The sequence below is a fragment of the Triticum aestivum genome, chromosome 7A (genome assembly GCF_018294505.1).
Source record: "Triticum aestivum cultivar Chinese Spring chromosome 7A, IWGSC CS RefSeq v2.1, whole genome shotgun sequence".
NCBI classification, from domain to species: domain Eukaryota; kingdom Viridiplantae; phylum Streptophyta; class Magnoliopsida; order Poales; family Poaceae; genus Triticum; species Triticum aestivum.
In genome coordinates this window covers 727,344,412-727,416,500 of record NC_057812.1, presented here as the reverse complement: position 1 = coordinate 727,416,500, position 72,089 = coordinate 727,344,412, and the positions used below count along the sequence as shown (strand labels likewise).

The 72,089-nt window shown below is 44.8% G+C and overlaps 3 protein-coding genes and 1 long non-coding RNA gene across 6 annotated transcripts; all 4 read right to left on the bottom strand.

Annotated features, from left to right (window-relative positions):
• Positions 1-30,137: 30,137 nt before the first annotated feature.
• LOC123147121 (uncharacterized) lies at positions 30,138-32,996 on the bottom strand. Its single transcript, XR_006473056.1, has 3 exons — positions 32,925-32,996; positions 32,689-32,813; positions 30,138-31,182 (listed from the first exon to the last, which is right to left on the bottom strand). It is a non-coding gene; the product is annotated as an uncharacterized lncRNA (long non-coding RNA).
• A 9,146-nt stretch (positions 32,997-42,142) lies between these two features.
• On the bottom strand, positions 42,143-44,766 carry LOC123149747 (thiosulfate sulfurtransferase 16, chloroplastic). 3 transcript variants are annotated; one of them, XR_006474831.1, is made up of 7 exons: positions 44,487-44,766; positions 44,295-44,396; positions 44,098-44,209; positions 43,770-43,914; positions 43,625-43,678; positions 43,166-43,506; positions 42,143-42,383 (listed from the first exon to the last, which is right to left on the bottom strand). XR_006474831.1 is itself a non-coding variant. In XM_044569469.1 (6 exons), exons 1-6 carry the CDS (start codon positions 44,729-44,731, stop codon positions 43,429-43,431), a joined length of 747 nt encoding a protein of 248 aa, XP_044425404.1. In that variant the 5' UTR covers positions 44,732-44,766; the 3' UTR covers positions 42,143-43,428. The 3 variants fall into 3 exon arrangements, 2 of the variants coding, with proteins under 2 accessions (XP_044425404.1, XP_044425403.1); XM_044569469.1 differs by having other exon boundaries at positions 42,143-43,506; positions 44,284-44,396; XM_044569468.1 differs by having other exon boundaries at positions 42,143-43,506.
• A 1,178-nt stretch (positions 44,767-45,944) lies between these two features.
• Positions 45,945-46,541, bottom strand: LOC123149746 (uncharacterized). Its single transcript, XM_044569466.1, has one exon. It carries the CDS (start codon positions 46,539-46,541, stop codon positions 45,945-45,947), a length of 597 nt encoding a protein of 198 aa, XP_044425401.1.
• A 13,845-nt stretch (positions 46,542-60,386) lies between these two features.
• On the bottom strand, positions 60,387-62,335 carry LOC123147119 (thiosulfate sulfurtransferase 16, chloroplastic-like). The gene is made up of 7 exons (XM_044566357.1): positions 62,117-62,335; positions 61,971-62,039; positions 61,756-61,881; positions 61,540-61,613; positions 60,968-61,038; positions 60,823-60,876; positions 60,387-60,737 (listed from the first exon to the last, which is right to left on the bottom strand). Exons 1-7 carry the CDS (start codon positions 62,203-62,205, stop codon positions 60,663-60,665), a joined length of 558 nt encoding a protein of 185 aa, XP_044422292.1. The 5' UTR covers positions 62,206-62,335; the 3' UTR covers positions 60,387-60,662.
• Positions 62,336-72,089: the final 9,754 nt, after the last annotated feature.

Genomic DNA, 72,089 nt, shown 5'->3' with positions numbered 1-72,089 from the left:
ATATCTCATTTGTATGGACAAAGTAAAAAATTATCATGTTTTGCATGCTTGATTTGTATAGATGGTTCGTTTATGTCAATTGTGAGCGGGAGGAGGCCACAGAAGAGCCGGCCACACCAAGAGGGTGCTTGGATCCAAGGAACTTATTTTAGTCTGACTAAAAATAGTCTCTTTAAGAGGCTAAAAGTTCCAAGCACCCCTGACTAAAGAGGGGCTAAAACTAGTCTTGAGACTAAAAATATTTAGTGAGGGGTACCCATACTAAAATGTGGATTAGTCATCTCTCTCCTCATTTAACTCCTCTCCTTTAACACAGGCGAGTTCTGGATTGGAGGGTTTGGAGGATAATAAATGCTCATTAACTTGATTTTAGTCTCTTTAGTATTTGGATCCAAGCATGGGTGAGGCTAGCAAGTTTTAGTCTCACTACTTTTAGTCATGGAACTAAAACGTATCCAAGCACCCTCCAAATCCGGCAGGAAATAGAGTCCAAAGTAGTCAAATGATTGAGATAGAGCATTTATTGTCAATCTAACCCTGCCATCCATACACCTCTTTGGTTTAGAGTTAGTTCCGGGTTAGAATCTAACTCTAACCTCTAACTGAGTTAGAGTTCTCCTCGTCTCGGTCCATCGCCATCATACTTTCCCCATTCCTGTGTTTTCAGTATCCTGCGAATCAAAGAGGCCCTTTTTTGCCGGAAAAATCAAAGAGGCCCTTAGACTGGTTTCGGTCCGGTCATTTTTTATAAACGTGGTATGGCCAAAATTTAATGAACGTGCTCCGGTTTCCACGAAAATAATCCGGTTTCATGTAGTAATTCATTCATTTATTTATTCTTCTGCGGGGGGTTTGCATGAAATTCGTGAGGTCTGAAATGTAAAGTACCCCGGCATATGCTTCGAGTCGTGCATGCACTACGACCCAGATGCTCTATGCCCCACATGTCAGCGAATGGGAGCATGTCGAAATAGCCTAGGAGTACATATAGGAGGATAAATGCGTGAAATAATATGTACTATGAAGCGTAGCGGCGGTTCAAAAAGGAGACCTAAAGTGATGACAGCTATAGGTCGCACGCACCCAACTAGTGGTACTAGACATACGACTAATTTTTCCCTCAAAAAGGAAAAAATAAGAGGCACGAGTGCTCAGTACTCCTATTCTATAAACACGAGTCCCATCTGACAACAGCATCCGTGCTAAAGCTAGCTCTCCTCCCTCGTTTCTCTCTTCTAATTCTAAACGCGGCCGATGCCCGGTGGGCGGGGTGGGTTTGCTCAACTGCGGCCCCACCTCACAGTGAAAACGTTACGACTGGAATAAAAATGCCATATGCTACCTCCGTTCATAAATATAAGCCTTTTTAGATACTATTTCAAATGGAATACAGCATACAGATGTATGTAGACATAGTTTAGAGTGTAGATTCACTCATTTTGCTCCGTGTGTAGTAGTCAATTGCTCGAATCTTTAGAAAGACTTATATTTGGGAACGAAGGGAGTACTATACTAATAAAACATTAAGGCCACGAGGCAATGCAGTGCTGGTTACAGGAGGCAAGAAGAAGAGATGCATCCATCGACGACGTCCACCTCCTCGACTCAGGGCGCCGGCCCATCGAATGGCGCCTAAGTAGCAGCGGCTTTCATGGCCAGGTCGACGTGCTTCTGAACAATGGCGTCCAAAGATTCCAGCTGCCGGAAGAAGGCCAACGTCTTTCTATCCTCACTTGCCTTGTAGTGGCCTATGTAGACGATTTCCTCGTAGACGTGGATGTGCAGGTCGACGGTTTCTTGCATGGCGAGGCACTGCGCGGCGAGCGCGACCTCGAGGTGCACATTCTTTGTCGCGACCTCCGGCACCTACAAGGCCACCAGGGCTTGAAAGAGTTCGTCACCATGGAGGCCGATGAGGGTGGCAGGCAATGAGGAGCCTGGGCGCACGGGCTAGAGCAGTACGGCAAGGTCGTCCACGCGCTTCTTGACGGTGGTGAACTTGCGGATGGAGTTGACCATCATGTCGTCCATGCGAGAGGCGAAGCCGGTGTCGGCGAGGGCTACGATGCCTGTGGTCGCCAACACCGTCTGGAAACGCTGTGCGGTGCGGGGCCGCAGGCCGACGCCTTGGATAATTTGGCACAGCCGACTGCCGCTCGCGTCCATCGCCTCCATAGGTGCTTGTGGCTTTTGGTCACTTGGTCTTGGATTGGAGTGAGCAGTGTTGCGCAGAGACTTGGGAGTCGATGGATTGGAGTGGTGGGGCGCCTTTATTATATGAGAGTCCAAACTCTGTTGCATCACATTGTGCTGGCTCTATTCTGCTTCTCCAATTAATTCCCTCTGCATGTAATTGAGGATGCATCATTGACAGTTCAATGTCTCGGGAACCGCTACCCTCTCCCTCCTTGGCATTGAAGCACCTATGGACCCGTCGACGACGAGGTGCCTATGGTGACTTCGTAAATTTCAAGATGATAGTGTCGTGCATGTGTGCGTTCATAGATGTGAGTGTATGCGCGAGTATATGAGCACTTGCGTCTGTACTGTGTAAAAAAACATAAATGCGTGTCAAAAAGAGACTAGTCAGTATACTCAATATTGTGCACCTCGGGGAGGAAAACGATATAACTAGTACGTACTCCCTCTATCCATAATATAAGAACGTTTTTGACACTAGTGTAGTGTCAAAAATGCTCTTATATTATGGGACGGAGGGAGTATTTATTTACGGTGCAGATTCACTCATTTTGCTCCATATGTACTCCGTCTCGGTGTAGTCTAGTCACTTGTTGAAATCTCTAGAAGGGCAAATACTCCTTTCTGGTTTACAGGGCTATACTAGCAAGTAGTTGTATGTACTAGTACAATAGTGGGCTCACATAGCAATTTTGTCTCATGCAAGAGCCTGGCTATATGCGTGCTCCAATGTTCGCAACTGCAACGTTCGGTTTGCGCTTGGCTCTTCGCCTCTTCGAGAAGACGAATAATGATGTTACTACTACTGCTTATACAGTGTCGAATCCACTACTGCATGTCCGTCCATCGCGAGCGGGACGGATAGCTTGTTGTAGAAGTACTACTAAGTAAAAGCATGTCCTCGTTTGCGAGAAACCGCGCGCATGGGTGAGGGAGAAGGCGTGTAGTAAAATCAAGCTTCTCCTTGTTGTACGAGTTGACGCGACACATCATAGCACTGGCCCCACATGCTTGCCTCTAAACTTGGCTGAAAGACCCGCAGTGTACAATATATTTGCTGCAACCTCTAACATTTACCCACCACAAATTAAAATATATGTGGTCGTATGCATCGTTCTGATGCAGAGGCCGGGAAGTCCCCCCTTTTGGAAGAAAAAAACAAATTAAAATATATATTCCTGTCTTGACCAGATAAGCATGCAAACTACAATCACCAGGGTGTCAGGTAGGGCCAGAAGACTATTTTAATTTTTTTTAAACTTCGAGACGGCCACATATCATGGAGCCGACCCTAGCAATTTTAAGCTTACAGGCACGGTACACGCTATCCTCGACTACTCTACACATGAAACTGCCACACGAGCGTCCGGGCTGCACTTGGCTCTTCGCCTCTTCGGGAAGTCGAACAATGATGGAGTACTACTGCACTGGAGGAGTACTACAGTATGCTTCTGGCCATCTGACACTGATTGAACTGCTGCATGTCCACTGCGTGCGAGAGGGAGAGCGTGTAGCGAAAGCTTCTCCTAGTCTTGCCAGCCACCACGCTCATGGGCGAGGGAGGGACGCTATGACAGGTGGGCCCGACAGGTGTGTGGCCAACCTGTCATACAGCCAAAGGCAGGTGCAGTTAAGTCGGCGAGGGAGAGGATAATCAAACTTCTCGTTAATGTACGAGTTGACGCGACACATCAAAGCACTGCACTCGATATATTTCAATAATTTGTGTTTACCGATGCATTAATTACAACGCATCCATGCATGTCGTGACTCTCCTTTTGATACTTGCATGTGTTGATTTAATGCACCTTAAAGTAGTATAAAATATGTGACTGTAAAGCTTTGTAATACCCCGGCCCAAGTCGAGAGATGGTTGTGCACGAGGAGGGCGAGATCATGCAGACCGAATAGGACCCAACGATGGAGCTCTCTAAGGTCCCGATGGACCTCACCATGCTCCACTGCCCCTTGTGCCTCTGCCCCTTGACGCCTCCAGTGTATGAGGTTCGAATACACCTCGTCCGTTCGGCTGATTGAGCAAGGTGTAGGTTTCTTGATTGATGTGCTGTTCGATTGATTTCTGCAGTGCAAGGGAGGGCACCTGGCCTGCGCGGACTGCCGCGTCGAGCGCCCCAGGAACCAGCGGCAGTGCCAGAAGTGCGAGCGCGGCGGTGGCTTCGACGTGCGGAACACGGGGTGGACTCCGTCCTTTCGTCGGTAAGGGTGGAGTGCCCACACGAAGGCTGTGGGCTCTACGTCACTTACCACAAGCTCGCTGATCACCAGAGCATGTGTCCGCTCGCGCCTTGCAAATGCCCCGTGCCCGTCTGCGGCTATGAAGGCCCGCCGCCGGCGCTCTACCACCACATCAGCATCGCGCATCCCATGCCCGTGCATAGGATCCAGTACCGCAAGGTGCTCCAGCTGCAAGTGCCACTGTCGGAGCCACAGCTCTTGCTATTCGCGGAGGAGGACCGCCACGCATTTTTCTTAGTTGGCGGCGTGCTCGACATTGGCGCGCCTATCGTCGTGTCGGTCATCTGCATCAGAGCGGGGGCGTCCCCACTGCCGCACTACGTGGCCAAGCTGTGGGCGAATGGCCCGCCGGGGGAGCCCAAAGGCACAACCGACGCCGTCAAGGTGGAAATGGAGGTGACAAGCAGCAAGGATCCTGGCGACGTCGACGTGCAGGAGCTGACCTTCTTGACAGTTCCGCCCAAACTGCTGGCCGGGGCTAAGCTTGTGTCCCTCCACATTCAGATTGACAAGCTCACGTCCTAAATGTTTCTATAGTGCCTTCTGTTTATCTTAGTAATATGCTAATATAGGGATTACCTTGGTCTACTTTAGCTTAAGAAATGGTGGGTTTTGGTGGCGATAAAAAATTGTGTTTATCAATGGTGTGTTTTGGTGGTGATAATAAAGTACATGCATTGGTCAATTTTCTCTTAATACTTGCATGCAATGATTTAATGCACCTTGGAATGTGAACATGTGTTGGGGAACAACCAAATTGAGCCTTATAAAATGGAAAAACTAAAATTTTGAGATAAGCCGTATAAAACCCGAAAGGAGAGAGTAGAAAAAGAAGTACTCCATCCGGGAATAGTGCCGCACTTTGAAACTTGAACCGTCAATAAATTTTGAGCTTGCGTTTCGTCACATTCCAAATTACTCCACGCTATATTGAATTGCAAACCTGTTCACACCGATCACAACCTAAACGGTTTCCCACTTAGGAGTGTATTAGTACTCGGTTATAAATACTAGTATGCCAAGATGACTGCGCATTCCTCCTCAACTCCTCATCCACGAAAACAAACAAGCCATTCAACATCCTTCCCTTGCGTCTGCCATGGCCAGCGTGAGTTCTGGGTCGAGAGATTGCCACCAGGGAGAGGCGAGCATGGAAGCGGAAGCACGAGAGATGTCCCGCCTCACTGCGAGAGCAGCCGACATGTCCCGCCACGCGGAAGTAGCAGCACAGAGGTCCAGTCGCGCCGCTGAAGCAGCAAGGAGGACCCGCCGCGCCGTCGATGCAGCAGACTGGTCCGGCCGCGCCGTGGAAGCAGCAGAGATGTCCCGCCGCGCCACGAATGCGGCAGGGATGTCCCGCCGCACCGCGGCGGCCTGGGAAAATTTCTCACGTGCAGGCCGCGACTGTTACAGGCGCATGCATGTGATCGTCCATGGCCAGATGGATCAGATCTCCCGTTTTGTGAGGTTGCAAGAGGACATGAAAGCCTCATTTGAACAGGCTATCAACGCACTAAGGGAGGGCAATGAGAGGCTCCGGGCCGAGCGCGACCTGCTGAGGGAGGAGATTGTCCGAAGTGCAGACCAGGAGGAGGAGACCAGTGCCTTGTTGAAGAGGACAGGCGTCATCGTCAAGAAACTTATGGACGAGAATGACATGCTCCGCAACAAGCGCCAAAGGCTGGTGGAGGAATCCGTGGATGTTCTCAAGCAACGTCTTGAGGACACGAAAGAGCTCATCGCCGCTCGCCGCGGAGACTAGTTCCCGCGGCCTGCATCAACGCATCAAGAAAGTAGAGATCAGCGAGCCAGATCCTTGTCTTCCTTCTTCTTTTGCCCTTGTGTATTTCGGGCGTAGACGCATGTGGCTTTTCTAATTATCTTTCTAATTATGTAAGACAATTAGTCGTCCTTATCTTTCGTGGAAGATCAATGTTGCGAGGCTGGGATGAAGAAAACTCTTGCTGTGGCGACCCTGGCGTTGCTGTTCTTCTAGTTGCTGCTGGGCTTCCTTCAGTTTCCTGGTTTCTTTTGATGTAATAATCGGTTTAGGATGTGGATTGTGTCGTCGGTTGTAATGTTGGGTTCTAGCGCGGATGTTTGGCCTTTGTTGGCCTCTTGGGATGTTGCGATTTCAATCTGGTAGCTTTTAGTCCTTCGTGTTAGGCTGGAGTTGTGCTGAACTTCTTGTGAATTGTGGTGGTTTTCAGTAATAAAAATCGGAAGGGACAAGCCCTTCTTTGATCAAAAAAATTTAATCGCCCTTATATATTCATCAGTCTTGCTATAAGTCACAGTAGATGCTATATAGGTCCGTCGGATCTTACATCAAGATCCGTGCTTTCAGATTTTCTTTTTTCTCTCTTAAATCTCAGTCGAGTGAGACATAACCACGCCATTAAACAGAGGCTTGGGCGCCATTAAAGGAGACCTTGGGAGAGAGGTGAACGGCAGATGGAGGTCAAAGGGCTCACCTCCCGATAAGCACGCGCAGGGGTCTGATCGCACGCCTCTCGTACTACTCAAATAGCTACCCTGCACGGCACCTCCTAGCTAATAAAAATGGGGACGCATGGCGGCACGTAAATGGTACTAGTAAGTAGAATGCCCACAGTTTCAACAATACTTGTGTTTCCGATTGTAACGTGACAGCACTTGTTCCAAAATGACTTTGTTGATTGTTAATGTATGCGCCTTCGCAAATGGGACTACAAATTTACCACAGCATGTTGGTGCCATGTCATGGCACCAAGCCAAGTTTCATTATTTTCATGCGTGTTTTGAATTTACAGGAATTAAAAAACTAAATTTCTCAATGTTTCCAACCCAGCCACGACGTCCAGAATTTTGAATTTCATTCCCATTTCTTGCATGTAACCTAGAAATTTACCCGAGGACACACATGTGATTTTTCAACCAACTTTGCTGCACTGGAACATGTGCTAGTATTTCAAATTTGAATTATGCACACAAAGGTGACACGTTCCCTCCCAGAACCACGAGCCTTCTTGAGAGAAGCTCCGATTTGCAAGAAGCTTATACCAAAATTTGTTCCTATTCGGCCAATTTTTTTAAAACCAAGTTTCTCAATGTTCTTGACCGAGCCACGATGCCCAGATGTTTGAATTTGATTCTTATTTTTTGCATGGGACCTAGAAATTCACCCGAGGACACAAATGTGATTTTTCAACCAATTTTGGTGCACGGGAGCATGTGCTTGTAGTTCAAATTTGAATTATGCACATTAAATGACCAAAAACTCAATTAATGTGTAAATAAGGCCAAACGAAGCCGGAATAATTATTGTGTAACAGGGCACTCATGTAGTTCTATGTTGCCTTTGTAAATAAACTCAAGGGGGGCAATGTATATCGTTTCGCACTCAAAGGTGGCACGTTCCCTCTCAGAACCACGGCTTGGGTTTGCAAGAAGCTTATACCAAAATATGTTCCTATTCGGCCAATTTTTTTACCACAACATGGTAGTACCATGACATGACATCCACGCCAAGTTTCATGATTTTCAGACGTGTTTTGGATTTACACGAATTTTAAAACCAAGTTTCTCAATGTTCTCGGCCGAGCCATGATGCCCAGATGTTTGAATTTGATTCTCATTTCTTGCATGGGACCTAGAAATTCACCCGAGGACACAAATGTAATTTTTCAACCAACTTTGGTGCACGAGAGCATGTGCTTGTAGTTAAAATTTGACTTATGCACATTAAATGACCAGAAACTCAATTAATGTATAAAAACGACAAACGAACCCAGAATAATTCCAAAATTCCACAGGGCACTAATGTAGTTCTATGTTGCCTTTGTTAAACTCAAAGGGGGGCAGCGTATATCATTTCACACTCAAAGGTGGCACGTTCCCTCTTAGAACCACGAGCTTCCAAATCGGCCCAATTTTTTACTACAACATGTTAGTGCCATGACATGACACCATGCCAAGTTTCATGATTTCCAAGCGAATTTTGGATTTACATGAATTTAAAATCAAAGTTTCTCGATATTCTCGGCCGAGTCATGACGCCCAGATGTTTGAATTTCATTCTCATTTCTTCCATGGGACCTAGAAATTCAACCAAGGACACACTTGTGATTTTTCAACCCACTTTGGTGCACCGGAGCATGTGCATGCAATTCATATTTAGATTATGCACATTAAAAGTCCAGAAACTCAATTAATGTATAAAAAGGCCAAATGAACCCGAAATAATTCCAAAATTTAACAAGGCACTCATATAGTTCTATGTTGCCTTTGTAAATAAAATCAGGGAGGGGGCAGCGTATATCATTTCGCACACAAAGTTGACACGTTCCCTCTCAGAACCACGAGGCTTGTTGAGAGAATCTTTGGTTTTGCAAGAGGCTTATACGAAAACTTGTCCCAATTCAGCCAAAAATTATACGTATGAAAACAGGGTTTAGATTATTCCAAACATCTCGCTACCTAGACCAATAATGTACTATGATTTGAATTCAACATAAAATGGATACAAATATTTGAATTGGAGAGCGTATGGTACATGTAGTTCATAGTGAAATATGATTACTGCTATATGTATGTTTTTTGTTATCAAGATAATATTTAAATTATTGTGTAACTTGACAACAAACGTATTCAAATAAGGAAAATTGATTCAAATTTAGTCCATATGGTAGACGACAATATATATGTTCACATGGTGGAGTAAAATGTTCATATATGATGGAAGATCAAAATGTACGACTACATCAATTATAAACCGCAAGGTCACCTAACGATATATCCGAATTCAACATAACATGGATTCACAAATTGAAATTTGAGATCATGGCATCTGTAATCATATAAAAAGGGACATTACTCTTTCTTTGGTGGGAATTGATTTGTTTTTTGTTCTTATTGAGGGAAGTGCGAATCGATTTGGTACTGTGTAGGGCAATCTTGTTCTCCCAATTTTTTTTACATTTTTCTTGTAGTTTTTTCAATGGCATCTATAGCAATATAGTAAAAGGGGACATGACTCTCTTGTGTCTTGTATGAATTGTTTTTTTACACGTTAAGTTTGTTCTGCCGAACAAGGAATCTGCACCTTGTTATCCCGAAATTTTCAAGCTCGAGTATCTTTTGTCTCACCTGCTTTGAAAGTCCCGCTTCTTCAACCCGCACCGCGCCTTGTTATCCCGAAATTTGGACGCGCGCGAGAACTCCCTCCTCATCCGAAATCGCTCCCGCAGCCCAGACACGCGAAATCCCCCTTCTACCCCTCAGCCGGAAATGAAGCTCCACGTCGCGGTGTCAAAACCGGTGGGGGTACGCTGGTAACTTACCCTACATTTTGGACAAGCGCGTCCCTAAGCTTGGCTCCCCCCTCCCCCTTCGCCCCCCCCCCCCATTCGTACACCGAGGCCGCCAAAACCCGCGAAACCCCACGCTCCTCCGTCGGCCTCCCGACCGCCACCCAGCCGGAGACTCTTCCCCGACTACATCGTCCACCGCAATAGCTCTCCGTCCCTCATCCACCGCACCGGACGAGGATCCGTTGTTGATCTCGTCGTCCCGCCGGATCAGCCGCCCCATCCTCCACCTCCAAGGAGCTGCCCTGACGTTCGCCTCGTCTATCGCGCCACCTCAATCCCCACAGCACCGTCTTGACCTGCCCCACCGGAACCGCAGCACCCTCACCAATTCCTCCGATGAAGCCGAGGCCAACTCGGCGCAACCAAGGAGGTTCTGCACTCACCGCTGCATTTTATCTTTTATTCGATATCACGGGGCTGCCGGTGCTCGATACCGAGCAGACATGGCGTGTCTCCATCGACGGCGCCGTCGCCGACCACATCATCCACGGCATCTCTCCCCCATGTCGTTGCTTCCTCGGCGGCGACTTCCACAATGGCACTAGTTGCAGCTGCTCCGGCTCTCGCTCGTGTTGCGGCTCTATTCTTGCTGTCGGTCGCACTGCTGCACTGCTCCTGCTTTCGTTCGTGCCGCTGCTCTGCTCTTTCTCTCGCTTGCACTGCTGCTACTACTGCACGACCTCCCGCAGCTACAGGAGTTGCTGCTTTAGCACTCACTCGCGGTGCTACTGCACGACTTGCTCTCTGCTAGTGTGTTTCCTGCTCGAGCGTCTGCTGATTTAGATCACTGCTTCTCTGCTACTAGTGCTCGAACGCCCTAAACATCTATTGCAATGCTCTATTACTAGTTCAATCAGTTTTGATAGTAAAATTCAGTTTCGACCGTGAAGTTCATTTTCTTCAGTTAAGTTTAGAGTGAACAGTACTTACAACATCTGTCGGAGCGGCCGTGGCGCGGCTGATGCGTTTTACATCTAGCACTTTTTGGTGATGCATTTTACATCATCTATTGCAGATGATATTAGGGTCCCACTTCAGATTAACGTTGTCTGTCTTGTCATGCTTCAGCCTCGTCACCGTACACCTTAGCGGAGCTGCTCCAACAACGGAACCGTCCATCACAGCGGAGCAGTACCCTCGGCGCCGTTTCCAGAGGCCTCGGATCTTCTTCCCCGCCTCCGACAGTTACACCAGCATCATCACCATCCTCCACATCCAACCCAATGATGCTGAGATCCACAAGGCTATGCCAAAGAGGTTGTACACTCGTCGCATCACTTTGTTTCTCCATTTCTCTGTTCTTTCAATTCATGTGAGCCAAACACACATGTTGACTAAAATCCTATGTTTCCAAATGCTCTGTTTTGCAAGTGCATTCCTATCCTATTCCTGTGTTTTTCCTGTCCCTGCGTTTATAGAATCCTCCAATTCTTAGGAGCCCTTACAGATTTACTTCATTTTCAGATAGGCGTCAAAGAAAACTCTGTGTGTTATGTCCTGCTCCTGCCGTGCCGTCATCCACCCCACCTGAGGTGCACCATCGACAGAAGCGTTCACTGCACCAGAGATCCCCCCTGCAGATTTCCTTTCACCGCCTCAGATCATCTTCCCCGTTGCCGGCAGCCACGCCAACCGCATTACCATCACCGATTGAGCAGATGAACCTAAGGACTACACAGTTCCGGAAGAGAGGTCGCAGTCTTTCGTGTTTGCTTATGTTATACATCGGTTATTATTACCTGCTACTTTATCGTTCAATCTTGAGTTTTGAATTGCCCATGGGTCTCATATCGAGCCAGCAACAAATAGTATTTGTCTACTATCTGGTTCATCTGGGGTCTTCTATGTGGTTCATGTTGGGTGCGCAACAAACAATAGATGATCCATTGTCTATCCTTTTAAACTGAAGCTATAATCTACCTGGTATCATTAGTTTTGGATCCATCCACTCGTTTGCTACCATTAGTCTTGATTTTTGCATGCACCCCTTAGGCCTTACAAAATCTAACTATTTTTTTGATTATGCATGTCAGATATTGTACACAATCATACTGAACATGTAGAGAAAAAGAGAAGACCATTGCGTGTGAATATAATGTCATGCAGACGCCGCTCCATGGTGGGCGAAGTGCCCCCCTCCTGCATTTCCAGATTGTATTCCAGAGGAAGATAACTGTTCAGATGGAGATTCAGAAGGAGCCGACCACGCCTGTTTACCACCTGAGGTGTTTGCTCTAACCTGGCATGCTGATGTTGGTCATATCATGCATATGGCGCCTTGCATTGCTTACATTATACATCTTATATGTCATCAGCTTAGTTTAGATTTGCTTTGTTTGAATGCCACCTGTTTGGTTTCTAAATCATACTCCCACCATTCCTAAATATTTGTCTTTTTAGAGATTTCAACAAGTGACTACATACGGAACAAAATGAGTGAATCTACACTCTAAAATATGTCTTTATACATTCGTATATGGTAGTCCATTTGAAATCTCTAAAAAGACAATTATTTAGGAACGGAGGGAGTATATGGGAATTATGCAATGTCATCTTCTTTAGCTAGGCATCATATACGTGAATTATGCAATGCCATCCTGTTTAACCAGTCATCGTATATATGAATTGTATTGTGCCATATTTTTTCCATAATGTATTCCATTTGTCAACAATGTTTATACATTCATCTACTCTTCCTGTGCATCATCCATTTGAGTCAGTCATTGGAAAATCTGGAGTGAAAACAAGGTCTTCTGTGTAGTCAGTGCTACCTGTCGATGCAGATTTCTTGCTGGTTACAGGTAGCTGCTTAGAGGAGGATTCAGATAGAGATGACCAGTCGTATTCCCCTCCCCCCGAGGTGCATGCTCTAACTTGGTTGGGTTATATTGCTCATATCTTGCATTGCCATGCCATCTGCTTAGATTAGACATGCTTTGTGTGAATGCCTCTTATTTTCTTTCTATATCAGATATGTGAATTATGCAATGCCATGTTTTCTGCCAGTTATCATATATCTGAATTATGCACCGCCATGGAGCCAGGCATCATATATGTGAATTATCTCATGCCATCTTTTTTTTCATTACATATTCTATTTGTCGAAAATCTGTGTATATTGAACTACTCTTCATGTGTATCCGCCAGTTGAGTTGGTTATGGAAAAATCTGAAGTGAAAACAAGGTCTTCAGAGCAGGCAATGGTACCTGTTGAAGCATATATCTCGATGGTTACAGGGAGCTCCTCAGAGAAGGATTCAGAGACAGATGACCAGTCCTATATCCCACCTGAGGTCTATGCTCTAAGTTGCAATATTTATATTTCTCATATGATGCATATGGTGTCTTGCATTGCTTAGTTTAGACATCATATGCACACTATTGAATTCTATCTGCTTAGTTTAGAGATCATACATGCGAGTGCCAGTTGCTTAGTATATGAATCAATTATGTCAATTATATCATGCCATCTTGTATACTTAGACAACATGTATGTGAATTATTTCATCCCAACCTATGTTAGAAAGACATCATATAGTTTTGTCATGTCATCCTGTTTAGGTACTCATCATATGTTGAATTATGCCATTATATCCTGTTAAGTTATCCATCATATATCTGAAACTGTGTCATGCTATCCTGTTTAGTTAGGCATCATATATGTGAAATTGTGTCATCCTGTCCTGTTTGGTTAGACAACATACATGTGAATTACCACATCTCTCTATCATACAATGTCTGTACGTTCAATTTCTTTTCTTGTTTATCAGCCATTTGAATTGGAGGGGGTGATGGCAGTATCTAAGGGAGCAAAAACCCGTTCTTCATAAAAGACAGTGCTACCCGTGGATGCAGATAGAACCATGGTTGCACTTGCCCACAAACTAGCCCCACCACACATAATCGAGACTCTTCCAGATTGCACACTTACACCGTTGGGCAGAGAACCAGCTACAACCCATCTAACCGCAACCCCAGCGTATAGTAACCCACTTATAGTTGACAAAGCACCATGTCCACCACAGAGTACCCCCACACGAGCAGTTTGTAAAGCTACTGCAGTGCCCAAGGCACGAAGACCACCACAGCTAACCCAAACTCCACCTTTAAAGCAGAAGAGCAACTGTTCTTAAGTCAGATTCCGTAGCTATGGTCCATACTCCTTTGTTGTTGCATCACTGTATTTACTCATACCAACTACTTTCGAATTTGAAGGATCCAATTGAAACTCCAATGGCGCAACAGGTATGTTTTAAACCTATTTCTTTAACTGGATTGCTGTTCTAACTTCTTGCTCTATGTTTGTGACGCCCCCGATTCAATCGTACACTAATCATGCACGCAAATGTGTACGATCAAGATCAGGGACTCACGGGAAGATATCACAACACAACTCTAAAACATAAATAAGTCATACAAGCATCATAATACAAGCCAGGGGCCTCGAGGGCTCGAATACAAGTGCTCGATCATAGACGAGTCAGCGGAAGCAACAATATCTGAGTACAGACATAAGTTAAACAAGTTGCCTTAAGAAGGCTAGCACAAACTGGGATACAGATCGAAAGAGGCGCAGGCCTCCTGCCTGGGATCCTCCTAACTACTCCTGGTCGTCGTCAGCGGGCTGCACGTAGTAGTAGGCACCTCCGGTGTAGTAGGGGTCGTCGTCGACGGTGGCGTCTGGCTCCTGGACTCCAGCATCTGGTTGCGACAACCAGAAAGAAAGGAAAGGGGAAAAAGGGGGGAGAAAGCAACCGTGAGTACTCATCCAAAGTACTCGCAAGCAAGGAGCTACACTACATATGCATGGGTATATGTGTAAGGAGGCCATATCAGTGGACTGAACTGCAGAATGCCAGAATAAGAGGGGGATAGCTAGTCTTATCGAAGACTACGCTTCTGGTCACCTTCGTCTTGCAACAGGCAGAAGAGGGTAGGTCGAAGTCCTCCAAGTAGCATCTCCAAGTAACATCTCATAGCATAATCCTACCCGGCGATCCCCTCCTCATATCCCTGAGGTAGAGCGACCACCGGTTGTATCTGGCACTTGGAAGGGTGTGTTTTATTAAGTATCCGGTTCTAGTTGTCATAAGGTCAAGGTACAACTCCAAGTCGTCCTGTTACCGAAGATCACGGCTATTCGAATAGATTAACTTCCCTGCAGGGGTGCACCACATAACCCAACACGCTTGATCCCATTTGGCCGGACACACTTTCCTGGGTCATGCCCGGCCTCGGAAGATCAACACGTCGCAGCCCCACCTAGGCACAACAGAGAGGCCAGCACGCCGGTCTAAACCTAAGCGCACAGGGGTCTGGGCCCATCGCCCATAGCACACCTGCACGTTGCGTACGGCGGCCGAAAGCAGACCTAGCCTAGTGGCGTTCCAGTCCAATTCGGCGCGCGCCGCTCCGTCGCTGACGTCTGAAGTGCTTCGGCTGATACCACGACGTCGGGATACCCATAACTACTCCCACGTAGATGGTTAGTGCGTATAGGCTCGTAGCCAGACTCAGATCAAATACCAAGATCTCGTTAAGCGTGTTATTATGAAGCAACCGCGGACGCCGACCAGGGCCAGGCCCACCTCTCTCCTAGGCGGTCTCAACCTGCCCTGTCGCTCCGCCACAAAGATCCACACAGAGGGCCGTCGGGACAAAGGTCCTTTCAGCCCCCAATCCGTGAATCACTCGCGGGTACTCTTCGAGCTGACCCGACTTTAGTCACCATCTGTATAGTATGTATGTATGTATAGTATATACCCGTGATCACCTCCCGAGTGATCACGGCCCAATAGTATAGCAAGGCAGACTGACAAGAATGTAGGGCCAATGATGATAAACTAGCATCCTATACTAAGCATTTAGGATTGCAGGTAAGGTATCAACAGGTGTAGCAACAATGTCAGGCTATGCATCAGAATAGGATCAACGGAAAGCAGTAACATGCTACACTACTCTAATGCAAGCAGTATAGAGTAGAATAGGCGATATCTGGTGATCAAGGGGGGGGGGCTTGCCTGGTTGCTCTGGCAAGAGAGAGGGGTCGTCAACTCCGTAGTCGAACTGGGCAGCAACAGCGTCGGTCTCGTAGTCTACCGAGAGAAGAGGGGGAAGAAATAATGAATACAGAGCAAACAAAGCACCACAAAATATATCAAGGCAATACGCGGTGTTCGGTGTGCCCTAACGCGGTAGTAGGTGATACCGGTGAAGGGGGGGAAACCCCCGGGAAAGTATTCCCGGTGTTTCGTGTTTTCGGGCAGAGGAGCCGAAGGGGGAAAGTTGCGGATTCGATAGGTTAGGGGTGTGTGGCGGACGAACGGACCGCGTATCCGGATTCGTCTCGTCGTTCTGAGCAACTTTCATGTTGAAAATATTTTAATCCGAGTTACTGATTAAAAGATATGATTTTCTAAAGATTTTATTAATTTCTGGAATTTAATTAATTATTTAATTTAATTCGAAAAATGGATTAATGACATCAGCATGATGTCATGCTGATGTCAGCAGTCAACAGGGTTGACTGGTCAACCTGACCAGTGGGTCCAGGGGGACCCACCTGTCATTCACTATGATTAACTAAAACAGATTAATTAGTTTAATTAGTGATTAGATTAATCTAATCAGGATTAATTAACTTAATTAATTAATTAATATTTTAATTATTATTATCTATTTATTTTATTTTTATTATTATTATTATTTTTCATTTTCGTTCACAGGGGGGTGGGCCCCGTTTGTCTGAGGCACAGAGGCCTTGCGGGTCGGGCGTGCGGGCGTAGGGGCGGGCGCCGGCCCGAGCCAAAGGAGGCGCTGGGGCAACGGGGGCAGCGGCGAGGTGCGCTGGGCGCAGCGGGCGCCCGCACTGGATGCAACCAGTCAGGGCCACGACGAGAGAGGGGGGGTTTCGCCGGCGTGGTAGTGGCGAGGCCACGGCGGGAAAAATGGGAGGAGCAGGGCGCGGTCGCCGGTACGGGGGAGCCACAGCGAGGAGGTGGCTGGCCGGAGCGGGGCGGGCACGGAGCGGAACGGCGGACGGCGGCGGCCACCGCAGGCATCGTGCGGCCACGGGGAGGAGGGGGGAGAGGGCGCGGCCACGGGCGCGAGGGCCACGGTGAGCGCGGGGCGCGTGCGCGCGCACGGCCAGGGCGCAGCCGGCGCGTGCGGCCCACGGCGGGGCGGCAACGGCGTAACGGAGGGGGGGGGTACGGCGCCGGTGACGGAGAAGGGAGAGGAGGGAGCTCACGGGGGGGGAGTAGGGTAACGGCAGTGGGCTCGGGGACGGTCGGGGGGGTCCGATGAGGGAGAGGACGAGGACGACGTCGGCGGTGGTTGCGCGGGCTTCGGGCGGCGGCGCCCAATCGGCGAGGGGCGGCGCGGATCGATCCGGCGACCTCGGGGTTGGTGACGGGGCGAGGCGACGGCGGCGATGCGGGTGGGGGCTGGCGGAGCGCCGGCGTTGGGTGGTTCGGGGGGGGGACGGCGGTGGTCTCCTCCCGATCCAGATCGGGGGAGAGGGGGATATTTCGGGGGGGGGGTGGGGGCTGTCGGTGGGGAGTGGGGGGGGAGGAGTGGATAAGGGAGAGGACGTGGGGGCCGACCTGGGCCGGCCTGGTTGGCCCGATGGCCAGCTGGGCCGTGGTCCAGCAGGGGGGGGCTTCTCTTTCCTTTTTTGTTAGTTTAGTTTTTCTCTTTTGTATTTTCTTTTCTTTTATTTATTTTCTTTTCTGTTTTATTTTAAGTTCCCTTTTATTACAGTTTTATAAAAACACTAGCACCTAAATTTGTATTTATAAATATACTACTGCCACCTTAATTCTCAACCGAAAATAAAATAGTTTAATATTTTATAAAATTCAATAGGCATGTATTTAATTGTTTTAACTACTGTTTTAATTATCTTTAGAGCCTTTAAACGCTTTATCAAAGTTTGGTTTCTCCACCATAATTACATATGCATTATTTAGTTCACTCCGAACATTTTAGTTTTAAAGTTTGGAAACTTTTGTTGTTTGCCTATGTTTTAAATTTGAATTTGAATCGGGTTCGAATCAACGTGAGTTTAATCACAGTAATGGAGGTGACGTGGCATCCTTAGCTTGGGATTACTGTAGTCTAATTATCCGGGCGTCACAATTCTCCTCCACTACAAGAAATCTCGTCCCGAGATTTAAGAGGGGAGTAAGGGGGGGGGGGTTCTGGTTATTCTAATGGATCTTCTTGAAGAAGTTAATCCCTTTCGTTGATGCCTTCAATTCTTTATCCCAAAGCATCATGATGAAGTTGTCGTCCTTTCTTCGGGGAGCTCCATCGTACTTACGAATAGGTAGGGGGCAGCTCTACAATGATAGGATGTTATAAGGGAAATTCATCTGGGGGTATCCCAGGAATAAACATATGAGTATCTCTCGAGTTGAACAAATGACACACATCGAGAGCAAAGTAAGACGGTGTAATAAGAGGTTTCAAGCGGATAGGCAATCGTTCATTGCCTGAAGCAGAGTGCGGAAGGGGTTCAGAGCAACGAGAATAAGTATTGTGTCCGATACCAGAATAGATCAACAAGCAAGTGGCCCGTGAATTACATACAAAGTCAAGCACGAGGGATAACTCTGACAACAGGGTGTACAAGAGAGTCAGGTTTCGATCCTGTGGAACTGTGGGTTATGGGCCCACCATGTGGGTTAAAAGCAGGAAGGCGCTAATATTTGCACGGTCAAGATAACAAGGTATGTCAGAGGATAGCCTGTTGGTTTTGCTGTCAACAATGTCGGTACCAAGGGCGAGGGACGAAGAGAACCATTTTCCTACTCGTTGAACGAGGCGGACCAATAGGCAAAGTTCTCGTCCATCAGCGGTTACCGGAAGTCATCAACAGTAGAAACAGGGTTACACCAGACAGGAAGGTACACCGAGGTGTTTACCTAAGCAGGGGATTACCACTGCTCGGTTAAGTAGTTTACAAGTAAGTTTGAACAAAACAACGGGAAGGAAAATGTGCTTAAACACGTATATCAGGGGTATATCCTTCCCAAGGACAAGCAGAGCATGATATCCGTGACAGGATATTATGTAGAAAACTCCTTAGGTAGGGGAGAGAAATTTCATGATATTACCCATACAGCGGTGTTTGGATAATTGAGCAGGAAACATTTAACATTGGGCTTCAAATGTTCTTGTTGAAAATTGGAGTACCATAGACATGCTTCGAGATAGCATTGACATGGTCTTCAAGCAAAAGGTCAGACTTTGGATATAGGAAGGATCCATTAGGAACAACTTGTAGGATAAGTCTTACAATTTCCTCAGGGAAGAATGGCTAAACTTGCTAAAAAGGATACTACAATAATAGGTCCTCCACCCAGGGGGGGGTGCTAGGCATGACATCATGTTACCGGGTCATCAAAGGACCAATGTTATAACTCTTGAAAATATGTTCCAACCATCATATCTGATGGAGATTCAGATATGATGGGTGTCAGGATACCTCAGGCTCAGGATGCCTGAGAAGAAAGGTGCAACACAAATTGACGGGATGACACTGTAAGATTCTCGGGAAATGAACTAAGAAGTGATTTCCGTTAACAAGAGTTCATCATTAACCCAAGGAGAGGATGATGAGGTGGCTGATGGACTCAGCGATAATTCAACGAGGTATCCAAAAGATGGATCTCCACAATTATGTGGATAAGGGGATAACATCCGTCAGATTAAACGATATAATGGGATATGCTCGAGGAAAACATACATAATTAAACATTGGTTGAACGGTGCGCCCGCAATACGGGTTGGGTTGCACGACCAATGTCGGAATGGTGATTCAATAATCAATAGACTAAGAATGAACGGCCGACTATTAACTTCAAAGCAATAGGGTTGCTAGAAGTGCAGGATCCAAACAACACCGTTCACTTGTTGGTACCCCCGGTTGGAATCAACATGAGGACCATGAAAGAGTGGTGATGGTGAGTAGTATCACTATACCAAGAACTCTTTAAGAGGTGGAGCAGTCCTCACAACATCCTTGATACTAAAAGATGGTAATACTCCAAGGTAAGAAAGAACAAATGCTGGATAGTAGGGATCTCAAGGTATAACCCAAAACACGAGTTTGTGTTGAACGGAAGGCAAATAAGTGGTCAAAGGTAACACAAATCATCAGGGGCAAGGATGGTATTTCTCCACATGAACTCAATTGATATCCTGGAAGAGCTCATAAGGTTGATGATGATCACGACGCATTTGTCGAGAGATTTCATGAAGATGTAATCAATCAGTGATGACATCAAGTCAAAGGAATAATGAAGCGGAAGGTTATTGGAACCATGGGTAGGACACAAACTCGAAATCAAGCTTGCTGTCCAAGGACCAACGGTATGACGAGGAAGATCGATTGTAAGATTAGCTCACCGTCGAATTTTGTGCTCCGAGGAGAAGGACCCGGTAGCACAGTTAAAATTTAGCATGATAATGATATAGCCGATCAGGCTAGGAATGATGTGATCGGGTACAAGCTCGTACTTATAGAAGCTTACCGAAGGGTTGTTGAACCGTAGTGTGGACTCGGTTCAGTTATTGGTGTCTTTGAGTGTTTAGTAATTCAGAGCACGTGAAAAATTGGAATCAGTGGGAACGTAGCACTTGATGAAGAACTCATAAGAAGTTATGCAGTTCCATGATAATCTCGAGATACCAGGGGGTAATACTCGACGACAGATCAAAATAGAGGTTGGACTGGGGTATTGCTCTGCAGAAGACAAGTGCTTAAACTTGCACGAGAATTGGTATTTAAAGGAGAACATGGTCGGAACCATGATTGAAAAAGGCGAGATCCCAGATATAAGATGAACTTAACCAAGGGAATAATTAATTTTAAAAGAAGCTTCGATGAGAAGATCTACATCGTGTCTATGGGCATGAACACAAAGTTCAAGGTCGACTCCCACTTCTTCAATGTATAACCTTCCATTCACTTCTCGCTTTGATAAAGGCATTACTGTTGAAAGTTTTACCTGCTGAAATACCAGATGAGTATGACTCGTGAAAACTTCCGAGTTCACACATATTAAGGAAGGCATAGGTTCAACCCATCCGGGCATCTTACGAACATATACCACAAACTTTGGGGTAATTAATACCAGCTCGAAATTAGAGCATTGTTGGTCAAGCAGAGGATACAATGTACCAAAGGCATTATGTATCATGGGAAAGAGCTCACAAGGTGATTAATTACGAAGGACATAAAATCCTACAAAGGAACCGATGGCCCACAACGGAGCTGGTGTGGGTATCGGTACTCTATCAAAGGAAGAAGGAATGCAAGTGCACCGGATTATAGAAACAACTGACTAACTCAAACTTAAATGCTAAGGAATTATGATTTCCAAAACAAGGGATCAGAAGCAGACGTTCTGATCAAGGATGGATCAATTGAATATACCAGAGGCACAATCGACGACAGATAGTTTGGTCGAGAACCAGCTCATGTTCAAAATGACGTCTGAGCCGGAAAGATAATCCTAGGACTCGACTGATGATTGTGAACATTCACAACATATTGAATCAACGGTCTCAAAAATGATGGTGACGAAGGTTGCCAATATGATTACTATACTTATGGGATTAATCATAATGAAAGCAAACAAGAAATTCCAGAGCAATAGGTTGCTGAGGATTTTCAGAATATCCAATGGTATTTCGAAGACTTTTGTGTAACACAGGAACAACTGGGGGATGAGCGGATACTCGATAAGTGCGAGAATTAACCGTAGGGGTATTCAGGTGACAAGGAACAACACGGCAGTAAGCTCAAAGGGTTATCGAAACAACGACAAGTTTTTCAGGGTATCTTGTAATAACAAGACCAACTGGGGATGAGGGTAAGAATAACAATTGCAAGTAGTTGTCCATAAGGGTTTACGGTGGAAGGGGAATTGCGAACGCGATGATCACAAGTTCTCGAGTTAACAACGGAGAGTATCTTCAGGGTCTTCTGGTGCAGCAGACGATCATCAGTAATAAGGGGCTCTCCGGGTGAAAGTGATAACGAGATCCTAATGTTAGATTTAGTAAAATTCATTTAACCCGAATAGAAGAGAGATCAGAGCCCAGAGTAAAGGTCGAGGAGTAAAAGATCCTACTACCACCCAATGGCGACGTGGGCCCATAGGCCACACAGCCATGTTAGTAAAAGTTTTGCAATGTCTAGACTCGACTTCGGCCAAGGAGTTGGGAAGGGGGATTCCTACAGGCAGTCGGCTCTGAAACCAACTTGTGACGCCCCCGATTCAATCGTACACTAATCATGCACGCAAATGTGTACGATCAAGATCAGGGTCTCACGGGAAGATATCACAACACAACTCTAAAACATAAATAAGTCATACAAGCATCATAATACAAGCCAGGGGCCTCGAGGGCTCGAATACAAGTGCTCGATCATAGACGAGTCAGCGGAAGCAACAATATCTGAGTACAGACATAAGTTAAACAAGTTGCCTTAAGAAGGCTAGCACAAACTGGGATACAGATCGAAAGAGGCGCAGGCCTCCTGCCTGGGATCCTCCTAACTACTCCTGGTCGTCGTCAGCGGGCTGCACGTAGTAGTAGGCACCTCCGGTGTAGTAGGGGTCGTCGTCGACGGTGGCGTCTGGCTCCTGGACTCCAGCATCTGGTTGCGACAACCAGAAAGAAAGGAAAGGGGAAAAGGGGGGGAGAAAGCAACCGTGAGTACTCATCCAAAGTACTCGCAAGCAAGGAACTACACTACATATGCATGGGTATATGTGTAAGGAGGCCATATCAGTGGACTGAACTGCAGAATGCCAGAATAAGAGGGGGATAGCTAGTCTTATCGAAGACTACACTTCTGGTCACCTTCGTCTTGCAACAGGCAGAAGAGGGTAGGTCGAAGTCCTCCAAGTAGCATCTCCAAGTAACATCTCATAGCATAATCCTACCCGGCGATCCCCTCCTCATATCCCTGAGGTAGAGCGACCACCGGTTGTATCTGGCACTTGGAAGGGTGTGTTTTATTAAGTATCCGGTTCTAGTTGTCATAAGGTCAAGGTACAACTCCAAGTCGTCCTGTTACCGAAGATCACGGCTATTCGAATAGATTAACTTCCCTGCAGGGGTGCACCACATAACCCAACACGCTTGATCCCATTTGGCCGGACACACTTTCCTGGGTCATGCCCGGCCTCGGAAGATCAACACGTCGCAGCCCCACCTAGGCACAACAGAGAGGCCAGCACGCCGGTCTAAACCTAAGCGCACAGGGGTCTGGGCCCATCGCCCATAGCACACCTGCACGTTGCGTACGCGGCCGAAAGCAGACCTAGCCTAGTGGCGTTCCAGTCCAATTCGGCGCGCGCCGCTCCGTCGCTGACGTCTGAAGTGCTTCGGCTGATACCACGACGTCGGGATACCCATAACTACTCCCACGTAGATGGTTAGTGCGTATAGGCTCGTAGCCAGACTCAGATCAAATACCAAGATCTCGTTAAGCGTGTTATATAGCACCGCGAACGCCGAACAGGGCCAGGCCCACCTCTCTCCTAGGCGGTCTCAACCTACCCTGTCGCTCCGCCACAAAGATCCACACAGAGGGCCGTCGGGACAAAGGTCCTTTCAGCCCCCAATCCGTGAATCACTCGCGGGTACTCTTCGAGCTGACCCGACTTTAGTCACCATCTGTATAGTATGTATGTATGTATAGTATATACCCGTGATCACCTCCCGAGTGATCACGGCCCAATAGTATAGCAAGGCAGACTGATAAGAATGTAGGGCCAATGATGAAGAACTAGCATCCTATACTAAGCATTTAGGATTGCAGGTAAGGTATCAACAGGTGTAGCAACAATGTCAGGCTATGCATCAGAATAGGATCAACGGAAAACAGTAACATGCTACACTACTCTAATGCAAGCAGTATAGATAAGAATAGGCGATATCTGGTGATCAAGGGGGGGGGCTTGCCTGGTTGCTCTGGCAAGAGAGAGGGGTCGTCAACTCCGTAGTCGAACTGGGCAGCAGCAGCGTCGGTCTCGTAGTCTACCGGAGAGAAGAGGGGGAAGAAATAATGAATACAGAGCAAACAAAGCACCACAAAATATATCAAGGCAATACGCGGTGTTCGGTGTGCCCTAACGCGGTAGTAGGTGATACCGGTGAAGGGGGGGAAACCCCCGGGAAAGTATTCCCGGTGTTTCGTGTTTTCGGGCAGAGGAGCCGAAGGGGGAAAGTTGCGGGTTCGATAGGTTAGGGGTGTGTGGCGGACGAACGGACCGCGTATCCGGATTCGTCTCGTCGTTCTGAGCAACTTTCATGTTGAAAATATTTTAATCCGAGTTACTGATTAAAAGATATGATTTTCTAAAGATTTTATTAATTTCTGAAATTTAATTAATTATTTAATTTAATTCGAAAAATGGATTAATGACATCAGCATGATGTCATGCTGATGTCAGCAGTCAACAGGGTTGACTGGTCAACCTGACCAGTGGGTCCAGGGGGACCCACCTGTCATTCACTATGATTAACTAAAACAGATTAATTAGTTTAATTAGTGATTAGATTAATCTAATCAGGATTAATTAACTTAATTAATTAATTAATATTTTAATTATTATTATCTATTTATTTTATTTTTATTATTATTATTATTTTTCATTTTCGTTCACAGGGGGGTGGGCCCCGTTTGTCTGAGGCACAGAGGCCTTGCGGGTCGGGCATGCGGGCGTAGGGGCGGGCGCCGGCCCGAGCCAAAGGAGGCGCTGGGGCAACGGGGGCAGCGGCGAGGTGCGCTGGGCGCAGCAGGCGCCCGCACTGGATGCAACCAGTCAGGGCCACGACGAGAGAGGGGGGCTTTCGCCGACGTGGTAGTGGCGAGGCCACGGCGGGAAAAATGGGAGGAGCAGGGCGCGGTCGCCGGTACGGGGGAGCCACAGCGAGGAGGTGGCTGGCCGGAGCGGGGCGGGCACGGAGCGGAACGGCGGACGGCGGCGGCCACCGCAGGCATCGTGCGGCCACGGGAAGGAGGGGGGAGAGGGCGCGGCCACGAGCGTGAGGGCCATGGTGAGCGCGGGGCGCGTGCGCGCGCACGGCCAGGGCGCAGCCGGCGCGTGCGGCCCACGGCGGGGCGGCAACGGCGTAACGGAGGGGGGGGGTACGGCGCCGGTGACGGAGAAGGGAGAGGAGGGAGCTCACGGGGGGGGAGTAGGGTAACGGCAGTGGGCTCGGGGACGGTCGGGGGGGTCCGATGAGGGAGAGGACGAGGACGACGTCGGCGGTGGTTGCGCGGGCTTCGGGCGGCGGCGCCCAATCGGCGAGGGGCGGCGCGGATCGATCCGGCGACCTCGGGGTTGGTGACGGGGCGAGGCGACGGCGGCGATGCGGGTGGGGGCTGGCGGAGCGCCGGCGTTGGGTGGTTCGGGGGGGGGGGACGGCGGTGGTCTCCTCCCGATCCAGATCGGGGGAGAGGAGGATATTTCAGGGGGGTGGGGGCTGTCGGTGGGGAGTGGGGGGGGGAGTAGTGGATAAGGGAGAGGACGTGGGGGCCGACCTGGGCTGGCCTGGTTGGCCCGATGGCCAGCTGGGCCGCGGTCCAGCAGGGGGGGCTTCTCTTTCCTTTTTTGTTAGTTTAGTTTTTCTCTTTTGTATTTTCTTTTCTTTTATTTATTTTCTTTTCTGTTTTATTTTAAGTTCCCTTTTATTACAGTTTTATAAAAACACTAGCACCTAAATTTGTATTTATAAATATACTACTGCCACCTTAATTCTCAACCGAAAATAAAATAGTTTAATATTTTATAAAATTCAATAGGCATGTATTTAATTGTTTTAACTACTGTTTTAATTATCTTTAGAGCCTTTAAACGCTTTATCAAAGTTTGGTTTCTCCACCATAATTACATATGCATTATTTAGTTCACTCCGAACATTTTAGTTTTAAAGTTTGGAAACTTTTGTTGTTTGCCTATGTTTTAAATTTGAATTTGAATCGGGTTCGAATCAACGTGAGTTTAATCACAGTAATGGAGGTGGCGTGGCATCCTTAGCTTGGGATTACTGTAGTCTAATTATCCGGGCGTCACAATGTTGATTTCAGTTTAAGTTGCATAAACAGTTATGTTCTCATGTGATGCACATTACAAGTGCTGCCAATGCTGTGTAGTTTCTCACACTTATATTCTGTCTATGCTGTTGTGTCTTAAAAATATATGAGTTGAATTGTGTCTCTATCTTGATTAGGGAACATAAACTAGAACAATACAGTGACCATATTACGTAGATATATGTTTGTTTCATTTTGTTATCCTGTCCACCTTACTACTAAACCGGTTTACCAAAATGAGTTTCGTATACTACAAGCTAAACCTGTGATGTGTCTGCTTGTTTCTCTTGTAGTATGTAAACAGAATATTGGAGAAGAGCACCCCACTATGCAATGGTAGAGAAAGTAATGCAGATAAGGTTCAAGATAATGAGACAACCCTGTTAGTCTCGAAGAAAGGTGATAAAAACGATCTTGTAGATAGTGAGAAAACCCCACAGTCTTGCGTTGATGTAGTGTTCGAGTTACTGGCCAGTACCGCTGCCACAAGCTCTTCCAACTCGCTGCCTGAATCACTTCGGCTAACTCAGTCTCAGCTAGAAGCTGAAAGGCATCAGTCAGCTGTGCTGCTGCAAGAAGCCGAAGGACTGAGGAAGTCCCTGTAGAATTCAGATGCGTACTTTCTTGTGCAACAGCAAGCGCTGGAGGATTTAAGCGCCAAACAAGAGAAATTTAATAAGCTTGCTAAGCATCTTGCCAGCATTATGGGTACCCAGGATATTGTTTCTTGACCTCTTCTGAACTAGTTTCAGTTCGTGACTTGTTTTGCTGCGGCATTTATATGCTGGTGTGTTCCCTATATTTGCACTGGTGGCGAACTTTGATGCCCAGTGGATGTAATATGTGTAATAGCCGTGATAGCCTAGCATAAGTTGCTCGCTTATTTATTTCCTTGTTTTGTTTATTTGTTTGCTTGTAGTCAGTGCAGTTCTTTTTCCACGGATTGCTAGTGGCTGCAATAACCTATTTTTTAAAACTAGGCCACAATAACATGGGCTAATATTTACTGTAGTGACACTGGGCCTCCTACGGGCCGTAGAAACAGTAGGCCTTCTACGGGCTGTAGAAACAGTAGGCCTTCTACGGGCCGTAGAAACAATGGGCCTTCTATGGGCCGTATCATCAATGGGCCTTATACGGGTCATATGATCGATTGGCCAAACATGGGCCAATAACAGGCCTCATTATGGTCGTAAACGGGCTAGAGTTGGAATCGTCCATTCATGGGCCGACCATAACGGGCCATCGTTAATAGGCCGTATTTGATGACGCTATGAAAACGGCCCAACGAATTAACAGACCACAAACGGGCCGACTGTAACCACGGAATGAATTTGGCCCACAAGCAGAAAATGACAGTAACGGGCCGTAAGTAAACAAATGCTGGAAATGAGCCCAAGAATAACTGGGCTCTGAGAAGGCCGAAAGATAACATGGGCTGGAAACGGCCCAACGGAATAACCGGCCATCGATGGGTATAAAGTGATACACTGTTCATCACGAGCCAGTTTCACCACGAGCCGTTAATGGGTGTAAAATGATACACTGTTCATTACGGGCCAGTTTCACCACGGGCCGTTAGTAGGCCAAGAGTTACATAGGGCCTCATATGGGGCCGAAAGACGTCATGGGCCATACATGGGCCAGAAGTGAAAACGGGCTGGAATCATATTGGATGGCCCAGATAATGCTACTGGGCCTAATTCAGATAGGGCGTAACGGGCCTTTGGTTAGCGGGTTGTAAATGGGCTATATTCGAATAGGCCGTTAACAAGCTTTTCATGGGCCGGCGCCCTAGCTTTTGACCAAGTCAAACGGGCCAGCCTTTGCACAGGAATGGGCCTCTGTTGGGCCGTGCCACGTGTCGACGTATCATAGGTGCCTATCTGACACACTGACGAGCTGACACGTGTTTCATCCGGCCATTAAGAATTTTACACATGGAAATTTCCCATTGGTCGGGGCTGTTAACGGGTTATCGGATCCAAAACCCGACCCAATAGCTTAACGGCGTTCCGTTACGGTGGATGCCACGTGTCGGTCACCCTTGACGAAAGCACTTCTGTGACGCGCGATTTATCGTCATGGAAGTGGACACTTACGTGATGATAATTTTGGTAATGTCATGGAACACTTCTACGACAGCACAGGTATGACTATCTTGATTCTGTCATAAATTTGTCATGGATGTATATGCATGACAAAAAAGCGACCTACTGTGACAAACACGTATCATCATGGAAGTGTATTTTTTTTAGTGATGCTACGATACTAGGTGAAGACACACGTGATCCTATAGAATTTTCACTTATTCGGCTATTAGCGTGAAGGCGCGAAGCCGGATTATGAATACCTATAGTTGCACATGGTGCCAAAAAATTAGTAGCATGAGGTGTAACATACGATGTTTGAGGGTAATTGGCCGAATAACTAGTAGTAGCATGGCCAATTCCCCTATCCACCGACACGTTTGGATTAACATACTACAAGTTATTTGCCGATGAATAAAAAGTTGAAACACTTTGTTGCATACTATTGAAAGTTCCTACATGGGGTGTCTCAACATGATTAGCCGAACTCATCATGTTGTTCATCGGCATATAGATTTGTGGGGTTGCCGATGCATGGGAGTTGCGATACATATGTTGCATGTTGCTAAAATTATATGAAGTTGAAGCATGAAGATTGTTCTGAATCGGCCGTTGCACATAATTAGATGCATGGTTGATAAAACTAGGGCTAGCCGATACAATATGCTCATTAGACGATCTAGCCACAACATATGCATTATTTGCATTTACAGTAGGGAATTGGGTATTCATGTTACATTTGTAGATTGCAAACCCTAGATGACGATCTCTTCGTAGCAAGAACGGGCCGGAGACCGTTCAAAGCTTCGCCCCCAGCGGAGTCGCCAAAAAGTGTGTTCACACACGAACACGTCACTGTGTACCTTCGACGCCGGGGATGATGCACCGCAGCTCGCGCCGAAGGAGATCTGACAGCCGGCAGATGCTTTTGTAGACCCGAAGCCCCGCTTGCCCGGGAGGGACCCCGTCAGGGCTCGCGGCGGCTATGGGCTGCTTCAGGTCGATTCGCTCGCCTCTAAAGCCTCATGGATCCGCAGCCCTCCAGCATGAAGAACTAGCGAAGAACGAAAAGAAAGATACAAAAGAGAGATAAAAAGTAGATGAATACGAAAAAGTAGTAGATGTGTTTGTTCGATTGGTATTGTTCAATCGGCCGTCTCCCCTTAGGTATATAAGAGGGGGCTGGACTTTCCGTGCAAGGAAAAGGCTTGGATTCACGTCCAAAACCCTAGTCAAATTCGGATTGGTTTTGTCCGAACTTTCCAATATTGTTCGGTCTAAAACTGGTTGCGTACTGTGGGTCTTTTTTAAGGTGGTAAACGACCTCGGATGGAAACGAGCCAAAAAGCAATCTTGAACGTTTCGACGAGACGAACAACTTTCATGTTGAACGTTTTTCCATTAAAGGTCATCTCGAGGGTCAAATCGCTCGTGCAAGACAGCTAATTATTCACGCACCACATCAGACATACCCACACATGTGTCTGGTTCCGGGCGTCATATTTTTGCTCACTAAAAGATCGCGCTGTGCGGGCTCTAACTTTTTCATATGACCTCGGATTGAGACGATCTTTATATCAAAATCGATCGTTTCAACGAGACGAAGACAACCCGTGTAGAAACATTTCTCATATGAGTCCATCTTGAGGGCGTAATCAACTGAATAGTATTCTGAATATAAAATCTGAGTACTACAAACACAAATTCGGCCTTAGAGATGAGACCGGATGGCTATAACCCAAATATGAAAGTTTCTCTTTTTGACGATACGGAACTTTCTTACTTTGAGCACTTCTTCATTTGAAGTCATCTTAATTAAGTTCTTGGCCGTGCCAAAATCTGATGTCAACAGAGTCACCAAGTCATTCCTCTGGTGACATTCAGTATTCTGCTCGATGCGTTCTAACAACCGGTTGGTCTCGCGTGTATTTCTTTCTGCCTCCAACATGACTTCAGCCAAAGAAGGTGGATGGGGCAGATTCTCATCCCTAGCTCCATTGGCTTCACCTTGCTCCTGAACAGCAAGGGTGCTTCGGGTGTTCACCATCCTAGGAAAACAAAACTATGGTTTAAATAAAAATGGCAAAACTCTAACATAGAAATGCAGAATGTAATGGATGACAGAAATGCATAGATGTTTATTTGTACGACATGGGAATACAGAAAATGCCATATATACACCATCAGTCATACACATCATACATAGTTTTGTACAAGCCCAAGCTGAAGTACAACTACGATGAAAGAATAGTACATCTTATCAGAGGCATTTCAAGCTCCTATACATTATTTTTCTACGCTTCCGGAATGTGATACACACTAAGTCATATCCCACGAGTCACGCAAGACTGTGGATGATACAATCGTTACAATATACTAGTGGTGCTATCATCAACTCAGACATCTCCGTAGTAATCTTTATAGAGATTACCCCCATGTCCTGGAAGCTAGACGTGATCATCTAAAAACAGTCGATTCTGTGAAGCTTGCGGTCCATAAGGACTCGGATGTGGTCTGGGTCCAACAAACGATGGTAGACGGGGTCCACGAGGAGGGGTGATGCCTCCTACATCACGCCAGTCCATACGATCTGGCAGACCAGACTGCACAGGGTACAAATCCCTCATGTCCATATAGCCAGCCTGCACGGCGGGTGCAAACCATGTTAGGGTGGCCCAATGGTCAACTTGAGTGTTGAAGAGTTCCAATCGCAAGGCACGATTCTCACGGTCCTTGTCCTCAAGCATCTTTGTGGTGGTGCGGAGTAGCGAATCCTCATGGAAGGAGTTAATGTAGAGAGCCTGATGGTAACCTTCTGCCCCAGGGAGTGATGCTGGCATATAGCAAAATTCGGTGTTCCGAAGCAAGACAAGTCTAGCTCGTATGATAGTTATCGTCGAGTAAACAGCGTCCTGCACGGACATCTAGATGATAACCCCAAGTCCATATGAGCAATGGAACGGTTCAGTAGCTTTAGGATAGGAAGGATATATCCTGACTGTGCAAAGATATTGACTTTGATTGAAATATCGATATTGCTCCTCAACGGTATACTCAGGATACCATCGGCCTCAATCATCACGCGGACCAGCATGGTTGTGTGATTAGGTACATCGAGGCACCAAGTCAAACGAACCACTTGATTTTGGATGCGGGTGACCATCTGAAAGCACGAAATATTGCAAAAACATTAGAATTTTCTAGGAGAAATCGGACAACATAACGGCTGTAAATACTCAGAAAAATATTTAAGACATTTACAACAGTTTACAAGGCCACTCAACAACATCATATCAAGGTTTTGATTCAACAGCAGGGAGATCCTTCACGTCGTCGCGCTGGCCCGGGGGACGCATGCAGGCTGGTGGCGTGGAGCGCCGAGCGTGAGGGCGTGTCTGCGTCCTTCTAGCACGATGGAGACAACGACTGGCACGGCCAGCTGGGCTAGGCCAGCTCAAGTGGCCCAGGTAACTTCCTCTCTCTCTTTTATTTCTTTCCATTTTCTAATTTTCTTTTTCTGTTTTTTATTTTAGTAAAAATATTAAATCATTTCCAAAACTGCTGAAAATATTTATGGGCACTATTTGGATTATTCAAAAGCCCTCAACTAGTTCCAGAATTATTAGAGCATTTAAAATATGTATAGTAATTAAATACCCCGATTCTACTACTTTATGGCTTAATTCAAAAATCCAGAAATGACCTAGAAAAATGTGCATCATTTTTTACCCTTTTCAAAAATGATGAACTATTATGAAGGGCATTTTAGGTTCATTGAAAATATTTTTAGTTGATCCTAGTATTTCAAAGTGGTGATAGGGTTTGTTCGATCCCCATTTCATATTTAGAGGAAAATTTAAACATGATATGCACATGCAAGACTAGCCCAAGTGCAATGCTAAACTAGGATCGTGACAACTGCTTCGCGCGGGACCTTATCTAGAGAGAGTGGAATACTTTTTCCGTTTGTGCATTGCATTCATGCATCTAAAAACTAGGGTAAATTTAAAACTTCATCTAAACTTAGTCAAAACATAGTAGTTGTTCTGAAATGCCAAATTGAACATGGCAGTTGCTCTTTTTATGAAGACGACTGGCAGCTGGGCCGCGCAATGCTAGGACGGCTGGGGGGAGGCTTCTCTCTCTTAGCCATCCTTTTTTTGTTTTTTTTTTCTAAATTTTTTCAATCTGTTTGATTTGATTTGAACGTCAAATCATTTTTACCCTTCTAAAAAAGTTGTGTGTGCTCCATATGGAGAAGTCTAGAAATTCTGATATATGCAGTAGTTAATATGGATGTGTCCAAAGTTACACAATATTTTTCAGAATTTGTAGATTTATATTTATTTTATAGAGAATATAAATTGAAACCAAATACATTATTGACTTAATCCAAGGCCCAAAATAAATCGTCTTAAAACTCCAAAAAAAATTGGGTTTGTACCCTTTTAAACAAATTTCAAGGCTTTGCAAATTCTCTCAATTGAAGATTAAAGATATTTAAGCATGATGCATGCCTGCGTAACCAACTCTAATAAATTACAAGTAGACAAGGATGTGACACTAGGCGCACACAGACACATGTTTCTAAGCCAGTCCATAATGACAAGTTGATGTTCACACACATAGGTAGTAACACATGAATGTTGGTCTGAGATTGATTTTTTACCGTCAAATCATGAAGTTGCTGCCAGTCGAGATCATCTGGCGAGAACATACACTGTACGGAAGCCTGACGCAGCCTCGAGGTGATCGATCTGCGTCTCCACTCTAGATCAGGGCGCGCGGAGCAGCCTAAACAACCATACATCCAAGTGCTGTTTTTCAAGGTATGCTAGAATGATAGAAGAAGAATACAAAACCACGAAGCAATCAGGCAGCCCAAGAAGATAGAAGAAGACCTACCGTCCGCACGCATAGAGCTTGTGTGCAGCGGCCGGACAATACATAGCATTGCAGTAGGGGATGGTGCTTGGTGCATGTGGTAGTAAGAGTGCCACTACTTGTAGGAATGCCCTGAACTGACTCGACGGCAAGTGTCTCGGCGCGGCGCAACACGTCTCGGCGTGCAATGCGACACGTTTGGGTCCGTGGACACGCAGGAGCCTACGTGTATGTCGATGTCCAGTGACAAGCGCATGCATGCAGCACAAAGCGCCACGCCCATGCAAACAGACACGGTCACCGCACCCTTCCAGGCCTCGGTAACAGCACTTTCTGTGGCCAGCCTGCACGGCACCGGCAAAAATTAACAATCTGGCCCCAGAGCGAAACTAATTCACAAAGTAAACTGTGTTTGAAAAATTTTCGTTCAGCTGATTTTTTTATATTGCGTTTGATATCTAAACGCCATATTATACTGTGCAGCGCCTGACTGACAAATGTTACACGTCTTGCCATCATCGTATTTCAAAAAATGCTAAATCAATATGCAACATCTAGAAGTTAAGCTGTGCAACGCCTAAAAATTAGGCGCTACATTATATTCTGTAACGCCTGACCTCTAGACGCTGCACCAGTGGCCAACACACGCGGAACTGGCTAGCTTGTGCATGGTGCATGCATGGGTGTGGCCTCGCTGCTCGCCGTACCTCGGCGAACCAGCAAAGCTGCAATGATCATGATGTTTCGCGACCCCATGCCGACGCAACCCGCACCGCTGGTACGTTCACGGTTCTTTCGGCGTTGGACACTAGTGCAACGCCTAGACGCTAGGCGCTACAGTGTATAGTGTAGCGCCTAGCTTTTGGCGTTGCACACTGACTTAGCATTTTTCAGTCAGTCCTGGGTACGATGATGGCAAACATGTAGTGTCTGTGAGTCAAGCATGACACAGTGTAATATGACATTTAGATGTCGGGCGCTACACGAAAAGGTCAGCTGAGTGATTTTTTTTCAGAAACAGTTCAGTTTGTGAATTTGTTTCGTTCTGAGGTCAGATTTGTCATTTTTGCCCACCGCACCTGCACCAGCAAGACTACTGACCTGAAGCTACGGTAGCCTCAGAACAAAAATTAGGCAGTTAAACAAGCAGAAAAACTCAAGTAACAGTTCCCGTTTTATAGGAAAACAGTAAATCCATAGCTCAAAAGGAGACATGTGCTTTGCTTAACTACAATTCCATCCTCTTTCTCCGAAGGAATGGTGTTCTTTGCTTTTGCTATGGGCCACTCATGAACTAGCCGTTTTATCTGCAATTCTGCATTACATTAGTACTATATTTCAGATCCTGTGTCCACATTGTCTCTGTGTGAGCGCCAACGCATTGCTGACATGATAAGGAAACGGCGATACAGTGCGTTGGTTCATTGTGGCAGTCCCAAGAATAAAAGACGTCATTTGGGCATTGTGCTCGTATGCGGCATCTCCTCCAGTAAAGTTCCTTAGAGAATTTACCAAGAAAATCATTACTGTGAACAGCTTTCAAGGTTTCAGAAAAAATATATAGTAACTCATGACATGACACAAGAATTTACCCATATTTCAGTAGTCCCTCGTCAAATAAATCACAATCGTCGGAATTAGAACCATCAATTTGGTTGTTCCATTTATAACAAAGAAATAACAAAGGGCCTTGAAGACATGACTACACATTTAGTTTATCCTGAGAATGGTGAGTAGCAACAAACTCATACTTTTCAGCACCCAATGTTTGGTAGCGCCAAAGATATCACACAGTAGTCCGCGGAGAGTTAGTCACCGAAGTAGTGTGCACTAGTAGAAAACAGGGCTTTGGTCACAACTCAATATACACATTAGTCCCGGTTGCATTACCAACCAGGACTAATGTGAGTATTAGTCCCGGTTCGAGCGGCTATAGTCCCGGTTCAAATGGGACATTTAGTCCCGGTTTGAGACATGAACCGGGACTAAAGGGGGTTCGTGTCACAAACTCTACCCTCCCTGTATCGTCATTTCAGTTTTGAAAGAAAACAAAGAAAATGATAAAAATTTCAAAAAATAAAATCCTTCGATATGTAGTTATATTACTACATCTACTAGTTAGGAAAATAAAAAAACTTAAATTTGGACATGTTTTGCAAAAAAGTGTTATAAAAAAGTAAAACGGCTATAACTTTTGCATACGATGTCGGAAAAAAAACGTATAATATATCAAAATGTTCGGCACGAAAATCCGCATCCAATTTTGACTGCCATAGGCCATTTTGCAAATTTTTAGAATCCTCAAATTCTAAAAGGAAAAAAAGTTATGATCAAATTTTAGTTTTTTTGAATTTTGGTTAAATCTGGTCGAACTATGATCAAACTACTTATTCAAGAAATATTAGTGTTACTAAATAATTATTGTTTTTTAGAATAATAGTTTCAAACTCAAATAGTGAAACATGTGACTTCATGCTCAAGCTAAACTCCTGAGGTTTAATAGGATTAACATCTTACTATTGTCAGGAAAACAACAAGTGCAGACTTGGAAACGAGGGGGAATAGAACCCGGAAGTTAAGCCTGCTCAGACTGGAGTAGTGAGAGGCTGGGTGACCGGCCAGGAAGTTAGATGATTTGAAATGATGAGGTGTGAGTAGAGATTAGATGTTAAATTGAGCAGTGATGAGGGGTGAAATTTGAAAATAATTCGAAAATAAAAATTTGAAAATCGGGAAAAAATAAAAGAAATTCATAAAATTTCCTTGAGCTCCAGACAGCGGCCAAGTGGAGGGCCTTTAGTCCCGGTTCGTAACAGAACCGGGACTAAAGGGGGGGCTTTAGTACCGACCTTTTAGACTGGGACTAAAGGCCCTCTGAAAGCGGGACAAATGTGCCTTTTTCTACTAGCGGTGGCCATTTGCGGCTGAGCTCGTGCAGGATTTGTTTCACGGTTTCTTGTGCGGGATCCAATTCATTGTAGTTATGGTGTCGTCCATCCTTCTCTTGGGGCTACTCCATGACAAGGTCCTTACCGGTGTTCGCCCATGACGAAGCGGTGTCGCTGCGGTGGATCTTGGTAGCGATGATTGAGCGTTTGGGCACGGGAGAGCTTGGGCGCAAAGAAGAAGAAGAGGAGCGAGAGGGAATGGGAGCATAACCCCTCCTTCGTATCTACTATTCCCTTATATAGGGGAAGAGGAGAGTGAAGCGGCGGCATATTAAACCTGCGGTGTGGCATCAAATCCCCTCCCATCCCCTCATTACGGTGTTAATGATGTGCCGAGATCAAGTGGTCGCCGTTATCCCTCATGCGGAAATCGAGGTGCATGTCCACTTGCGATGGGACATGGCCTGATGGGCCCCTTGCTCACTCTTGCACACTAAGTAGATAGTCAAGTCAAAGGCCGACACGCGGTCTAGTGGGCCCGTGGATAAGACCAGTCTGTCTTGTGAGAATCAACCAAGATGACTTTTGAGTCGCAACACATGAAGCTATCGCGCCAAATAGCTGGCCACGCGGGAAGTCCTTCTATGCGCAGGACGGCCCTCTCCTTCAACATTTCCAAGACTGAGGTGGTCTACACCTCGGAGGCAGCTCGTCAGAGGGAGGCCGGCTACGTGAAGACACTGTTTGTTGTACGCTTCGTTAAAATAGCTTCAAGCTCGGCGACCGAAGACGATGTGCGTTTTGGAGGACCCAAGGTGCAGCCAAGCTTGTAGACCAATTCAGGGGCTACAATCGATGTCCCTGCTTAGAGCCTCTCATCATGAAGGCTCCCAGCCCGATGGGCCGGGATGAGGACCACTAAGTCAGTTCCACCCTTAGCCACATTGGGTGGCCCATGGAGCGATACATGAAGATTTCACAAGATTTGGAGTAGAATCCAAGTATATCGGAGCCGTGGATGACTCTATCTCCTCCGCCGACGTAACCTATCTAGTTATGTAACTCTAAGACCACCAGTGTGTTATATAAAACGTGAGAGTCTTATGTTATAGGAAACTTCAATTAAAAATGCAATTCTATTATTCCCTTTGATCTATATTACTTGTTGCTGAAATAGATGTATCTAGACGTATTTTAGTGCTAAATACATCCGTTTGAGCGACAAGTAATATGGATCTGAGGGAGTAGTTAATTTTCAAATAGGAGTAAATATCTCGACTCAGGAGAGTAGAGTTGCTAGAAAACAACTTTGTAAGCAGAGCATTTTCAAAGGCAATTGGATGGCCTGCAAATTTGTTCATGTAATTGACCTCTGGTCATAAGGCTTTCGCATGTTTTGAAATGCATATGGTAGACGATGGTCTTCCTTCTATTAAAAAAACATGCAAGTCTTTCAATTTCTAGAGCAAAATTTGGTAGGTGCAACACACGGAACATAAATTGATGAGTATATGAAAGCAGATCATGGATAACGGGAAAACAATATGCAAGAGCTGAAAGTAGTAAGAAATTCTCAAAACAGTCTCTTGCTCCCGCTTTATATATAAAGCAACAACACCCAGTTACACGGTATAACGATACAATATAGTGATGTAGCCCTATAACACTGCAAATGCCTAAAAACTGGACAACATAACCGAACACGACTATGCTGCCAAACACCTAAGCATAGCACGACCTGATTACAATGCCACGACCCAACCTAGGACACCTAGCCTCCATGACAACGCCCTCAGAAGGGGAACGCAAGTACCGCCGCTGCCGAGCCCAAATAGGACAAGGGTTTTCACCGGAGACTCGCCATGGGGAGGAGAACCACGACGATGTCTTCAAGAAGATAAGGACACCCGCATATGTCCTCACCGCTAGCGCATGGAGCTTTCACTCCGCAGCTCACCCAGGACACCTTGAGGCACCCAGACCAGCCGCGGTGAGAGCAAGCCTCTAGATCCGGATCTGGGCAACACCACTCCTAAGGAGAGAAAGTGTGCCCGAACCATCCACCGCCACACCCGCACCATCCAGACGACCAAGAAGCGTAACCACCACTGCCGCTATGGAGCCTGCCGAAAAGCCACCATACGGACCATCATCCGGGGCGGCCGCCCCGGCATCCATGTCCCGGTTGCTTGAAATGTGAGCATCAGGGCATGGTTACCTCAATCGATAGCTTGCATGCATGCAACATAGAGGTTGAATGGTAGCTCTCTGGTGGATTTGTTCAGGTCCTAGTTGCTAAAATTCTTACATAGGATTGATCTAGCTTATCTGATTGTTCAAATGTAGTCTTACTACTTGTTGTGGACATATCAGTTTGGCGCTCAAGGAAGATCGAAATATCAGTTTGGACATATCGTGTGCTTTACTTGTTATCTTATCCCAAAAGTATCTCATATATTTGTAACCATGTTATATTCCATAGTAGTTGTATGTTGAAATGTGAAAACTCGAAGTCCCTTTCGGATTAATAGTATTTGATGAGCAATCCAAAATGTTCAAAGCAATTTTACATAAAACACACATGATTAGAAAACCCTTCGTATCACAATACAAATCTGTAGTTGTGCTACGAAGCCATCACTATGGACAAATAACTTGAATGAAATAAAAGTTAATATAGAGCAGTGCTCTCTGCTTAAGCACACATTCCGTTCCATATTTCTGATGGAAAAGTGTGATCTTGCTTTCGGTAAGAGTAGTTCATGAACTAGCCGCCTTCTCTGTAACTCCACACTACTTTATTAGTAACATTCTTCAGATTCAGTGAATGCCCTGTTCTTGTGTGTCCCAGTACATTGCCACGATATAAATGGAGACACGCTAACGTCAGGTAGTTGGGAGATAAGCCGAATGATCAATAAACCTGTTATTATGTAATTTTGGTGTTTCGTTTTGCAGATACCGTAACATGCACGTGTTATTCTGTAATGGGGCCAGTTTACACGAGGTCAGGTGAAGAACGGAAATTCTAACATTAATATAGCACATACATCCTATACTTCCTCGTACCGAAATACTAGAATGGCGATGTAGCGGACGAGCGCGCCTGCTCCCACTATGCGCACCAATTGAACAAGGACATGTGGTGCTGGGCATTGAATGCGAGCGTGGAGGGTAGTAGCAGGCCATCTTCATATTAAACTCGAAGTCTGTCTTAAACCTTGAAATTGTAGTGTTTGTCGGAAATAAACCCTCACCTCAAAATCCCTTAAGTTTGTACCATGTACTTATCATCCCGGTCTTATCCCGACCCTATTCATCAGTTTAGACCAATTTGGCACACCGAGAAAAAGACAATCCACTGGGATAACTTTCTACTCTCGCTGACTAAATGGACCCACACCTTACATCCATCTTCTCACTCGATATATCCAAGACATCACCACCGTACTCAGCATAGCATCAGGCCAGTTCGTCGCCCTCGTCGACGCGAAGCCCTCACGTACACTCACTCAGCCTGGTAACGGCATGACTTCATGTCTTCAGCGCTGCAACCAGGGACGTTTGGTGCCATTGCTAGCCACCCCTACGACAACGTGAAGTGAGCAGCCGAGCTCGTTCGTGGCCAGCACGGGCCTGACCTGGACGGTTCGCTCCTCCTGCAGATGCAATGCAGCCAGCTGTGACGACGCTTCTCACCGCGGCTAAAACCTCATGGAGGACAAACAACGACCACTTATCACAATCATCACATCCACAGGCACGATCGCACCAGGGACGAGGTCGCAGGTCTGCGTCCATGGAGAAACATGAAGTTTTTTGTTTTGGAGAAACATGAATTTGTTCGTTCATGAAGCTTGTCTTTTTTCGCAGTGCCGCCGGCCGGCGTATCCGATCAGTAGCTAGCACCGGTCTGAAGATTGGTTCGAACGTTTCTCTATCTATTGTACTCCCTCCGTTCTAAATTACTTGTCTTGGATTTGTCTAGATACAGAAGTATCTAGCACTAAAATGAGTCTAGATACATCTGTATCTAGACAAATCCAAGACAAGTAATTCGGAACGGAGGGAGTAGTAAGTACTAGAACTAGAATTTGTACTAACTACTAAGCACTTGGAGCATAGTCGCATCCGTTGCAAGGATTGAATTCTCATTTGCGCAGACTGGCTGTACGCTGATCAGAGTAGCATCCATAAACTTGTCGGACTCGTTCTCCTTGCTTCTTCCTGCTGCTCCATAAACGACAGCGCCAGCAGTGCGAAGCAATACGGCGCAGGCGGGGCTGCGTTCTGCAGAGCTTGGCGGACACCAGAGCATGGCCGTAGCAATGGAATCGGAGAACTACAAGGCGAGTACTTATTGCCGTTCCGCCGCGTCAATGGCTTCGAGGCGCCTGCGCTGATTCCAGGAGAGAGGAAGGGACTGGGACACAGGATGGATATGGCATGTGGGGTAGAGATGTAAGTGAGAGCAGACTTTGATCCTGTGTGGGATGGATCTTTTCCCGGTGTGCCAAACAGGTTAAGGGTCAGGATTAGACCGGGATCATAAATACAGGATACAAATTTCACGGATTTGAATGTTAGGGTTCATTTTCAACCACATCTACAACCTCAAGGTTGAAAACAGACTTCACTCACACTGGAACAGTGGTATACGCTCAGGCCGCCCTTTAATATGAAGATGCCCTCACGGAACAACATGCACAAGTTCCCACGGTACAGGACTGACGATTTAAACAGATGTCTGCATCACTATATTATGATTAAAATGTGTGGCTCAGTCGCCAGGACTTTAGCTCCTTCGTAATTTCTCAGCTTCTTGACTTTTTAACTCCTTGGTTCATTACAGTCAAGGACGAAGCTAGAATTAGTGAAGGGTTTTCAAATTTTATTGGGGCTAACTGACCCAATGCCTATGAGACAGCTACGTCCCTGATTACAGTCAGCTAACACAAGTGTGCTAGTACAGAGTCCAAGCATGCGATGGTGCAACCAGCAAGCTAAGATTTGGCTATGCTGCAAAAAAGAATGTCATGTAAAAATAGTACAGATGGATATCTAAAAACAAGCTTGGTGAGAAGGCAATCATTGCATCGAATGCCAAAGGGTTGTGCAAAATGGATATCTAAAAACAAGCTTGGTGATAAGGTATTAGTTGAAAATGTGACTAATGGTAGATCTTAAAAAGAAAAGGAACAAACTCCAACTCTCAAACTCTGAATTGAGTAAATTTTTGATGCGGCACTCTCAAGAGAATCAAGCGAAAATTAAGTATAAGTATGCCCACTCTATTCTTAGGCTAGTCATAGTGAGAGTCAACATGCATGCTTGCACACCCGCAAAAAAAAACATGCATGCTTGCATGCTGATCTTTTCCACCTCCGTGTTTTGAGAAGAAAAAAACAGTAGACAAACACATTTCCTAGCTACAACAGACAACCTCTCTAGCAGATCCAGTAAAGCCACGTCCCGCAAAAATCGTTTACGGGAGGCCTGTAATTTTTTTTGCGGTACCGTGAGGCCTCCAACGAAATAGGTCCTCTAAAAGTTTAGAGGATCTGTTCCGTGCGGGAGGCCTCGTGGTGCCGCAAAAAAGATCATAGAATAAATATTGACAAGTGCTTGCATATGGATACACGAAATTTATGTATACATCACTAGTTCATCACATCCCAAATCATGGGCAACATACGAGGTAGCAAGTTTAGCCTTATAAACAAACAAAATAAAACATGGTTGAATGACAACCGGTCATTAAAAAAATCAAGAAACATCCTCAGTGTTGTGAAAATCATCGCCGCCACCACCGGCCATAGCACCGCCATAGCCATCATCCACATTGACCGGAGAAAGAGCACCACAATCTTCAACAACTTGGACCGGAGAATGGGAACCACCACCACCATCCAAATTGCTTGCCGAAGCACCACCACCACCATTGCCAAAAACATCACCACCTCCACCCCCAATGCCAAAACTAACACCACTTCCAAACCCACCTCCATCACCATTGCTGAAGCGAACACCACCTCCAAACCCTCCACCACTCATGTCAAAGCCACCGCCACCTCCATATTCACCACCACCAACACTGCCGAAAGCAAAAACCCCTCCAAACCCAACACCACCACCACCGATCATAAGATTTTGAAGCTCCATCTTTCTGCGACACATGATGCCCATTCTTCTCAATTCCCAAAATTCTCTTGCCGTTGCATTCATGCCCTCTCGATTCATCAACATGAACCAGTCCTCCTAGGCGGTCCTCTCGTCCTTCTCTTTTGCTCCTCTAGGGCGATCTTGCGCGCCTCAAAAGGCACACCTCTTCTCCCACTTCTCCTCCTTGTGTTTCTCTTTTTTCTCGGCCATGCCCACTTTATAGCATCCCAATTCTTGGCTAGCATGGTATATTTCATCTTTTCCGTGTAACTAATTTGATCTCTCAAAGTGGTTGCCTCGGTAGTCCTCTTCACTCTTACTTTCTCCTTCTTGTTTCCATCCGATTTTCCCTTGTTTCTCCCACTTCTTGGTGCATCATCACTATCATCATCCTCATCTTTCAATTTGGCGAAAGCACCTTTACTCCATTCTACATATGAAAAATAAAATGAAAATAAACACCAATGTTATCAGCAAATGTCTCTCTACATATGTTTTTCCGCCGGGAAAATACCTGTGCTCCATTCGCTTGGAAAAATTTGTGGGTTCTTTTCCCACTAACACGGACATGTACAATAAATGACGTAAAATTTTGTTGAAAATTAGCTACATTTTTTCCCACTGTTCATACCGGACAACGCACTCTCGGGAACGAAAAACTTATAAGTAAAATGTTCCCGCCTTCCATAATACAATGACTTTCTGATTAGTAAGAAAACAATTGCAAGCCGAATATAAATTTTTTTTCCACGCGTGCGGGCATACTGCATTTTCCGATAACAATTTCCCTAGCTAAAAAAACATCACCGCTAATTCACCAGCACTAGTTAGCGCAGTATTTCCGCTTCAACCAACCACTCCCTCACGCCGCCACCCGTAGTAATAAAAGGACAAATTAAAATGATGTTGTCAAACCAGGAGCACATTAACCACAACATTAGTTGTCAGGATGGTGGGCCCTGAGCATTATATTAAATTCCGGTGTTTCCCTGATCACCAAGACCGTGGAATAGTTTATGCATGCCTCCATGCAGCCGCCGAGAGATCCAGTGGAGCGAAACCCTGGTTGACGCCTCTGACCAAAGCCAGCATGCTCCAGCGCTGCTTTGACGTCGAACAAACGACCCGTCACAAAACCCTGTCAAACCCCCTTTGTCGTCGGCCGACAACATCGTCTCCCACACACGTACACGCATTAAAAAAAACCCTCACCTGCCACCTGCAATACCAGGGACATCCCGCATCTCCAAGGGAACGAACGCCTGAGGATACCAAGAGCGCGCGAGCTCGTCCACGCCAAGCAATTTCGGTGCAGTTGGGGGACTTGTATTAGTTTCCCCAGCTACAAGTACTGTGGTACGGAGGAGTACATCATATCAAACTCCATTTTGCTTATTCAGTGCACTGACATGGTGTCTCAGAGCATGCTAAGACAAATTATGATGTTTCAACCACATTTTTAGAAGCCCGCGTTTTCACCGTCCAATGACCGGCAGTCCGTTCTCCCTCCAAGTCGAGAACCCTCCGGCGATGTCGGTCACGGCAGTGAAGCCCTGAAAGAAGATATATTTACCATCAAGTGTCACGGAGCCAGCAGGTGAAACCATAGTTACCGATGGTGATAAATGGACGGGTGGATATAGTGATAAATGGACTGGTATTTATGCTTACAGCGGAGCAGAGTTCGGCTGCTGCCATGAGGGACCTCTTGCCACTTTGGCATCCCTGAAATGGACAAATGGAATTTTCTGAACAAAGAAACACTCAACTAAAAGAAGAAAGAAATGATCATGTTTAGGATCAGTGGCAGACATACAATGATGAGCTCGTCATCGCTGCCGAAGATCGCTGACACTTGCTCGAGAAAGTGCGGGTTCTTGGCCATTCCTGAGCCGGTGCTATACATGTAGGGGATGTTCACCGCTCCTGCCGGACGCCCACCACCGAACTCACCCTCCGTTCTACACAAGCAGCAAATCTGATCGAATGATGCAACCAACCTTTTCATATGTAAGTTTACTGTGAACTGATTTTTTTCCTGCCAGTTAAGTTGAGAGAACAGAGAGTACTACTGCAGAGTAGAGGGGCAGCAGAGCATGCAAGTGGTGATTGTTGTGTGGTTTGTGCGTTGGTTAGTTATGTACCTGACGTCGAGGTAGCGGTGTCCTGCCAGCTGCATCTCGTAGGCGACGCGCACCGGCACCGACGCCGGTACGGCCACCTCCGAATCTTCCGCGCGCCCCGGCGCTGCCGTATCTGGAGAAGAAGGAGCAAGCGTGTGAGAGTTGGGCATGGATGGACAGAATCGATCAGTCTTGCTGCACCTACACGCCCACCGTACCTGGCTGAGCCGAGCATCCTCCTGGCTGCGCCCACCGAAACCGGCCTCGCCGCCTCCACGACCCGATGGTTCGCCACCGTGCGCACGGCACCGTGCCGCAGCCTGCAGTCAAAAGAGAGCACACTGTTGGCAAGACTGAAGAAGAAGGATACCATGCATAATTGAAAAGCAGGCCAGATTGATTATACTTACCTGCAGGAGGTGAAGAAGGCGAGGGGCGGCCGGTGCGCGGGGAGGGAGACGCCGTGGGCGAAGGAGCACTCCGACGCCATTGCTGGCGGTGGACGTTGGTTTGGATCTCCTGTCTGGTCCTCCTTGTTCCCGTTCGTTCTAGGGGACTCCGGAGCCCGGCTGGACAATGGGTTCGAGCTGATTAAGCGTTTGTGTTGTTGGAGAAACGTGGTAACCTTGCACAAACACATGGCATGGGAAGACATATTTATGCTTGGTTCATGACGAGGGTTGGCAGCTGGGACGCCGCATCCACTTGAGACATATCCATTCCTGGATTGGTTGTCTGCTACGTTGGTTTCGGATAAGGTGAAGATCTTCTCGCCACGTCTCACTTCTCATCTTATCACACGTATGGGGCCACCATCACGCACTAGTCTGTTTGAGCTCTTGCATGCACTCGAAGGTGACGCGCGTGTTGCCTCGCTGTTCTCCGGTAGCGAGCTAAGTGTATGCATACACTCGTCCCTATAAACGTCCACATACACCCTATCACTGTGAGCATCTTCGAGAGACTGAGCTGACACATCATGCCAAGATTAACGAAGTCGCTATGGACGTCTTCATCGTCAACAGAAACGTCTCTCCCCCATTGAATGCATATCGCTGAAAGGGTTGAAAGATCCAGACAATGCAAGTACCTTCCATGCTGAAAGTGAGCGTTGAATTTTTTATTTGTTTTGCGGGGCACTGCCTTGATTCATTGTCGTCCCTGGCACCTGGGCGCCAGAGCACACAGAGGCTAATTGGTTCAATTTCACAAAGAAAAATCTAATCATATATTCCAGATGTTGCTATAATTCTTCATGTGCTTGTGCTTTTAACTCTAGTCGAATATTTTACAATCAAGCAACACATATGCTATCAACGTGATAAGGTAAGTGTCGCTAGTGATTTCTTTATGCATGTTTCTAAATTTTCATTTATAATAACAAGCACGATTTATGTTAATTTTCTACTTTCTGTTGTATATGGTGAAAACATTGCATGGGACCAACAAGAAACCAATCTAGTAAATTTCCATCAACCAAGATTACATTGAGTAAAAAAATTTTGTCATGGGTCTTATTTATTTCTTTAGAGTTTTCTCCATGCAAAAATTTCATGTTGTTTCCATGACAATTTATTGACCTTCGATCTATAACCACATGGCATATGTGGTAAGCTATATAAAAAAACCAACATATTGATCTTCGAGATATAGAAATAGATAGACTATAGATGATGGGTGTGGCTAGGTCTCTAAGACTTTAATCAAGTCTCACTCAAGTGATATACATATAAGAAAGAAAAAGAAAAAACTAAAAAAAAACTTTGTACGGATCTCCATGCAAGGTCTAAGGGATATAGTATCGACTGAGACATAACGAAGCCTCAGTTGACTAAGACTTAGCAAAACTGCTATATATATCTCTGATGTCAATAAGCCCAAAGGGATGGAGGGGCATATACTAGCCGCAACCGCTCCTGGATCTCAGCCACCCTCCTTAACTCGGCCGGCGATGGCTCAAAGCCCTCCAGGATGAACCCGCTGCAAACGACGCTGAACTCCTCCTCGGTGAGATCGGTGAACCCGTTGATGCCCTGGTGGTTAGTGTCGACCCCTATGGCGTAGCCGGCGTTGTTCCGATCGACTTGACAGAGGGCGTCCTTGAATATGGCGTACCAGTGCTCCTCGTGGTCGATGGACCTGTAGATCCTTTCGTTCATGGCCTTCCACTCCACGAAGATCCGCCGGGTCTCCTCCTCGCTCCTCTCTCTATCCCAGGACCAGGCCGAGTAGCCATCCTCGTGCCACCCCTGGTCGATGTCGCCGAGGCGGTGCCTGAACATGTCGTGCGCGCGCTCCTCCTCGGAGACGGAGCTGTAGGTCTTGCCGAGCTCGGCCTTCCACTCCTTGAAGATCCGCCGCGTCTCCTCCTCGCTCCTCTCCTTGCGCACGTTGTCAGGCGTGTTGCTCGTGGCTGCCGCCGCCGCCAGCAGGGACACCAGCAGCAACAGCGCCGCTGCCGCCATGGTCTTCATCACGACGGGAAATTTGGGTGGGGGACGGTCTCGGTTGATCGAACTCTGGTCAAAACGCTCACGCGCGGTGATCAATCTAGGTTTGGATTGTGTGCTGTATATTTAAGAGTGAATTCCACTTTTTACCCCATATTTATACATTTGTGACACTAATTACCCCTTCGAGTGAAAATTCATCTAGAATATCCCTTTTGAAATCTTTGGACCCTTGTTTTTTGATGCGTGTCCATCAGGTAAGGTGTGAGGTGACGCCCTGTATCCAAAAATATGTGGACGGCCACAAGGAGTGGAACAGATAGACAAGAGAAGCTTGGACAAGATCGCCAATGATGCCCTCCGATCCTTACAGTTTTTTTTACAAATCAATGACGCAACATGCCGATCCTATCGACCATAAACAAACAAAACGTAAAACTGAGGTAAAACCGTGTTAAAAGTCTTCAAAATCTGACATTTCGATAAAAGTTCCGCTAAATAGGATAATATGTGTCACAAATGTACAACTACAAGGTAAAAAACGGAATTCACTTTATATTTAAAGGCTCACGAAGGGACGTACGTAGCTACAAGAGACGAGACCTACACGAATCTCATGCAGTGTCCGAACCACCCACGATGGATGGATTTGAGCAGCCCAAGCCAAATCGATCACGATCTTTTTGTTGGAATCGATCTCGGCCATAACAACGACGGGAGCACCCCACTTGGATCTACCGCTTATAAGCAGTATAATGAACTTTGGGTTAGTGCCAATAATAACATTTTTTTTACATGGAATACTGATATTTCTTTTTTTTAGGAAAGGCCTTCATGGCTAGCTTTATTGATTGTTAAGCAACATTACATCGTCAATAAGTTTTGAGTATAGCCAACTAGGGGGATCATCATCCCAAGTACAGGAAAATTTATTCAAAAAACTATATTTAGCTATCCCATGAGCTGCGCCATTAGCTTCTCCGGAACAATGTAGAAAGTCGACCTTCCCGTTCATAGTAACCACATCCACACATTGTGCATAGATTACTGCTGCAGGATCCCACCATTGGTTTGCCCGGTGCAAAAGTTCACAACTTCCATGGAATCTGATTCGGCCATTACTCTTTGAAACACCAAGTTGTATGCAAGGATCAGCCCCTCTTTCATAGCCATCGCCTCCATCGAGACTACATCTGCCGCATGTGGGTGGAAGTAGCATCTACCTGCTAAGAATTTGCCAGAGAAGTCTTAGATGACAGCCACTGTAGCTCCTGCACCTTCGTCCGCATGAATAGAAGCATCAACAATTAATTTAACGAAACCCGGGTTAGGTTTAGATCATTTCACTTGAGCATTTGGAGTCATCGTATGGGCACTGGCGGCAATCGCATGGCCAGCAATCCCCAAAACTGACAAAGGCCATCTGCTCATGGGTGGAACTGATTCATTGGGCGCAGATTGTCTGCGGTGCCACCATAAGTAACAAGCTCCAATGGCTACGATTTCATGCACATGCACACTCAGCATACACTGAAGGGGTTGATTCATTTGATGAAATATTTGCTCGGCGGAGTTTACAAGTTATGGGATCTCATCCACCCAAATATGGAATAGATGCACCTAAACCCGCCAACACATGTGCCGACTTGCTACACTTACGAGGCTTTTTTTTAGGAAAACTTACGAGGCTTGTACATGAATTGAAACTCAATGAAGGCTAATGTCAAAAAGGGCCTTTACTACTCGGAATAGAGAACCCCTGGTTGCCTGTACTAGGCCCATACACCTTACTAGCACAAATGCCCGTGCGTCGCACCGGGATAAAAATAACAGGGTGCTGATGATAAAAATGATATTCTTTTTGCTTGAGATATATCGATTGTGAGTGATCATGCACATATATAACAGACTGAAAGGGAAACTTAATAGGACATATGCTATGCATCCAGGAGACTTAATGTATCTATGTGTTTGTCTTCCCTCGATCTTCTGATCAAAATCGAATGCGCAACATCATAACGTAAATAATTAGCATTTAGGCGCTCGCTTTGCCACTTAAGTCATTGTGTCTTTGTGATGACCTCTTTTGACTAATATAGCAGCGGCTTCATCTCCTGTTCTGAGGAGACAGGAGGTGAATTAAGTCTAACGGACTGTCACAAGAGGCTCTTGCAAGCAAGAAAATCTAGGTTTCGCAAGCATGCACACTCGAAAAAAATCACAAGATGACAAAAATATGGCAATTCGATTAGAAGGCATATATCTGATCGCACAAGTGCTAGTTATGATTAGCGTGTACTTGAGGTTGCATGCACACAGGTCTTATAGAAAAGTTGTAGGTCCTCGTCGCTCTACAGTTTTAGCAGCTCATAAAATCCCTCCGTCCAATTCTTTTAGCCGCCATATGCATGTTTAATCATGCTGTTCAATCAATAGACAGGTTTCTCTCACCTGCCATGACAAACGCATGCATTCAGAGAAGCAATCCTATTTTAATACACAAGGTGGTCGACGTAAACCTCCACCTGGGATCGAATCCTGGTCCATCCTTTTTTTACTAGATGGAAAAATATGTTTTTTCCTAGGTACATGAAAAAATTTCTAAAAAAAGTTTAGACTTTTTTAATTTGTTGAAGTTTTATAATTTGTTGAAGTTTGTCACATGGCAAATTTAAACTTTTTTTCTAACGTTCGCAAGTCAAAAAAATTGTATACTTTTTAGTATTAATAACATGTCATTTTTTTATTAAGAGGATGCCATTTTTAATCTAATGTTCACAAGTCAAGTTTTTATTTGAGGATAAAGTTTGTTTTTGTTTATGGCTGTTTTATTTTTAATAACCTAGCATTTTTATTATTTAGAGGATAATATTTTTTATTATTAATAACATGACATTTTTATTATCATGATAATGGTATTTTTCTAAAATAAAAAAACATGTTTAGACCATGGCAAATTAATTGAACTTATGTACATAAGAACTGACATTTTTGTTAAACAATTAATTAAACACATGACAACTTTGAACTTTTTTATGGCAAATTTAGTGACGCTAGGATGGCAACTTTAGTTGTGTTCGGATGGCGAGTTTCAGTTTCCTTTTGGCTTGTTTATTAATTTTAGCTGACAACTTTAGTCGTAAAAAGTATGTGCACGTGTGACATGTGACACTTATTATTTGGGTTTAGCGAGAGCTCAAATCATAGAAATAGAAGAAAGGGTTTGTCTAGGTCTCAGTCGACTTAGACTTCGCGAAGTCTCAGTCGGGTGATGTCATCCATTTTTTTTTCCTAGAACACATCGCCCCTTTGTTGTTTATTGTCCAGCCCATATCCCCATCGCTTGCTGTGTCTTTGTGCTATCGAAACAACCTTGTGCCAGCGATTTCAAGTAGTTTTTTTTCTTCGGCGCTGCTGCTCATCGACTAGGTGCTGCTGAAGGTATGTCTCGAAATGAAAAACTGTGGTATGTGCAGTTTCTATCTGTTTTGTCTGGTTTTTGTTTTTCATTTTTTTTTTCATTTTTTTGTTTTCATTTTTTACTTACATTTTTATCATTATGTTTTTTGTTTCCAAAATTGTAACAATTGTCGTCATATTTAGAAATAAATATGTGCGTGTATTTTTCTAAATATTAATCGTGTATTTAAAAAACATCATGCAACTTAATTTAAAAAATATATTATTTAAAAACATTGCTCGTGCAATTAAAAATATGTTGGTTTTTAGCTAGTATTTTGTTTCTTGGGTTGGGCTAGGCCAAGCATTGTTTTACTCGTCTATTTATAATTTCCCTATCATCCAAATATTGACAAATGGTATACTAAAAAGATAAGGTGCGGACATGAGAGTAGGTTGTTCTTGCATGTTTTTTTCTTTCCAAAAACCTCTTTATAGAGATAAAAATAAAAATAAAAATAAAGAGTAGTAAATAGAAAAGGAAATGAAACAAAATTAATAATAGAGTGTGGATATGACACAGTCGATTGAGACTTAATTAAGTCTTAGTCAGCTCACAGCAGAACGAATGTAATTGCTATTGGGGGCAACACTCTGTTGCGGGCCTAGTGATAGACATGCAACTACCCCTTTTTCATGACAAAATATCACAGAGTTGTAGTTTGGAGACACTTGCAATTGCATGCCTAGCGTGGGACATGCAACTGGCCCCCTCTCCATGTACGGCAAAATGAAAGCCGAGTTGCGACCATGCTGGAAAGACATGCAGTTGCGTGACTATAGTTGAGCTTGCAACTGGCCCCTCTCTGTCGGCGCCGCCCCCTCCGACAAAACAAAGCCCCCAATTGCAACCAAGTTAAAAGACATACATTTGCGTGTCTAGTGTGAAAAATGCAACTAGCCCACCTCTTCACGTACGGCAAAACGAAGGTCGAGTTGGGACCATGCTGGAAGACATGCAGTTGCATGAATACAGTTGAGCATGCAACTGGCCCTCTCTCTCGGAGCCGCCCCCTCCGACAAAACAAAGGCCCCCAATTGCAATCAAGTTAGAGGACATGCAGTTGCACGACTAGTGTGGGACAAGCAACTGGCCCCTCTCCCCGTATGATAAAACAAAAATCGAGTTGCAACCAAGTTAGAACACATGCAGTTGCAAGCATCTTGGAAAAACATGTAGTTGCGTGACTACATTTGAGCATGCAACTGCCCCCCTCTCTCTTGCGGCAACCCCTCCGACAAAACAAAGGCCCCAGTTAGAACAAAAGTTAGAAAGACATGCAATTGCGTGACTACAGTTGAGCATGTAACTGCTCCCCTCTCTCTCACTGCCGTCCCCTCCGACAAAACAAAGGCCCCAGTTAGAACACAAGCTAGAAGACGTAAAGTTGGGACCATGCTGGAAAACACATGCAGTTGCATGACTATAGTTGAACATGCAGAAAATGGCCCCACTCTCTCTTGTCGCCGCCCCTCCGACAAAACAAAGGCCCTAGCTGCAATCAAATTAGAAAGACATGCAAGTTGCATGCCTAGTGTGGGACATGCAACGTAACTGGCCCCTCTCCTCATTCGACAAAACTAAAGTTGAGTTGCAACCAAGTTAAAAAAGACATGCTATTGCGACCATGATGGAAGCAATGCAGTTGCATCCGCCTTCCTCTCCGACAAAACAAAGCCCCCAACTGCAACCAAGTTAGAAGATATGCAGTTGCGTGGCTAGTGTGGAACATGCAACTGGCCCTCTCCTCATCCGACAAAACAAAAGCCAAGTTGCAACTAAGTTAGAAGATATGCAGTTGTGTGGCTAGTGTGGAACATGTAACTGGCCCTCTCCTCATCCGACAAAACAAAAGTCAAGTTGCAACCAAGTTAGAAGACATGGAGTTGCGACCATGTTTAAAGACATGCAGTTGCAATGACTACATTTGAGCATGCAACTGGCCCCCCTATCTCTTGTCGGCACCCCCTCTGACAAAACAAATGCCCAGTTGCAACTATTTTGGGATACATGCAGTTACGTAACTATAGCTGGACATGCAATTGATCCCCTCTCTCTTGTCGTCGCCCCCTCCGACAAAACAAATGACCCCCATTTGCAACTATATTGGAACACATGTAGTTGCGTGACTATAGTTGGACATGCAACTAGCCCACTCTCTCTTGTTGCCACCCCCTTTGACAAAACAAAGGACCAGCAAATTTGCAGCCGCGTGATTATAGTTGGACATGCAACTGGCCCCCTATCTCTTGCCGTCGCCCCCTCCGAGAAAAGAAAAGCCCTCAACTGCAACCAAGTTGAGAAGGCATGTAGTTGTGTGTCTCGTGTGGGACATGCAACTGGACCCCTCTCTCTTCCCGTCGTCCCCTTCGACAAAACAAAGACCTCCAAATTTCAACCAAGTTGAGAAGGCATGTAGTTGCGTGCCTAGTGTGGGATATGTAATTGGCCTCTCTCTTTGGCAAAACGAAAGTCGAGTTCAACAAAGTTAGAAGACGTGCAATTGCGACCATGTTGGAAGACATGCAGTTGTGTGACTACAGTTGAGCATGCAACTGTCCCCCTTCCCTCTCTTGTCGCCTCCCCCTTTGACAAAACAAAGGCCCCCAAATTGCAATCAAGTTAGAGGACGTGCAGTTGCGTGGGTAGCGTGGGACATGCAACTACCCCCTCTCCCCATACGATAAAACAAAAATCAAGTTGCAACCAAGTTAGAACACATGCAGTTGCAAGCATTTTGGAAGACATCCAGCTGCGTGACTACAATTGAGCATGCAACTAGCCCCCTCTCTTGCCGTCGACCTCTGACAAAACAAAGGCCCCAGTTAGAACACAAGTTAGAAGACAATGCAATTGCGACTATGTTTAAAGACATGCAGTTGCAATGACTACATTTGAGCAAGCAACTGAGCCCCTATCTCTTGCCGCCGCCACCTCTGACAAAATAAATGCCCAAGTTGCAACTATTTTGGGATACATGTAGTTGCGTGACTATAACTGGACATGCAATTGGTCCCCTCTATCTTCCTTGTTCGACGAAACAAAAGTGTACCTTTTTAAAATATACATGTTTTGTGCAATTAATTGAATACACGGTAACATTTTCAAAATATACATTGTACTTTTTTAATGGCAATAAATATATTTGAAAAAAGCCAAACAATTTTTACATTGTAGAATTGTTTTTAAAATTTCATGCACATATTTTTTGGAAACACGTGATTATTTATTTCAAATGCTATGTACACTTTTAATTGAAATAAACAATTTTGTTAACAGATGCGAACGTTTTTCTACATTGATATAACATTTTTTAAATTTTCACGCATATTTCAACGCAGGATATTTGCATAAAATGTCACACACATTTTTTTAATGGTATGAAACATTGTTTTATAATTTAAAACATTACATGACATACATATTTAAAGAAAATCGCAGACGTTGTTTTGAAAGACGGGAACATTTTCCCAGTTATCAACATTTTAAAACTGCACTAACAACTTTATTTATATTGTGTTGACATTTGTTTTTGCAAATACGTACTTTAAAATTTCCTAAGTAAATTTAAGCTATGCGTTTAGATATAAATAAAATTAAAAGATAGAAGAAAATTTTGGGTGACGTCATCATAAGGAGCCACGTCCTACTGAGCCGGCGCACCGCCGTCTGCCTCACAATAAGCGGCACATAGCCGTCCTCTATTTGGGGAGCTCCTATCTATTGCTACGTGCGGCAGATTGTCGAGCAAACGCACACGCCTGCATTCCATTGCCGGCCCATTTTGGACGTTGTGTCGTATGCGTTCAGGTCTAGTTTGGTTTTCTTTTCGTTTTCAGTTTTGGGTGGTTTTCTGGTGTTTTTTAGTTTTCAACCGATTTGAATAAATATGAGAAACATGAAATATGTTTCTAAATTTACTATTTTTAACTTGTCTGAAAACTTTTATAGAAAGATCAGACCTATTTACGAAATGTTGAGCATTGTTTTAATTTTATTAATACTTTAAAATGAAAATAAAAAATTGTACATTTTTATAAATTATAATAAAAAATTGGGGATAATTTTTCTTAAAAATGAAAGAAAAAACCCAAAAATAAAACATGTAGAGGAAACAAATAAAAATAAGAAATACGAAAAACAGACATGAACTTTCAATAATAAGGTTCCTTAAGGCAAGAAAACCTTAGTTGCATCTTCGTAAAACATGAATCCTATAGCTAACTGGGCCCGCCCATTTTGTTCATTCAGTCGCTCCTTGTGTGCGATTGCTCGAGAATTTTGTCACAAGAGAGTGACAAATAGGGATTGCCAACTTTTCGGGTCAGCACCACTTCTTCTTTTTTCCTCTTTAGCGAGAGGAGTCAACACCACTTGCACAATCCACAGACTCCCACTCAACAAAAAACACCACTTGCACAATATAATCAACTCTTCGAGTCAACAAGAAACCCCTGTGACAATTCGAACCCAAACCAAAGATGAGATTGCTTGAAAAACAAATTCAAAATAAGGCAATGCTCGGCCTTTGCGTCGATTGATGCACACAACCTTAAGGGTGGATCCGACGCCAGGTTCTTGTGGAGGGCACTGGGATAGATTTCCTAGCCGATCGACAAATGCACCTCCGATTCCCATGGCCGGGTGTGGCATCACCGTGTAAATTATGCATATGAGGGCTTGCCTTTTTCCTTCCCGAATGCCTGGCCTTTGTGTGCGAACTAGCGGAACGTCTTGCTTTCTCAGGCCGACGGCTTCGTGTTATATAGATGGGGCTCACCTCCCATAACAGCGCATACATTCGGTTGAGATTACATTCTTGGAGATAAAGAAAGGAGGTAGAGATAAGAGATACAAGAGATAAACATTATACTCTAACTACCTAACCAGATGCGCCTCATGGAGATATCCGCCAGCCATGTAGATATTGATGTGTTTAACACCCTCCCTTAATCACAACTCTATTAAGTTGAGATTATACTTGAAGTTTTCAAAGCTCTTGACCGGCAATGCCTTTGTGAATCCATCTGCAATTTAATCACTGGAATGCACAAAACGAATGTCAAGTTGCTTGTGAGCCACCCTTTCTCTGACAAAATGAAAATCTATCTCAATGTGTTTGGTCCTGGCATGAAACACTGGATTAGTTGAGAGATAGGTGGCACCAAGGTTATCACACCATAAACATGGAGCTTGTTTAATTTTTATACCAAGTTCCTTGAGCATGGATTGAACCCATATGATTTCAGCCGTGGCATTTTCCAATGCTTTATATTCTGCCTTTGTACTAGATCTGGAGACTGTAGCTTGCTTGCGAGCACACCATGAAATTAAGTTGGGTCCAAAGAAAATAGCAAAACCATCAGTAGAGCGTCTATCATCAAGACAGCCTGCCCAATCAGAATCAGAGAATGCACTGACAAGCGTAGAGGATGACTTGCTAAAATTGAGACCCATGCTTAATGTGTTTTTGACATATCTAACTATCCGTTTGGCAGCAGTCAAATGAACAGTTGTAGGTGCATGAAGAAACTGACATACTTTGTTGACAGCAAAAGAAATATCAGGCCTAGTAAGAGTAACGTATTGAAGAGCTCCTACCAAGCTTCTGTATTTTGTGCTATCCTCTTGATTCAAGAGAGTTCCTTGTGTGAGAGATAATTTTTCTGAACTGGACAGTGGAGTAGGTGTAGGTTTACAACCCTGTAGACTAGCTTTTCTTACCAAGTCAACTGCATACTTTTCTTGGGAGAGATGAAGTCCATCCTTGTGCCTCTTTACTTCAATCGCAAGAAAATAATGCAAGTCTCCAAGATCCTTCAAGGCAAAGTCTCTACTCAAATCTTTTAACAACCCTGTGATAGCTTCATCAGATGAGCTTGTCACAATAATATCATCAACATATATCAAAACAAACATGCATGTATTGAACTTGTTGTAGATGAACAGAGAGGTGTCAGACTTTGAAGGGACAAAACCGAGTGTTTGCATTTTGTGACAGAGACGGGAGTACCATGCTCTTGGTGCCTATTTCAAACCATAAAGTGCTTTGTCCAACTTGCAGACATGAGAGGGTGCACTTTTACTTATAAACCCAGGAGGTTGTTTCATATATACCTCCTCTTCCAGAACACCGTGAAGAAACGCGTTCTGAACATCAAGTTGCCTGAGATTCCATCCCCTGGAAACAGCAATAGACAAAACAAGACGGATAGTGGCAGCTTTAACAACTGGACTAAATGTGTCCTCGTAATCTATGCCATACCGTTGTTTAAAGCCCTTTGCAACGAGCCTAGCCTTGTAGCGATCAATAGTTTCATCAGATTTCCTCTTTATTCTGAATACCCACTTGCAGTCAATTCAATTTTACCTTGCTGTGGGGGAACCAAATGCCAAGTTTTATTTTTCTTGAGTGTCATGTATTCTTCATTCATAGCATTTTTCAATCTTTCATCACCAAGTGCTTCCTGGAGCGTCTGGGGTTCACCTGGTTCACCTGTAGAACAAACCATACCGTATTTGGTTATGTGTTTATAATTAACAGGATGTATTACCCCGTGCGGTAGTCGTGTACGCCGTGACGGTGCAGCATCAGGATCTTCGGCCACAGAAAATCCCGACGCAGAAGCTCCTGTAGCAGAATCTACTCCTGCCGGATCTTCTGTGGCAGTTTGATCAGGTGCAGCATGTTCTGTAGGCACAGAAGATCCCGGGGCCTCATCATTGGTGGATGATGGCGGATCAGCCTCGAGGCGGACGCCAGCCTTCGACGCGCGCGTGGGTGCACAGGAGTCCTCGCCCGGTCCCGCAGCAGATCCGGACCCAGTGTCAGGCCGACGAACCTGGTCGCGCCGCTTGTACGTGACAGGTTGGTCACGGAAGCGCGCGCCGTCCTGGCGAACCATGGGCTGCCGCGTGTCGGACGGGGGTTGGCGCGGAGAGGCGCTTGGGCCGCCGCCAATTGGAGCGTGACGTGCGGCGTGCGCTGGACCGGAGACAGCCGCACGGTCGGCTGGCCTTGTCGCCCGCCCGTCTGGCGCGTCTGCCGGCTTTGGCGCGTCTGTCGGCGCCGATCCCGAGGGAGATCGACTGAACTGCTGCTGCGGAGCCGATCCCGAGGAGGATTTGCCTCCTGGATGCGGACACATGCGATATGGACCTGCCGGCGTGTTTTTTCCACTGTTTTCTTCATTATTTTCACTGTTATCTTCTGGAACATCATCAGAAAACTCATGCACACCATTAGTAGCAGGATTAGTCAACATTTGATCATCAGAATTCAGACCCCCTTGATCAATGGTGGTAAGATGAGTAGGTAAGAGGAGAATTTCTTCTCGGAGGCGAGCACCGGCGTTTGGGTGAAGGGTGGCGAAAGGAAATTTTTTTCGTCAAAAACGACGTCACGGGATATATAGACATGGCCAGTGGAAATATCTAAACACTTGACACCTTTGTGTTGAGGGCTATACCCTAGAAAAGCACATTGTTTTGAGCGAAGTATGAGTTTTCTTTTGTTGTATGGGCGAAGATTGGGCCAACAAGCACACCCAAACACGCGAAGAGATTTATAGTCCGGTTTGATGTGAAGAAGTCTTTCTACTGGAGTTTGATTATTGATAACTCGACTAGGAAGCATATTAATGATGTGAACACCAGTAAGAAAGGCCTCATCCCAAAACTTGAGGGGCATGGAGGCTCCTGCCAGGAGAGCTAGCCCGACCTCAACAATGTGTCTGTGCTTCCGTTCAGCGGAGCCATTCTGTTGATGGGCATGAGGACATGAGACGTGGTGTGATATGCCAAGTGTTTGGAAGGAGGAGTTAAGTTTTTCATACTCCCCCCCCCCAGTCCGATTGGACTGCAATAATTTTGCTATCAAATTTTCGTTCAACCAAGGCCTGAAAGTTTTGAAAAACTTGAAAGACATCAGATCTCTTTTTGAGAAGATAAATCCACACAAACTTGCTATAGTCATCTATAAAGCTTACATAATACTCATGTCTACCAACAGAAGTGGGAGCAGGATCCCACACATCAGAAAAGATCAATTGAAGTGGTTTGGTAGAGACACTAGTAGATACTGGATACGGTAATTGATGACTTTTAGCACATTGACAAGAATCACAAATAGTTTCGATATTTCGCTCACCAACAAATGGGAGTTTATTTTTCCTAAGCAATTTTTCAACTAAAGAAAAAGCAGCATGCCCTAATCGATCGTGCCACCATGTTGACGAAACTTTGACAACACCATTGGCTTGTTTATTGAGTCTCCTAAGCTCCGGAATCAACGGGTAAAGCCCTCGAACACATCTACCTCAATAGAGAACCTTCTTCGTGGCCTGGTCCTTGATCAAAAAGAAATAAGGATGAAATTCGAGGAAAACATGATTATCAAGGGCAATTCTGTGAACAGAGAGGAGACTTTTGGCAGCACTAGGGACATGCAAGATTTTTGTTAAGATGAATTGGACGGTGAGGGGTACGAAACGTAGAATGACCAATGTGACAAATATGCATACCTTCTCCACTTGCCGTGTGGATGTGATCTTTGCCACGATATTTGTCTTTCATCTTGACCTTCTCAAGTTCATTGGTGATGTGATTGGTGGCGCCGCTATCGACGTACCAATTTGTGTCGATGCCGTAGGATCCATCAACTGCGGCAGCCACTTTTTCTTCATCTTGGGAGTCCTCGTCGTCTTCATCATAACGGTACCAGCAATCCTTCGCGGTGTGCCCTGGATTACTGCAAATTTGGCAGCGAGGCAGCTCCAGTCGGGCCCGAGGTGGACCGCCGCCACGACGACCGCGAGATGCACCAGAGCAGCTATGGCCGCCGCCGCTGTTGCCGCCACGACCGTGTCCGCCAGATCGCCCCTTGGCGTGAGAGGAGCTACGGCCACGTGATCCACCACCACGGCCACGCACCGCGGCGTTGGCGGAGGAGCGGAAGCCGCCGCTGCCCGAGTGATTGAACTGGGCCATGCGCTGGTCGAAGTTACTGAGCATGGCATAGAGCTCGTCGAGGGAGACTGGCGTGACGCGTGCGTCGAGGGCGGAGACGAGGGGCTGGTAGTCGACGTCGAGGCCGTGGATGATGTAGGAGATGAGTTCGTCGTCTTGGATGGCCTTCCCTGCAGCGGCAAGCTCATCGGCGAGGCCACGGAGAGAGGCGAAGTAGGCGGAAACCGTCTGGTTGCCCTTCTGCGCATTGATGAGCGTCGTCCTGATATTATTCACGCGGCTCATGGACTGCGAGGAAAACGTACCTGCCACCGCTGTCCAGAGCGCGTGCGCCGTGGTGACCGTGGTCACCGCGATCAGTACCTCCTTGGAGAGGGTGCTGAGCAGGTAGCCCAGCACCTGTTGATCCTCCCGGACCCAGATTGGGTGGAGAGGGTTGGGCTCAGTGCCTTCTTTGCCATCCTTGTCCTTGGTGACATGAAGCCTGGCCGGCTCCGGTGTGGTGCCGTCGACGTAGCCGAAGACGCCGGCGCCGCGCAGATGAGGAGTGACCTGCGTGCGCCAGAGCACATAGTTCGTGTGTGTTAGCTTCTCGGTGACCTGCCCATTGAGGGTGGTCTGGGAAGCACCGGAGGAGGAGGAGGAAGACATGGCTAGGCTCGGTAGATGGGATCTCAGTAGATGGGAAGAGATGGGGCTCTGATTACTATGTGTGAACTAGCGGAACGTCTTGCCTTCTCAGGCCGATGGCTTCGTGTTATATAGATGGGGCACACCTCCCATAACAGCGCATACATTTGGTTGAGATTACATTCTTGGAGATAAAGAAAGGAGGTAGAGATAAGAGATACAAGAGATAAACATTATACTCTAACTACCTAACCAGATGCGCCTCATGGAGATATCTGCCAGCGATGTAGATATTGATGTGTTTAACACTTTGTTCCAAAGATATATTAGTGTCTGCATTTAGTGTAAAGCACTGAATGAGAGGGGGCTTTCACGCAAAAAAAAAAAGCAAGAATGAGAGGGCGTTGAGATTTTTTTTTTAATTTCCAGATGTTTGTTTTCTCCATAAGCGGCTAGACAAGCGCCTACCATTGTGGATGCTCTAAGATAGCTTCAAACATCATGCAGTATCGTGAACAAACGCATGGCAAGTGTGTTTATTCTAATGAGGTTAATTTCTTTATGCATAGGTTGACAGGTTGTAGTCCACACGAGGGGGCTTGTGCTCTGCTTCTTCATTCTCGTTTCACTCCCTCAAGGAACAATGTTCTTTGCTTTTGGGAAGGGCCGTTGATGAACTGCATTCCTCGGCATGGTTCAAGTTGTATATTGTTAATTTCAGTAAAGATCCAGTGCCCACATTGTGTACTCTGTCACTGTGAGCTGTAAGTACCATCATGCCATGATGCCAATGGCAAGACAGACCAGAGCTTAAAAGTTTTCTGATCGGATTAGGTTTTACACAATTTACAGAAGGCGTCCAGAGGAATATTGAACAGGCTCATAATCTCTTGTTGTGCTAACATTTTGCACATACCGTATACATAAATGGCAAGCTACTTTGATTTATTGGGTGCACTATCGTGGTGTCTTGAATCCGAGATCAAGACGACAATACTGGTTACAACCTTGGAGCAGGGTAGCCTCAACCCTCGAGACAGGTTGTAATGTTTCAGACACATTGAGAGAAGTCGATGACTTCACTGGTTGATAGGCAGCTCGTTCTCCTTCCAAGCAGAATACCCTCCGGCGATGTCGGTCACACCAGTGTAACCCTGAAAAATGTTACAAACACACATGAGAGAGAGCAGTTTACGAAGCATCAGCGATGATGAGATGGATTGCCATTGACGTGCTTACGGCGGAGCAGAGTTCGGCTGCTGCCATGAGAGACCTCCTGCCACTTTGGCATCCCTGGAGTTAAGTTTTGAGAATGTAAGGAGGATATGACAACTCAAACGAAAACAAAAAAATGGGGCGTGTTTTGGATGTGTGGAAGACGTACGATGATGATCTCGTCCTCCCTCCTGAATATCGCCGACACTTGCTCTAGAAAACCCGAGTTTTTCGCCATCCCTGTGAATGGAAATTTAAATTGTGTCAGCAGAGAAGGTAAACTTCATTTGGAAGGACATGCCCGCATCACTCTGAAACCACTTGGGGTTTAGATGTAGTAGTGAATAGTGATAGAAAGAAAAGAAGGAATTGCATTTCTGAAATGGGTTCGATAACATTAGACAATTATTCATTCATCCGGGTCCGTAAAAGGCTCCTCAGAATGGTCCCAAGCAACGATAAACAAAACCCAGTGGCGGCCATTGGCAACGCCAAGAGAGACACCAGAATTCACGTGCATTCACGTGTAGGTTCAGATTTATACACCTGCCCTGATTTGTCTGATTTGTCAGTGAGGATGTTCATATTCTGAAACCACTCTGGACCAAAAATACAATACCTTTTCACATTGGACTAGATGATTTAACTATAACTGATGTTGGTAACATTGGTCCCATATAGTATTTCTTTCTATGATCACAAGAGGGAGCTTCACTGAGTGAAGTGGGTTTGTTTAATTACCTGAGCCGGTGCTGTGCATGTAGGGGATGTTCACCGCTCCCGCCGGATGACCGCCGCCGAACTCGCCCTCCGTTCTGCAGAGACAAGACATCAGCAAAACAGGTTTCCGATCGATGCAATACAATTTGCAGAGTCCAAAGTGCAAAGGCAGAGGCAGAGGATTAAGCAGGTGATTGTGTGGTTAAGTGGTTCGTCGTCGTGTGCTAAAATGTTTACCTGACATCAAGGTAGCGGTGGCCGGCCAGCTGCAGCTCGTAGGCGACGCGCACCGGCACCGACGGCGGCACGGCGGCCACCTCCGCACCCGCTTCCTTGGGGCCCAACGCCGCCCCCGTGCCGTATCTGGAGCGAGATGAAGGAACAAGCGTGTAAGTACACAGATAAAACCCTGTCATTCGACCGGTCCCACCCGATCGATCACCCTGACCGACCTGACGGAGCCGAGCATCCTCCCGGCGGCGCGCACCGGCCTCGCTCCCGCGGCGCCGTGCCGCCGCAGCCTGCAGGTCAGATTTGAGACAGAGCATGAAGCAGATCGGAGCCGAAAGGATCCAGGATCCGTTGTATAGACACTTACCTGCAGGTGGTGATGGCGAGGGGCGTGGGGTTGGCCAGGAGGCGCGCGGGGACGGAGACGCAGCGGGCGAGGAAGCAGGCCGACGCCATTTTATCTCTCGATCGTCTCGGTCGCGGCGTTCGTATGGATCGATGTGTTCTCCTCCTCCTTGTTCCTCTTCTTGTTCTTGGGGACTCCGGAGCCGGACTGGGCACAATAAGCGGAAGGAAGGAAGGAAGGCAGGAGGGTTTCCAAATGAAGTTATACTTGGGCGCCTATTTATTCGAGATTGGAGAAATCAATGGTACGTTTTGCCTGCTAGCTACTCCCTTCGTTTCAAAATAGATGACCCAACTTTGTATTATAACAATAACAGAAGTGAAACCACGTCTTTTCTTGTCCCATCCAACGTTAACCTTGCACTTGCACATGGTTTGGGGAGACAGTTATACTACCGAGCTACTTGGTTTATGACGATGGTTGGTAGCAAGCGGGAAGAAAGCTGCACCTAAAGTAGTCCTGAACATGTCCTGCCCGAGGTGGATGACCGTGGCTGGCTCGATCCGCATGACCGATTTCGAAAAACCAATGAATTCAAAAAATTTCCAGAACATTTTAAAATTTGTGAACTTTCTCGAAATCAGTGACGAACGAGCGAGCAGACGAACGAGCCAACAGGTAAATGCTATTGGGCCGATCCGCGCGAGCACCGGCGCGATTCAGAGAGCCTGGAGCACTGTATCTCTAGGAGAAAACTTGTGTGTCTACGCCGTCCCCTCCTGCTCTAGCGGCACTGATGACGGGAGGTTCCATCTTCTCCTTACCCTCCTCTTTCCTGCGAGAGCGAGAGCACCCTCACCTTCTCCTCCAACCCTCCCCTCCATATCAGGCCGGTCTCCGTCCCATCTAAATCCCGACGACCATGGCGGCAGGAGCTTCTCCTCAATTGTACTCCTCTACGCCCTTACTTGCGGTCGCGGCATCTTCTTGCCCTATCGGTGGCTGGGTGTTCACTTGGGAGCTTGGCTACTGGCCTACTGCATTCAGGGGCCCTAGGTACACCTCTCAAGGATTGATAAACCTTAAGTCATCACTTGAGAAAAAAATGTTGTTGTCCTACAAAACTCTGCGTTTAGAGGCCGAACAGAGTCTATAAGAATAAAATTATGTAGTAGACATCATGCTTCTCGTGAAAGCATAGACTATGGTTGTTCCTTTTTCGAGGAAGCACATATGTGCTTTTCCCTTTCGCGTAGAAGCGCATGATGTGATTTTTCCTCTTTTTTTTAAAGTAGAGTTGTGCACTTGTGCTTCTCATGAAAAAACATTGCTTCCTGGAAAAACCCCCGCCAAAACCTAGGGAAACCAAGCAAAAACCAAAAGGCCAAAAAAAACCTGAAAACACATGCACAAAAGAAAAATACCAAAAGCCCCGAGGGTGTGCCCAGCACATGACACGTGATGGCTGCTGGGTGCACCACTTGGCGCGCTCCCAGACAAAGAAAGTGAACTCCGCGGGAGCTCTTCAAAGGGTACCCCTTAATTAGTTGTGCCCATAAAACAAAAATTATGCTCGGCTAGGATGTCTAAAGGATTTCCGGCCTACTATGCAATGTCTTATACAAGATAGTCTCCAAGTATCTTGTAAACCTATTGAGGCCACTACTGGATGGTATTATTTCTGAGTTCCATTGTGGTTTTGTACATGGCCGCCTCATATTAGATGACGCCATTGTGGCGTTCGAATGTTTGCATTATCAACAAAACGAAAAAACCATGATTAGTTGTGCTTATAAACTTGATCTTTCCAAGCCTATGATCGGGTCGACTTGTAGAAAGCAATGCTGAAGGCAGAATTCTCTAATGAACGGGTGAAGTGGATCATGCAATGTGATACAACAATCAATTTCTTGCCATATTTCAGTCAAAAATTATTGGACTGCCTGGCACCGTCACGGGGACTTCGACAAGGTGATACATTGGGCCAGCCCAATTTTGTCTATTCTTGGTTACATCTAGTTTCGATCGAGACGCTTGTGTTCTCTCTGGTTCCTTTGATTTTTTTTTTCATTTTTCTGTTTTACTTCGGTTTTCTTTTAGTTTTTAACTGGTTTTCTTTGTTTCTTTCTTTGTTTTCAACCGGTTTTTATATTTCTATCTCAGTTTTCATGATTTCCCCTTCTTTATGTTTTTCTTCAGTTTTTTGTTTCTTTTCTGGGTTTTCTACAATTATTTTTTTATTTTCTTTGTTTTCTTTTCTTTCTTGCAATGGTTTTTCTTCTGTTTTTTTTCTTCGGTTTGCTTTTGTTTGTTTTGTGGTCTTTTCTTCATTATACTACATTTTATTTGTTTTTATTGGTTTATTTTGTTCTATTTATGTTTCTTTGTCGGTTTTCATCATTTTTCGTTTCTCATCAAGACATGTCTAGTTTTTCAGGGCAGAGTGTACATTTTCAGTGCACACATGAATTATTTTTTATACATGTTGTACATTTCACAAATAGATGATGTACTTTTTTAAAAAATAGATCTTATTAACATGTATTAGAATACATCATCAACACTCTTTCAAATACACACTGAATATTTGTCTCTTTTGTTTTTATTTGGTTTTCTTATTTCTTCTCCTGTTTTCTGTTATTCATCGTTATGCTTCATTTTTTTTTCTTTCGTGTTTCTTTGGTTTATCTTTTTTTTCTTTCATGGTTTTCATCGGTTATTCTTTTCTTTCGCATTTTTCTTTTTTTAGTTTTTTTGTTTCTTTCTTGGTTTTCAATGATTTTTTAATTTTCCCATGTTCCTTAGGAACACTTAGTATAACACATGGTCAACATTTTTTAATACATAGTCAACATTTTTCTATACACATTTAACATTTTTCAGATACTTGTTTAATTTTTTTTCAAATGCTTGTTTACCATTTCCTAAATACATGATTAATGTTTTACACACACATTGCATATTTTTTCCCATAAGTTGAGAAACATTTTCTGTATACACTAAAGTTTTCCAAATGCTTGGTTAACATTTTTTGAATACATGATCAACATTTTTTCTATACACATTTTTAACATTTTTCAAATACAAGTTTAACGGTTTTAATACATGGTCAATTATCTTTGTATACACATTTTTAAAATTTTGAATGCTTTATTAACAAGTTTCCAATACTAGTTTGAGATTTTTCTTACATGCTCAACATTTTTTCTATACACATTTAACATTTTTCAAATACTTGCTTAACATTTTTCTATTACTGGTTTTACATTTTTCAATTGCTTCACTAACATGATTTTTACATACATGATCAACTTTTCACACATATTGTACTCCCTCGGATCCATATTACTTGTCGCTCAAATAGATGTATCTGGCATTAGAATACGTCATGATACATCCGTTTGAGCAACAAATAATATGGATAGGAGACAGTATGTTTTTTATACATGAGAAAACATTTTATTTATACACATTTAACATTTTTCAAATGCTTATTTATTTTGTATTCAAATGGTTGTGTCAAGTGTTTTCTTAATATGTTTTTAGAAAATTTAGAAGTATAAACAAAAATTAAAAAAAGAACGAAAAAATGTTTATGTCACAGGTTGTTTGTTCCTATTTTCCTTTCCTTTTTTTTGGGTTCCCTTTTTCCTTTTTCATATTTTTCAAATGCGTGAACTATTTTCAAATTTAGATTTTTTTTCATTCATAATCTTTTCTCAATTTTGTCAACTTTTTTAATTTACTGTTTTTTTTCAAATGTGTGAACTTTATCAAAATCCGCGTTTCTCTTTTTATTTTCACATCACTTTTCAAATTCATGATTTTTAACATATAATAAACTTTTAAAATTTTGTGGACCTTTTATTCAAATGATGTGAACTTCTTAAACTCTCATACCATTTTTGAAAATATGTGAACTTTTGTAAAAATAATCAGAAATTTTTCCAAATCTGTGCATTTTCTTAAAAACAATTATGAACTTCTTCAAATTTATTTTTTAGGGTTATTTTATTTAAAATCAACGGTCTAGCAATCAGGAGCACCAGCGCACCGATCCAATAGTCTCGACATATGTTGATATACTCAATATCCTCTATCAAGACTTGTTTAGACATGTATGCTCTAGAGCGCTCTATCAAGATATTGAAATATAATAACATGGACATGAAAACATATAAATATACTACAGCAGATCTAAGACCCCACATTACTCTTCAAAGTACTATGCAATTTTGTTATTATTTATCTACCTAAGATAGATTCGTTAAGTCGAAGCTTTTACGAGCACTATCTCCTTCTAAATCTTATGAAAAAATAATATAACATTTCTGGAAAAACATTATAGCACAAAATTCACAAACTTATATTTAATTTAGGTCCAATATTTTGCAAAAACAGATGTCAAAAGAGGTTACAAAACATCATACCACAAAATTCACAAACTTATTTATGTGCCTTACCCTGCTAGCATAACAAAATATTAGTACTAACATATTATTATTATTAGCTTTATAGTAAAAAAGTTTGATATAAATAAGTATGCATTTTTATTGTTAACTTACCCCAGTAAATTGACGTTTTACATATTATTTTTTTATGTGATGGGAATGTGATGTGCATACTCAGTCACCCTATATATACCGCATTTCGGTATTGTTATTTGCTACAAAATAGTCACGACATTTATCAAGCAGCAGCAAAGTAGTCTTCAAACTCAGTGAACAAGCACAAAGGATACATGGCATTATGGGAGACTAATGCACTAGCTAAGGCCAAGATTCACATGTGGAGGCTTATTCGGAATGGTTTAGCAGTGGGAGCGGAGCTATTTCATCAACAGATAAAACCGGGTGTTTTTGTGTTGAATGTGGCCGAGAGGAAACCATTGTTCATCGGTTTTGGGCCTGTCAACATTCAGTGCAGTTTTGGCAGCTGATGCGGTCGGAATTGGGAGTTTCAGTGGCGATCCCACTAGGTTCGATGGTCTCCCAGAGCGCCTTGGTTTCCTGGTTACTGGGCTGGTTCGCCGGGGCATCGGAAGACGAGCGGGAGGTGCTGGTAGAGGTGGCATATGGCCTCTGGCTTGCACGTAATGATGCGTGGTATGGGAAGAAGATCATGCCCCCACATGAAATCATGGCTTCTGTGAGAGTGCATGTCGGCGAATGGAAGCTACTGCATGCAGCGAGGGCGCGACAACCAGTGCCCATGATCATCCAAAGATGGGAACCCCCTAACAAGGGATGGACCAAGGTCTGACCGTGCTATCTCAAAATATGGAGAGAAGGGGGGAGGCGGTGCAGTGCTTCGAGATCACAACGCCGCCTTCATGGCCGGAGAATGCCATTATTATATACCATATATTGTCGATCCTGAAGTGATCGAAGTGCTGGCTTGCAATCGGTCTATTCAGCTAGCTATTGAGCTCAATGTTGAGCACCTCAATGTTGAGATGGACAGCAGCTCTGTGGTGCAAATGATCAAGCAAGGTTCAAGGAACGTGTCCGCTGTAGGGCCGTTGGTATGCGAAATCAAGGAGATGCTCAACTCGAGGCAGGAGTTCAAGGTGTTGGGTTTGTCGTATTGGGAATGGAGCCGCACATAAGTTAGCGCGTGTAGGCGTAGGAGAAGAGCGATGTCAGACTTGGGTGGGCTCCCCACCAGATTTTATTTTGGATGTAATTCGGACGAGATTCCAGGTTTAGTTTAGTTTAATAAAGCGGCAAATTTCCCCTAAAAAGTCCATTTACCAAGCAGCAGCAAAGTAGTAGTATACTATATGGAATCTACTCGCTGAATGCTTTAGATACCTGCCTCCCTTGAAGATAGGAAAAAAGAGAAGATGGATAACGAATATTCAATTCTGAGCCTGAGCTTAGCTGATCTCGAAATCATGCTCATCCAGTAGCATATGGATCAGTGCCAGTCGTTGTATTCCCGTCTGTATAGCAGATGTATCGATGGAAAAATAGGCCGCGCGTGGGCGCATTAACTGCACCGATGGAAGGTAAGGTCAGAGGCGGAACAACAAAACCATGCACGGCTCAGAGATTCTCGTGCGCCAGGATGAGCTGTCTCCGTGTGTCAGCCACTTCAACGGCTACCCGACCTGCCCGTCTCTGAAATCAATCAGATTTGCTCCGCTAAATCATCCTCCCTTAGTCTTTTGTTCACTCCATTAAGATGTAACTAGCCTATTTGCGCGCGGCGGCACGCCACGCCTGTGAGAGTGAAAGCACGTTTAAAGATGCATTAGTTTTTCTTTTTGAAATTTGAGAGAAAGTATGGTTAATTTTGGTACATCTTGTCGTGTGTTGATTTCAGCAGCGACGTAGAAAAAACAGAACTTGCATTTGCCTCATAAAGTACACAAAGGTTACAGTGTCAAGGAGGTATTTATTCCTCATAGTGCTAGCATGAAAATGTGTTGCCAACACCTCATTAAGATGCACTCAAAGTACCAACTCGGAAACGGTGGATTCTTTGGTATACAACTTTTTTAATACATGCCAAAATAGTTACATCATACAACTACCCACTAAGAAAGCAAAAGGTGATATGCATACTGAAACAAAAGAGTAAGACGTCCTATAGACGACAGATTATTTCTTTGTAAACTACATTCCTGGTTTCAGAAGTGGAACAACCATTACCATCCTCTATAAGAAACTCAAGTCCATTCCGAGAGGTAACACGGGACACAGCAACGTACAGTTGACCATGAGAAAAACGGGCTCTCGAAGATAGACACAAACTTTCGATAGTGTTTGACCTTGGCTCTTGTTGATTGTCATCGCATAACACAGTTGAACCTTCTCAATGTGAATGGCCATTTGCACCCTGTCGAATTAAGAACTATCCACGGAATGCACACACGTTGACCCTTGGTTGTACCAGTAATAATTTCTCCTTCCAATACTTTGTCACCTAATCGGGTGATAATCAACAGCGTACTATTACACATGCCCAATGACTGGTTAATATTCCGAAGAAGCATGACAGGAGCACCAACTTTAAGTGTTTGTGTCGTGGAAATTGTTGATAACTATAGAATTCAATAATTCAGGCGGATAAAATAACTCCATTTCATCGATGGGATCTGTAGATTTTGATATTGAATCACAACTTAAATAATCAGTGCAATCTCCTGGAACACGGCCGAAAACTACATCGTTTAGTTCACCCACAACATTATTGGTGGGACATACAATAGCACGTTGTAATAAATAATCACCATTATCATAATTCAAGTGGAAATCATCATATATATTGTCAACAGCAGCATGCATATGATCTCCCATGGGGTTTAACACCAAATCCTCAGGAATGGAAATCCAAGACAGTGTAGTCTCATCATTCTTACAATGCATAGCAATGGAGCCATTACCAATATTTTGCACCCAATCAGTAAAATCTGCTAACTCAGCACGTTCATCTCGGCACAAATTCGGATTTGATAGCCGCATATTGATATGCAACTTGAAAACTTTCATATGAGCCCATAACGGCGAGCTCATCAGTGAGGCACCAATAATGGCGTCTCTTGTTCCACCTTCAACGACTGGTAAAATTTGTCTAAAATCACCACCGAATAAAAATGTCTTTCCTCCGAATGGTAACAACCGATTTTCTTCATTCTCAGCTGAAAGAACATCCCTCAATGTTCTATCCAAAGCTTCAAAACAACAACGATGAGTCATTGGAGCTTCATCCCCATAGAATAAGACATGCCCTCTGGCATAACCCGGCCAACATAGAACTTCTTGATATACCACATTGACTCTGTTCATGAACGTCAAGTGGAATTGTAAACCTTGAGTGTCCAGTTCAGCCACCTGGTAATAGAAGAGATGCCACTCCAGATGAGGCAACGACGAGCACTATTTGCTTTTCAGACCTAAGGGCAGCAATAATTGAATTACAAAGGAAAGTTTTCCCAATGCCACCATGTCCAGAAACAAAAAATACTCCTCCTTTGTTTGCATGAACAACACCCAATATTTCAAAGTATATATTTCTTTGTTCATCATTCAATTTTTGATACAGTGATTCTGATTCGATAGCCAACTTAGCTGCATCATAGCTTAACTCTTCAAGAATCAACCTGTTTAAGCATTCATTCTTGATAGGTATCTTGCATGATGTTAAGTTGAAAGAAGAAAGGTACGATCCATTTTTAATAAACATAGAAGATAACTCACAAAGGAGTTGATCTTGTGGAGAATCTTCCGGCACTTTATACCTAGGATTATCCAAAGTTCTAGACAACCTAAGTGATATATCTTCGGCCATACTTGGCCAAAACCGATCGAAAAAAAGAGCACGACCATTTCCAACTTCACAGTGAAGAAGAATGGTCATAAAAAGATGCCTCAACTGAAATGCACTTGCCCATATGATAGCTTCATCAAATAACTTAAACCATTCGTTGTCGTCACCTACTAATCCTCTGGATTGACATGCTTCCTTAAAAGTATCACAAAGTCTACCATTGTGTGTTCTCAAATCCTCATAGCAAGTAGCACCAGGAACAACCATGAGCAACATCCGAAGAAAGAACAATTCACCGGTACCAGGATGTACATGATAAATACGACCTATCTTGCTGCCAAGCTTTTTTGTTGTTTTCTCTTTGTCCATAGCTTGTCGCTAGCATTCCAAACCCATTGAGTTGGAAATTCCAAATACGTAAGCGATCTAGCAGACCTGTGCTTATGATTTGCAACAAACCATTCAGTCAGCATTGTCTTCAAAGCAGATGGATTATTTAATACTCCATCAAGATTGGCTTCCTCACTGAAAATAACTCTGTTCATATTAGGAAGATGAACAACTAATCTCTCAACTGAAGGCGGTCGTCCATGAATATCATAGGCAAACATTCTCCAAAGAGCTTCACATGCAGATAGGTACCTTGGCACAAGAGTAACAAAAACAATTTTAACAACTCAATATACATAAAATGAAAAAGCACAAATAAAAGAAAAAAATAACAAAAGTTAATTGCACAAAAAAGTAAAATATCAATACGAACCTGCATTTGATGTAATCGGCAATCTCATTTCTACCAGTAGGAAATGGAACAGTAAAAACACCTCTTCGTTCATTGATGGTTTCAATACACATTCGTACAACATCATGCCCCTTTGTAAGATACTTGAAAAAATATTTTAAAAGATTTGTTTTGTTGCACCATTCAACATTTATATGAGCTTCAAAATGTTTAAGCAGCTTCATATTATAGGGAACAACCCACTCATTTCCAAGCTGTAGAGTGCCCTTCTTTCTGAGCACATAACGACCATCATGGCGACGACGGTAAACAGAAAATCCGACGTCATCAACCATTGTTTCATCACTAAAAGGTTTTGGAAACCTCTTGGAACAACTATTATTCTTCATGCATGCACATTTATCATTGTGCACTCCACATGGACCATGTACCATAAATTCGTCCACAAGAGCATATCCAAGAGGATCCACCAAAGGGTCTGGTAATTCAGCACAAATTAGCTCATTGATAAAAGATGGAGAAGGATCCTTGGTACTGGCCTTCAACCAAACTAATGTATGAGTATGAGGAAGACCTCTCTTCTGAAATTCTACAACATACAAATCTACATGAAACAAAATAAATGTATCAAATATTTTGCTGAAAAAACAGAATCCAAGTCATGAAGCTAGACAGGATGGCATTAAATATCAAAATAAATAAGTAAAAAGTAAGATTTTAAAAATTAGCATGGAAATGTATCTTACATGCTTGAATAGGACCGAAAAGCGAACCATTTTTCACATCAGTTAGAAATTCAGCAAACTTCATGTTGAAAATGCGTGTAACAATATCAGGTCGATCAGCAGGAACCTGTCCAGGCTCGGAAGCAAAAGCATCAACAATTTCTTGCCACTTTGGATTACATGTGAAAGTGATGAATAAATCTAGAGCACCATATTCACGACAAATAGCAATTCCATCATGATAATTTAAAAC

Bases quoted from the DNA above. Each gene is read 5' to 3' on its own strand.
- LOC123149747 (XM_044569469.1), bottom strand. From the start codon at position 44,731: ATGTCTTCCCATGCCATGTGTTTGTGCAAGGTTACCACGTTTCTCCAA. The intron at 44,210-44,283 runs GTGTAGGTGCAG...CTTCTTCTCCAG, and splicing joins CTCAGCCAGGTACGGTGGGC to ATACGGCAGCGCCGGGGCGC. The intron at 43,507-43,624 runs GTAAGCATAAAT...ATCTTCTTTCAG, and splicing joins CAGCCGAACTCTGCTCCGCT to GGCTTCACTGCCGTGACCGA.
- LOC123149746 (XM_044569466.1), bottom strand. From the start codon at position 46,541: ATGGCGGCAGCGGCGCTGTTGCTGCTGGTGTCCCTGCTGGCGGCGGCG.
- LOC123147119 (XM_044566357.1), bottom strand. From the start codon at position 62,205: ATGGCGTCGGCCTGCTTCCTCGCCCGCTGCGTCTCCGTCCCCGCGCGC. The intron at 61,039-61,539 runs GTAATTAAACAA...TTCCATTCACAG, and splicing joins CATGCACAGCACCGGCTCAG to GGATGGCGAAAAACTCGGGT. The intron at 60,877-60,967 runs GTACGTCTTCCA...ACTTAACTCCAG, and splicing joins GGGAGGACGAGATCATCATC to GGATGCCAAAGTGGCAGGAG.